This window comes from Grampus griseus (genome assembly GCF_964374135.1).
Source record: "Grampus griseus genome assembly, chromosome: 3".
In the NCBI taxonomy this organism is placed as follows: Eukaryota; Metazoa; Chordata; class Mammalia; order Artiodactyla; family Delphinidae; genus Grampus; species Grampus griseus.
Genome location: NC_139019.1, coordinates 83,396,039 through 83,468,127, shown reverse-complemented (window position 1 = coordinate 83,468,127; position 72,089 = coordinate 83,396,039). Strand labels below are relative to the sequence as shown.

At 37.1% G+C, this 72,089-nt stretch overlaps 2 protein-coding genes and 1 pseudogene across 5 annotated transcripts; 2 read left to right on the top strand and 1 right to left on the bottom strand.

The window, feature by feature from the left end:
* Window positions 1–26,330: 26,330 nt before the first annotated feature.
* PYGO2 (pygopus family PHD finger 2) lies at window positions 26,331–27,457 on the top strand (the record flags this gene model as incomplete). The annotated part of the gene is given in 7 exon segments (XM_082651828.1): window positions 26,331–26,634; window positions 26,637–26,750; window positions 26,753–26,839; window positions 26,842–26,882; window positions 26,886–26,945; window positions 26,947–27,009; window positions 27,011–27,457. Coding segments are annotated over 7 exon segments (1,116 nt in total).
* Window positions 27,458–48,589: 21,132 nt separating this feature from the next.
* On the top strand, window positions 48,590–62,332 carry NUDT12 (nudix hydrolase 12). 3 transcript variants are annotated; one of them, XM_082651768.1, is made up of 7 exons: window positions 48,590–48,674; window positions 51,115–51,326; window positions 51,876–52,474; window positions 55,913–56,080; window positions 57,107–57,220; window positions 59,659–59,858; window positions 60,829–62,332. In XM_082651768.1, the coding sequence occupies exons 2-7, from the start codon at window positions 51,121–51,123 to the stop codon at window positions 60,937–60,939; spliced, it is 1,398 nt and encodes a 465-aa protein (XP_082507894.1). In that variant the 5' UTR covers window positions 48,590–48,674; window positions 51,115–51,120; the 3' UTR covers window positions 60,940–62,332. The 3 variants fall into 3 exon arrangements, with proteins under 3 accessions (XP_082507894.1, XP_082507893.1, XP_082507892.1); XM_082651767.1 differs by having other exon boundaries at window positions 48,595–48,725; window positions 60,829–62,330; XM_082651766.1 differs by having other exon boundaries at window positions 48,608–48,868; window positions 60,829–62,331.
* Window positions 62,333–62,558: 226 nt separating this feature from the next.
* On the bottom strand, window positions 62,559–63,338 carry LOC309820782 (acyl-protein thioesterase 1-like; annotated as a pseudogene). Its single transcript has one exon. The product of its transcript is annotated as an acyl-protein thioesterase 1-like (transcript).
* Window positions 63,339–72,089: the final 8,751 nt, after the last annotated feature.

Sequence of the window (72,089 nt, the reverse complement as noted above, 5' to 3'; positions counted from 1 at the left end):
TGAGAGCAATTTTGGTGGGATGTAAAGTGTCAAAAGCCTGAGAGAAGTGAGTGTAAGAGAGATATGAAGAGAGGAATCAGGGACTGGAGGTGCAGGTAACTCTTAAGGACTTTTTCTGCAAAGAGAAAGAAACGAGTTTGGAGAGGAGTTTTGTTAAGAGATAGATTTCTCTTTCAAGATGAATACCACGTTGTTTCCAATACATATCAATGGTAAGATGCTTGAAATTCAAATATAATAACAGACATAGTCCAATTTTCACATTTCTTTAGATGCTAGTGAAAGTGTCGCAATTTTCAGGTCTATTTTTGGTCAAAAATATAATTATTTTGGGCTTCCCTGGTGGCGCAGCGGTTGAGAGTCTGCCTGCCGATGCAGGGGACACGGGTTCGTGCCCCGGTCCGGGAAGGATCCCACATGCCGCCGAGCGGCTGGGCCCGTGAGCCATGGCCGCTGAGCCTGCGCGTCCGGAGCCTGTGCTCCGCAACGGGAGAGGCCACAACAGTGAGAGGCCCACGTACCGGAAAAAAAAAAAAAAAAAAAATATATATATATATATACACACACACACACATATATAATTATTTTGGTTTCTCTTCAATGATTAACATAGAAATATGCTTATTTGGCCCTGCTAACAATTCATTAGTTTTTAAACATATTCTATCAACTAACACCTTCTCCCAATTCAACTTAAAGTTAGCATAATTACCATGTTGGGAAAAATGTGGATGTATGTACTTATTCTTCTTTCCCTTCCTGCCAAAATATGATACACACTAGTGCCTTTCTCTTTTTAATCTGAATCATCAAATTGTTTCTCTCCTCCAGTCTTTTTGCTTCAAAGCAAGAAAAGATGTAACTTCCAAAATCAGAAGAAATACACACAATGTATGTCTATAGGAGATGAATCTAAATCTAAAATCTCAGATCCCCCTTCACACATGATATCACTCTCACCATCAGCATCTCTACCTGCAGACTTAAGGCAACAGAGGACCAGTTGCTTTTTTAGAAGCAAGGTGCTCCTCAAAAAAGTCTGGCTGTTCCACAGTCTTCCACCCTTAACAAAAGTTCATGTGGCAATACTGCAGTGTACCACTGACAAGTTTCCACTGAATAGCATACGGCTGAAGCGTTTAAGAACTGATATTAGAAAGACCAGGGGAAAAGGCTAAAGTCCATTAATATTACCTGGTTCCCCACAGTAAGCAAAGTTTAACTTTCTGAGTCATCTTTCAGATCTAATTGAGCAAAAATATTTAGAGACTGGAAGTATACAAAGTAAATTTTTTAAAATCCCTTTAAATAAACATTAAACACATAAAATAACTGTTCTAGTAAGAAAAAGCAGTAAAGTGCTACTCAATACTATTTTTTATTATTTCAGTAAGTGGTTACAAGTAAAATCAATTGAAACAGAACAAGAGGTAATTCAGTGCTTTCAACTGATCAAACATTTAATTAGAGCCTATAATGTGCCAGGCTCTGTGCTAGGAATAGGAGGATGAAAAAAGACATTCTTCTTGCCTTTGAAGAGCTCACATTCTACAGGAAAGAGAAAAATTTAAACAATGAAAATATAATATGGAAAGTGCTCTAATAAAATATTAGAGATAGGTACAGAAAGAAACAGAAGCACAGAGTAATTAATTCCACTATTTTCAGTGGGAAAATTAGAGAGGAGTTAGTATTTGAAGGATGAAACTGTCATTCTAGAGTTTGGAAAGGGTTGGGGGAGGCCAGAAAGACAGGTCAAACAATTTAAAGCTGGGGTATCTTAGTCTACTCAAGACCTCTATAACAAAAATACCATAGACTGAGTGACTCAACAACAAAACACTTCTGGAGGCTAAGAAGTCCAAGATCAAGGTGCCAATAGATTTTGTGTCTGGTGAGAGCATGCTCCCTGGTTCATACACGACCATCTAAATTGCTGTGTTCTCAAATGGCAGGAGGGTCCAGGGAGCTCTCTGAGCTCTCTTTTATAAGGGCACCAATCCCATTCATGAGGGTGCAGCCTTCATGACCTAATCACATCTCAAAGGTCTCATCTCCAAATACTATCATATTGGGTGTTAGGATTTAACATACAAATTTGGGGTAGACACATTCAATCACACAGGGGTAACAACAAGAACAAAGGCAGGTAAATATAACATTGTTTCCAAAATGGAAACATAAAGTCATTAAAATTCTGGTAGGCCTGCTTCTCATAAACAAGGCAGTCAGAGAAAAAGATAGACTTTTCTTTCCAGAGAGTGTCTCTGAAGAAAGCACCTGAAGTGGGTTCCATTACTAAACATGACAGGAGGCAGACATGGAAGAAGCAAAGGAAAACTACCACCTTATAAGGAGACTGCTTAAAAAAGGAAATTTATCATCCTTGATTCCTCTCTTTTCGTCTCTACAACCTTCCCTAGCATTATTTCAATTATCAGCAAGTCCTACAGTTGCATTTTCAAAATATACCTTATTTATACTACTTCTCACCATCTCCAACAGCCCATTAATTCAAGCCACCATGATCTTTCTCCTGGATTACTGCAATAGTTAACCTGTCTCCCTGCCTCTTTTCTTGCTCCTTGAGTCTTATGTCCCAAAAATCCAGAGTGACTATTTTAAATCATGAATAAGATTATATTGTTCTCTTACTTAAAATTCTCCATCAGAATACTACTGCAATTGGAATAAAATTCAAAGTGTCAGATTATTATCTATAAGGCTATATATATGATTAAGCTCCTTACCTACCCTCCACCTTTATTTATTTATTTATTTAGCCTAAAATTCTCTTTCCCGTGACCTTTACATAGCCAACTCTCTCACCATTCAGTTTTTAGCTCGAATGCCACCCATGGAGGCCTTTTCTGATCACACTATCTGAAGTGGTTCCTTCTTTCCACTCTCTATTCATTACCCTATTATGTTTTCTGCATAGCACTTAGCACTATTTTCAATCATCTTATTTATCTTATTTACCTGTGTACTGTCTGTTCTCTCCCTCAATTCTAATAAACTCCAAATACTCAATAAATTTTTCTTTTTTGTTTAATACTGTTTCCTAGCACCTAGCATTGTGTCTGGAACTGAATGACTACTTAATAAATAATAGTTAAGTGTATGAGAAAGTTTAGGTGGAGAGATGTATTCAGAGAACTTTTGGAAATTTTCTCAGTGATACACTATGTAAAATTTCTCCGTATCTCCTTCAGAAACTTATTATAAAACCTATATTCTTCAATACTTGCAGAGATAAATGGAAGTCTTGATATCTAATACCATGCAGACTTGGGCTTCAAGGCAAGTGAAAACAGGTCCCACTTTATATGGGATAGAAGTACAAGCCTATCTGAAGACACATCATCCCCAAATAGTTAATTCCTGTGCAATGAAAACGTGTATATACTCATTTGTCTTTATGAGGTAATATATGTTTACATGTAATAGTCAAAAGCAGTAAGAGCTACATGGAAACTATAAATCAAGGAGAGTTCTGATGAGGACCTTCCAAGAAAAACTAGAAAATAGGAGAAATTAAATTTTATTTTGAAAAAGTTATGATAAGTAATAGAACTGGAAATGTGGAGGTTTCAGAGGTAAAACTGGCTCTATGATGTGTCCAGCACATTCCACGGGAAAGAGAACTACATTTAAGAGACATGAACAGTTACCAGAGAGATGTCCTCCACTGTACAAGATATTCCCATGGCTTTATCATGGGCTGAATACAGTCTTTCCTTCCCCATGTTCTCATTCCTTGTTTCCTACACAACCTTCTAAGTACAATACAGTTTCCTTGGTACCTTGATGCTAGGAAGACAGCTGAGCCAGAACAAGCATTCCAGTCACCAGAAAGGGTTGGATTGTCTGAAGTCCTTGTTGAGACTGAACCACAGCCCAGTTTCTCCCTCTGCCCAGTCAGCTTCCAACACCCCAGGTGTTGATCCCGATATACTTTACTTCTTATATGTTAATCTCTAGCTCACAGTTTGTATCCCTGGAAACCCAACCACCAACCTATCTTTAAGCACAGTAGAATCCAGGTGTTCGAATGATGCCAGCAATCTGTCTCTATCTCTCAGCTCTGCATTAAAATCCTTTTTAACAAGTTACTCCTCTGTGGTATAAAGAGAATTTTATGTCATTTCACCAAATTTTTTTCCCAAAATCAGTTCTATAAGGATAAACTTATCTAATGACAATTGTGTAAAAAAACTGTAAGAAGTAAAGTAAGCTATTTGTCATCTAAGGAGTTGGTACAAGAAAGCTGAAAATGCCTAAAATGTAGAGAGAATGTGACATAAAAAATCATCCAAAAGAAATGAAAAGTGACTCTGGTTTCTCACAATAAACTATTAGATATATGAACTTGGAAATAATTTGCTTAGAGATTTGACTTAGAAAAATAAAATTATTCAAAGCAATTATAGCAAAATTAGGATGAACAGAGGCAATTACTATTATTACTGTAATATACTATATGATTACTATGTCTTATTTGTCATAAATGAGACAAAAATAGAAAAATTTGAAGAATCAGCATAGAAATTGGATATCAAAAAAACCAAACAACTTAATCAAAAAATGGGCAGAAGGTCTGGACATTTCTCCAAAGAAGACATATACAGATGGCCAAAAGGCACATGAAAAGATGCTCAACATTGCTAATTATTAGAAAAATGCAAATCAAAACTACAGTGAGGTATCACCTCACACTGGTCAGTATGGCCATCATCAAACAGTCTACAAATAATAAATGCTGGAGAGGGTGTGGAGAAAAAAGAACCCTCCTACATTGTTTGTGGGAATGTAAATTGGTATAGCCGCTATGGAGAACAGTATGAAGGTTCCTTAAAAAACTAAAAATACAGCTACCCTGCAATCCCACTCCTTGGCATATATCTGGAGGAAACCATAATTTGAACCAATGTTCACAGCAACACCACTTACAATAGCCAAGACATGTAAGCAACCTAAATGTCCATTGACAGGTGAATGGATAAAGGAGATGTGATACACACACACACACACACACACACACACACACACACACTGAAATATTACTCAGCCATAAAAAAGAATGAAATAATGCCATTTACAGCAACATGGATGGACCTAGAGATTATCATACTAAGTGAAGTAAGCCAGACAAAGACAAATATATGATATCACTTACACAAAGAATCTAAAAAATATATATACGATACTAATGAACTTATTTACAAAACAGAAATGGACTCACAGACATAGAAAACAAACTTATGGTTACCAAAGGGGAAGGCGGGTAGGGATAAACTAGGAGTTTGTGATTGAAATATACACACTACTATATATAAAATGGATAACTGACAAGGACCTACTGTATAGCACAGGGAACTATGCTCAATATCTTGTAATAACCTATAATGGAAGAGAATGTAAAAAAAGAATATATATATGTATAACTGAATCACTGTGCTGTACAGCTGAAACTAACGCAACATTGTGAAATCAACTATATTTCAATAAAATTTTTTAAAAAATAGAAATTGGCTAAAAATCCTAAAAATGATACAATTAAAGTATAAAATTAACTAGAAAGCAAGACGAAAATCACACCAAATATTATTTTACTACGATTTTTTAGAAATAAGCTAAGGTTTAAATGCCACGTGGAAAATAGGCAGAAAAATCTTAACAGTGCTAAAATGTTGATACAAAACATAACATTAAAAGCATGTTAAGTAAACAGAAATTGAAAAAATTCACATGAAATGCTATTGGGTTTTGATGATAAAATATTGTTTTCTAAATATGAATATATATATTACAAAAAATGAATCACCCTATCTATGATCCTCAGAATTCACCAACTATAACATTTAAAATGTTCATATAAAGAAAAATAAAAACAAAGCATCTTCAAAAGCTTTTAAAAGCATTCCCAAGTATAAATCGTAGTAATCTTTGTAAGTAGTTAAAAGATATAAGATTTTGATAACCTCGTAGATTTGTCATACAGTGAATTTTCATTTGGGAAATTTAATTTCAAAAAATTAGTTTTTGTAGAATTTATTTTCATTGAGCTAACCTGCCTCTAGCAAGAAAGCCACTGGCAGCCACAGGTTTATATTCTACCAAGCCGATCAACCCCAGCTAAAATGCATACTTTGTTCCAAGAGTTCCAACTGAAGTCCTAGCATTAATATTGACCAAGACAGCTTGGGTTATGAGCTCATCCCTGAACCAGTGACTGTAGCCAGGGATATGGAATATACCAATCATTCAAGCTTGATGCTTGTGACACCCTCTGAAGCTAGAAGAGCAATCAGGCCCATCTGAATCACGTGGACTGCAAGTAGGAGAGGGAAAACTCTTGAAAGAAAAACCTGAGTCTATTATCAGGAAAGAGGGATAGAGATAATCTGTTACACAGCTTCAAATAAACTTTTTTTCTTATTTAGCAGCATTTCTCTAACCATTGCTCATGGAACCAAGTTTCATCCTGGCTTTCAAAAGAGGATATCTTATCATGCTTTAACTTTTTTGATCCACTTGAACTCAGAATGCAAATGGAAATTTTCTTCAAACAAAAATATGTTTGTTCATGGGCTTCCCTGGTGGCGCAGTGGTTGAGAGTCCGCCTGCCGATGCAGGGGACACGGGTTCGTGCCCCGGTCCAGGAACATCCCACATGCCGCTGAGCAGCTGGGCCCGTGAGCCATGGCCGCTGAGCCTGCGTGCCCGGAACCTGTGCTCCGCAACGGGAGAGGCCACAACAGTGAGAGGCCCGCGTACCGCAAAAAAAAAAAAAAAAAATTGTTTGCTCCCCAGTAACATGCTGTAAAGAAGAAATGTTACCCTTTTCTCTATTTTATGATTTCTTTAACCATTCTGCTTTTTTGCTTGGATTCCAAATTTCTGTTGTACACTTCTGATTGAAAAGAAGGAAAAATGTTCCCAAGTAGATACAATTTGATACTTGTTTGATGTATATGATCAATGTAAGTTATTACATGCTTCCATTGAAAACAGACTCTTTCTGATAAACAGAAGTTTTTTGCTATATGCCAGAATTTTTAATTATTTTAATTTTTTAACATATGAAGTATTATTACTTTTTACCATGTTTAATCTCCAAGTCAATTAACTCTACCCTGGATAACTGAGAGTTGGCATATTTGTAATAAAGCAAAATAAAATTACAAGTGTCTAAACTGAACTTCATATGATACTTAAAATGTTCTTACATCCTTTCCTTTAATAATCATTCAATAAAAATACATTGTGAGCCAAGCACTGCTGTTTCCAGCTCTGGGAACATAGCTTAAACAGATGGCTTACCCTCATTTAGAAGACGAAACAGAGAGCAAACAAATAAAGACATTATATCAGGTATTGGTAATGATTATGAAGAAAACAAAGCAGGGCAAAGAAACAGAGTGAAAGGGGGCTACTTTTGGTATGATGGTCAGAGTTTGGGGGCACTCAGTAAATAATACGCTCAAGTTCTATTTCACTTGAGAAAAAAGATAAGGAAAAGTCAAATAAGAGCCCAAATGTCACCCTTTTCTTATTGATAACACTGAATTTGGAAAATGTGTCTGATATCTGTGGGAAAGAGGACTACCTAATATTAAAATCTACAGTTAGGTAGACCTGCCAGCCCAGTAGCCCAGTTATAGTCAGTGTTGGGAAACTGCAGGATCCCCCACAGCGTCAGACCCCTCTCACGGCAGCATAGCACAGAGCAGAGGGAACTCATACTTCCTGCAGGCAGCCAGAGGACAAGGTATATGCTCCCAATTTTCCTTTTCAATCACCCAAGTAAATAAAGTCACATCTCCTTTAGCTCAGAGTGAATAATAGGATAGAGACAGGACAGCTGTGTTATTAAAGCCCTTCTACATGGAAGGAAACAGAAGGATAGGAATAAGAAAGATCTTCCTGAACATTTGTTTTTCTCCAGTCACATTCTGCTACTCAGGTGCAGGTGCAAAGTAGGTAGGCAGAGAGTTGGTTGGGTTTAACCAGGGACAGAGCCTGTTAAATACTACAGAGAGCAGGGGTGGGGAAGGAGGATGGGAGGAGAAGTCTTGAGAGTGTCTGGAAGGGATTAATTGTAAAAAAAAAAAAGGATCATAGAATATAAATTGGATAAGGAGAAAACTGAGTCCATTAAGACAGTTATAGGCAATGAATAAGTAGTACAGTAAATGGATTAGATCCAAATGTAATCAAATAATGTTTGAGACAGGGAATCAGTAAGTGACTTAGAAATATAAGACAGATGACTTAGTAGAGAACAATGGCCCATTAAAGATGTCCACATCCTAATCCCCTGAACCTGTGAATATGTTATCTCATATGGCAAAAGGGACTTTGTAGATGTGATTAAGTTAAAGATCTTAAAGTGGGGATCACAAGGGCCCTTATAAGGGGAAGGCAGAAGAATCAGAGACAGAGAAAGGAGATGTGATGATAGAAACAGACGGTCAAGGTCAGAAAGAGATATGAAGATGCTATGTTTCTGGCTCTGAAGAGGAAGGAAGGAAAGTAGGTGGTCTCTAGAAGCTGAAAGAGATGAGAAAACATATTCTCCCCTAGAGCCTCCATAAGGAATACTGTTCTGCTGATACCTTGGTTTTAGCCTGTAAAACCCACTTTAGACCTCTTATCTCCAGAACTATAAGATAAAACAAATGTATTGTTTAAACCACTAAGATCATTATGGCAGCAAAAGAAACCTGATACAGCTGTTCAAAGAGTGGAACGCATGAAGTCATTGGTAATGACAAAGACTAGAATAGGACATGGATTATAGTGTGGTCAGGGAAAGTGAGGTCAAGGAGCTCAGAGGTGTTGAGTGTGATCGCCCACATGGATGCTGAAGTCACCAAGAATGAAGAAAATGACCTGGATGCTCATATCTTCAATGAGTGAGGGGGAAGGTTTGTACATTACCAAGAAGGGATGTATTTCATAGGGTCTTGTATTTTGGAGGGAAGAAGGAGATAGAGTGGTCTAGAAGGGACAATGAAACAGAATGAGGACACCTATCTCATCCCCAAGCTCCATTACGTGTGGAATATGAGATATAAAAATAGCCACCAGTAGAGAGCACTAGAAGAGAATCAATATCCTCATAGATGACCAGGATTCAGTTAAAGAAAAAGAGTGAAGTGAAGGTAATGATGAGGAGAGAGTTGAAGATACCAAGGATTTTAGATTTTGATGATAAACGGTAAGGGCACAATGAAAGAGTGTAGAATATGGGGTGGAAGCAAATGATGTGGTCAAGTTAGGGGAATTTTCAGGCTATGGAGCACAAGCCCGATGATAACCTATGAACTGAGATTCTGAGGCTTCTGAAGGTGACTTTGATAAACAGGAGTGTAAAGCATAATGTAACTTGTCCTGATGCTTTTCTCCAGAAGGGTAAGCAGTTCTAAATACAGCACTTTGGGGAGATTACTGTCTTGGGTAGTTGAAGTGATGAGGTGCATAGAAGAGTAATTGTCTTACCAGCAAGGAACCTGAGCTCCCTGGGCTTCCTTCTCTTAAGCCTTTTTGGGGGGATTGACTCATCAGCAACACACAGAACTAGCAGGCTATGCCAAAATCCATAAGTCCATGGAGCCCTCATCCTCCTTTGCAAATTCCAGAAAGTGGACCATAGCTATTGGAGGGGCAGTGGAACTGTAGACCTCTCACCAATCTGCTGTGGAGCTAGTTGGGGTCATGGTGAGGAGAGAGGCAAGCAAGAGAAGAAATTAGCATTATCATAGAAGGGTTTTCTTAGGTCCACAGTCCTATTATTTCCATGAATTCAGGTATCTAAGTAGTAAATATTAGTCTTTTTAGAAACATAATCTCATACTCAGAGAAGAAATAATTTATAAGAAAAACTGAAAACGTTAAAGGAATTAGAACAGTGAGACTGAAAAAGATTAAAAAAAACTGTAAATGAGAAACAGCACAGATTGAAATGGCTTTCACAAACACAGAATGAGAACTACTTTTTACAACCTACGAGTGTTTGGGCAATCTTAAAATCTCAAACCTCTAGTAGAAAAATCCCAACACATTAGAGAAAAAACACATTCATCAAATTTGTCCTAAAAGTGAATTCTGTTTTTTGCAACCATTTTCCCCAGACAGGAGGATGGTGTAAATTTTTAGGTTTTGCACAAAATTTTAGTTAATATTGAAAGAAATGTAGTTAGTACTTATTTCCATGTGGTACAAACAAGTACACAAAAATTGTTCTCTCTTTAGGACAGCAGTCCTTAGCATAGCTTCAGAGTGCCCATAAACCAGTGAAATTTTATTTATGTGACAGGGTAGATGGCAGTGAATATAAGGAGAGGGTCCTTAGTTTTCTTCAAATCCTCAAAACGGTTTCATCTTTTAAAAAAAGAAAAAATCACCAACTCTCTAGGAGTTTATAATAAATACAAATTAATTCTGATATTAATAGTATAAATTATAAAACATTGTGTTAAAATATTAGACTTTCATTCTCAGATTAGTATAGGGAAGGATGTGAGATCAGTGGTTGCCAGAGGGTAAGGGAAGAGAGGGATAAATCAGCATAGTAGAGAGGATTTTTAGGGCAGTGAAACTATTCTGTATGATACACTAATGGTGGATACATGTCTTTGTACCTTGGTAACAACCAATGAAAGTACAAAACAAAGAGTGAACCCTAATATGAACTATGGATTTTAGTTAACAATATGTATCAATTATGGCTCATCAATTATAACAAGTATAGCACAAGAAAGCAGGATGTCAATAATAGGGGAAACTGTTGGGGCCAGCAAACTGTATGGGAACACTCTGTAATTTCCACTCAATTTTTTTATAAACCTAAAAGTGCTTTAAAAAATAAACCCATCAATTAAAAAAAAAAAAAAAAAGATGCTGCTGACCACTGTGAATAAAATGGAGTAGAGCTAGAGTGGAAGTAGGGATCCAGTTAGGAGAATTCTGTAATCATCAAGTCAAGAGACGGTGGCAGACTGGACTAGGGTAGATATGAATTAAAAGGTCAGAATCAATATATATTTAAAAATTGGTATGAGAATTGGTGGTGATTTGAATATGTGTAAAAAGGGAGGGGGATTTACCAATAAATGACTTATAAATTTTGGGCTGTGTAATGGAAAACAGGCAAAATTCCAAAGTACAGATTTTGAGGGATGGATACTTTTTGAAGCTAACAGGATGGGTCCAAAGCAGAAAGAGATTTATTAAACATAGCTAGAAGGTTCAACAGTACACTGCATAAAGAAGGTAATGGAGTAATATTTTACATCTTAGAATCATTTTGATATTCCCATCCTGTCTTAGTCAACTCAGGTTGCTATAACAAAATACCATAAATTGGGTGGCTTAAATAACAGACATTTATTTCTTAAAGTTCTGGAGGCTGAGAAGTCAAAAATCAAGTTGCTGACAAATTTGATTCCTGGTGAGAGCTCTCTTTCTGGCTTGTAGAAGTCTGGCTTCTCACTGAGTTCTCACATGGCAAAGACAGAGAAAGAGCTCTGGTCTCTCTTCCTCTTATAGGACACTAATGCCATCATGCGGACCCCACCCTCATGACCTCATCTAAACATAATTACTTCCCAAAGGGCCCACCTCCAAATACAATCATATTCAGAGCTAGGGCATCAACACATGAATTTTGAGGGGACACAAACATTTAATCTATAACACACCTCTAGCGCTAAGCCAGAATTGCATTATTTTATAACACGAAATTAACTTAAGTGTACATGTAAGATTTGTACATTTGTATGTTTATAAGATTATACACGCAAAACCATATTTGGGATTTAAAAGCAATCGATTATTTTAAATAATTTAAATATTTAAGATTTTGAAATAAAACTTCCTTTCTCAAGGGAAGTCCAGTATCAATAGATGTTGTTTACAGTATTTTTAAGTTCACTCTGTCCCTTCCTCCACCAAAAAAGATAATGTCCAAAGCAAGGATTCATGCATCTAAAACAAGTTTTATTCTCCAGTTCTCATCAATGTAGTCTGAAAACCTTTAGCAAGAATGCCCAGAAGTCTAAATTATTATGTATCACATTAGGGGAGAATAAAGTAACCAAGATCCAAGTAATTTTGGACTTTATAGTCTGTAGTCAACATCTTAAATTTCATCTGGAATTGGACCAGATCACAGAACACTGATGCAATATCCAATGGAAACATTATCACAGCTTGATTATGTAGTAATATGACACATTTCTCATGCTACTTTCATTAAAATAGCATCACATCCACAAAACTTTTGAATAGACCATCTCTGGAGAGAACAGTCCAAAATTATCATCTTATTAAAATATAACTTCTGCTTTGGTTACTTCTTCTTGTTTTCTTTAAAGTTCTAAACTATGGTGTGTGGCCAGGGAAACACAGACTATCCCTGAGATGAAACAGAACTGGCCCTTAATGTTACACACAGGGCCAGGAGTATATTTTCTATGCTGCTTCTTCAAAATAGAAACTCTTCACCCACTACCTGTCCATCCTGACACCAGGGCATCAGCTTCCAAGTTAGAGTTGAGATAAACACTTCAGATTTTAGGCCTACCCAGCCTCATTCACTTTGTCAGCTATTTTTCTTTTTTTTTAATCTTCTCCTTTCTGTCACAGAGTCTCAGAGACTTCTGCACCCGAATGTCATGACTTGTCATGACCTGAGCTTGTGTTCATTGACAGGAGCTTGTGAGAAAATGAGCTGGGAGAAACAGATGTAACTAGAGGAAAGTCAAAATGAAAGCTATGAATTTAAAATAAAAAAAAGTGGAAGAAGAAGAGAATATTCAGGAGTTTCCCTTAACCTCTCATTTTCCCAAAATTACACACACTGCCTGACAGCTATTCTTGATCTCTTTTCATTCAACATTCACAGGATCAAGATGATTTCAGAACACAGAGCAAAGTTAAAGCTGTGAGAGGTCACTCATCTTCTCCATAAGAAAAGAAACGTGCACTCCCCTCATTCTCAGAGTAACCCACTGTAAATGATGAATTTTATGTCAAAATGGAATTTTCTTCATTCTTTCTTGTACAAATGTATGAATGTTTCTACACACTAAGATGCATCATCAAGGTAGCATATAGATTTTCCTTCCCTTGAGACCTTTAAAGAAGATAAATATAAAACGTCTTTGAAGGATGGCATGGAGTCCTTACCTAACATTGAGGAATGAATTAAAAAACCTTTGCTGTCCCTAATGCATTATGAGTGAGGAATAAAAACAAAACAAAAAACATTAGCTATACCAATAATATATTGATAAAACAATTCCTTTTTTTAACATCTTTATTGGAGTATAATTGCTTTACAATGGTGTGTTAGTTTCTGCTTTATAACAAAGTGAATCAGTTATACATATACATATGTTCCCATATCTCTTCCCTCTTGCATCTCCCTCCCTCCCACCCTCCCTATCCCACCCCTCTAGGTGGTCACAAAGCACCGAGTTGACCTCCCTGTGCGGCTGCTTCCCACTAGCTATCTATTTTACATTTGGTAGTATATATATGTCCATGCCACTCTCTCACTTTGAACAATTCCTTTTAAACACTCTTTATTTCCAATGTGGTAATTTCTCTTTTTTAAACATAACTCTCTGCCACCCTGACATTAAATGTCAAAGTAGCACCAATTCTGTCCAGCTGAGCTACAAAATTAATTGACTACTATGAAGAATAGCAATTTAGCGTAATGAAGCACAGAAGACCCAATATCAACAATAAATTAGAAGACATAACTGCCTTTCATAACTGAGTTATACCCAAGCCTGTAGTGTCCAGAAATTACTGCAAGGTGATTAGAATGTTTATTAAAAGTACTAGGGGGGCTTCCCTGGTGGCGCAGTGGTTGAGAGTCCGCCTGCCGATGCAGGGGGCACAGGTTCGTGCCCCGGTCCGGGAGGATCCCACATGCCGCGGAGCGACTGGGCCCGTGAGCCATGGCCGCTGAGCCTGTGCGTCCGGAGCCTGTGCTCCGCAACGGGAGAGGCCACAGCAGTGAGAGGCCCACGAACCGCCAAAAAAAAAGAAAAAAAGTACTAGGATATCTGATGTCTTCTGAGTAAACAAAGAATCTAAGGGAAAAATACGTTCTCTTTAGAATTCCAAGTACTAAGAACCGATAGGTCTTAAAATAGCAACAAGATGCCCAACACCTGGTACATAGTAACTGGATGTTGAATAAATGCACTACAGCTAAAATCTTGTGTCCTCTATACTTTTGATCTTTTTGAAATGACTAGTTACTGCCCCTCACAGTATGCTCAGACCTCTCTCTCCTTCAGGTATGAAATCTGGATTAACATATCTTTGTTTTCTTTTTTATTCCAAGTATAATTGCCTGTGTCTATAATCCTACTGGCTTATTTTATTTATACAGTTGAGGTTTATTTATCTTTGTTAATTCTTGAGATTAGTATAAATCTTAATAGATCTTCCCAATCACTGTTGAAATGCAGTTTTTAGAGTTCAGCAACAGTGTTAATTTATTTCTTTTAAATTACCACCTTCCCCATCTCAACTAGAAACTAGAAGGTTGGAATATGAGCTGGATTATACCCAGAATCTCAATGATCATTTCTAGACATTCATACATAAATCTATGATATTCAGTGATTGTTACTTTATCACCTCAAGAATTCTTTATAACAATTTGTCTGTAATGAAAATTTTCAGAGGTATAAACAGAGATATTGCTGCTATTAGATATGTAGGGTTCTAATCTAGATTCCTACCTAGGTGAGCAAGTTCCAAGAACCTGATTCCTAACTACACAGCAATGTAAAGAACCATATCACTAGACTTTCCCTTAATTCAGCTCTTGTGGAAGATGGTCACTGAAAAGACAGGAAAAGGGCAAATTTTAGGGGCTTCCTGTGGCTCTAAGCTTCTGATGGTGAAAAAATGAGGAATTCTGTGAGCTTTGGGGCATCTGTTAGTAAATGACATCCTACAACAAAAAATATTTCCACTGACTCAACATCTCCTCTGAGATTTCATTTCAAAAGTTGATTTTGGGGAGAGGGGGAAGATGGCGGAGGGAGAGGGGGAAGATAGCGGAAGAGTTAAGACGCGGAGATCACCTTCCTCCCCACAGATACACCAGAAATACATCTACACATGGAACAACTCCTACAGAACACCCACTGAACGCTGGCAGAAGACCTCAGACCTCCCAAAAGGCAAGAAACCCCCCACGTACCTGGGTAGGGCAAAAGAAAAAAGAATAAACAGAGACAAAAGGATAGGGATGGGACCCACACCAGTGGGAAGGAGCTGTGAGGAGGAAAGGTTTCCATACACTAGGAAGCCCCTTCGCGGGCGGAGACTGAGGGTGGCGGAGGGGGGAAGCTTCGGAGCCACGATGGAGAGCGCAACAACAGGGGTGCGGAGGGCAAAATGGAGAGATTCCCACACAGAGGATCGGTGCCGACCAGCACTCATCAGCCCGAGAGGCTTGTCTGCTCTCCCGCCGGACGGGTGGGGGCTGGGAGCTGAGGCTGGGGCTTCGGTAGGATCGCAGGGAGAGGACTGGGGTTGGCGGCGTGAACACAGCCTGAAGGGGCTAGTGCACCACGGCTAGCCGGGAGGGAGTCCAGGAAAAAGTCTGGACCTGCGAAAGAGGCAAGACTCTTTTTCTTCCCTCTTTGTTTCCTGGTGCGCGAGGAGAGGGGATTAAGAGCGCTGCTTAAAGAAGCTGCAGAGACGGGCGTGAGCCGCAGCTAAAAGCACTGACCCCAGAGACCGGCATGAGACGCTAAGGCTGCTGCTGCCGCCACCAAGAAGCCTGTGTGCGAGCACAGGTCACTCTCCACACCTCCCCGCCCGGGAGCCTGCGCAGCCCGCCACTGCCAGGGTCCCGTGATCCAGGGACAACTTCCCCGGGAGAACACACGGCACACCTCAGGCTGGTGCAACGACACAGTGGCCTCTGCCGCCGCAGGCTCGCCCCGCATCCATACCCCTCCTTCCCCCGCCCCCGATGGCCTGAGTGAGCCAGAGCCCCCGAATCAGCAACCCTTTAACCCCGTCCTGTCTGAGCGAAGAACAGACGCCCTCCGGCGACCTACACACAGAGGCGGGGCCAAATCCAAAGCTGAACCCCGGGAGCTGTGCTAACAAAGAAGAGAAAGGGAAATTTCTCCCAGCAGCCTCAGGAGCAGCGGATTAAATCTCCACAATCAACTTAACGTACCCTGCATCAGTGGATTACCGAAATAAACAACGAATCATCTCAAATTGAGGAGGTGGACTTTGAGAGCAAGATATATTCTTTTTTTCCCCTTTTCCTCTTCTTGTGAGTGTGTATGTGTATGCTTCTGTGTGAGATTTTCTCTATATAGCTTTGCTTTCACCATTTGCCCTAAGGTCTGCCCTTCCGTTTTTTGTTTCTTTCTTTTTTTTTTTTACTTTAAAAAAATTTTTTTTCTTAATAATTATTTTTTATTTAACTAATTTTATTTTATCTTACTTTATTTTATCCTCTTGCTTTCTTTCTACTTTTTCTCCCTTTTATTCTGAGCCATGTGCATAAAAGGCTCTTGGTGCTGCAGCCAGGCATCAGGGCTGTGCCTCTGAGGTGGGAGAGCCAACTTCAGGACACTGGTCCACAAGAGCCCTCCCAGCTCCACGTAATATCAAACAGCGAAAATCTCCAAGAGATCTCCATCTCAACACATACACCCAGCTTCACTCAACGACCAGCAAGCTACAGTGCTGAACACCCTATGCCAAACAACTAGCAAGACAGGAACACAAACCCATGATTAGCAGAGAGGCTGCCTAACATCATAATAAGTCCACAGACACCCCAAAACACACCACCAGACGTGGACCTGCCCACCAGAAAGACAAGATCCAGCCTCATCCACCAGAACACGGGCACTAGTCCCCTCCACCAGGAATCCTACACAACCAACTGAACCAACCTTAGCCACTGGGGACAGACACCAAAAACAACGGGAACTACAAACCTGCAGCCTGCAAAAAGGAGACCCCAAACACAGTAAGAAAAGCAAAATGAGAAGACAGAAGAACACACAGCAGATGAAGGAGCAAGATAAAAACTCACCAGACCTAACAAATGAAGAGGAAATAGGCAGTCAACCTGAAAAAGAATTCAGAATAATGATAGTAAAGATGATCCAAAATCTTGGAAATAGAATAGAGAAAATGCAAGAAATATCTAACAAGGACCTAGAAGAACTAAAGAGGAAACAAGCAACGATGAACAACACAATAAATGAAATTAAAAATACTCTAGAAGGGATCAATAGCAGAATAACTGAGGCAGAAGAATGGATAAGTGACTTGGAAGATAAAATAGTGGAAATAACTACTGCAGAGCAGAATAAAGAAAAAAGAATGGAAAAGAACTTAGGACAGTCTCAGAGAACTCTGGGACAACATTAAACGCACCAGCATTTGAATAATAGGGGTCCCAGGAGAAGAAGAGAAAAAGAAAGGGACTAAGAAAATATTTGAAGAGATTATAGTTGAAAACTTCCCTAATACGGGAAAGGAAATAGTTAATCAAGTCCAGGAAGCACAGAGAGTCCAATACAGGATAAATCCAAGGAGAAACCCAAAACCTATGGGATGCAGCAAAAACAATTTAAGAGGGAAGTTTATAGCAATACAATCCTACCTTAAGAAACAGGAAACATCTCGAATCAGCAACCTAACCTCCTTGCACCTAAAGCAATTAGAGAAAGAAGAACAAAAAAAACCCAAGGGGAGAAGAAGGAAAGAAATCATAAAAATCAGATCAGAAAAAAATGAAAAAGAAATGAAGGAAACAATAGCAAAGATCAATAAAACTAAAAGCTGGTTCTTTGAGAAGATAAACAAAATTGATAAACCATTAGACAGACTCATCAAGAAAAAAAGGGAGAAGACTCAAATCAATAGAATTAGAAATGAAAAAGGAGAAGTAACAACTGACACTGCAGAAATACAAAAGATCATGAGAGATTACTACAAGCAACTCTATGCCAATAAAATGGACAACCTGGAAGAAATGGACACATTCTTAGATATGCACAACCTGCCAAGACTGAATCAGGAAGAAATAGAAAATATGAACAGACCAATCACAAGCACTGAAATTGAAACTGTGATTAAAAATCTTCCAACAAACAAAAGCCCAGGACCAGATGGCTTCACAGGCGAATTCTATCAAACATTTAGAGAAGAGCTAACACCTATCCTTCTCAAACTCTTCCAAAATATAGCAGAGGGAGGAACACTCCCAAACTCATTCTACGAGGCCACCATCACCCTGACACCAAAATCAGACAAAGATGTCATAAAAAGAAAACTACAGGCCAGTATCACCGATGAATATAGATGCAAAAATCCTAAACAAAATACTAGCAAACAGAATCCAACAGCACATTAAAAGGATCATACACCATGATCAAGTGGGGTTTATTCCAGGAATGCAAGAATTCTTCAATATATGCAAATCAATCAACGTGATACACCATATTAACAAATTAAAGGAGAAAAACCATATGACCAACTCAATAGATGAAGAGAAAGCTTTCAACACCCATTTATGATAAAAACCCTGCAGAAAGTAGGCATAGCGGGAACTTTCCTCAACATAATAAAGGCCATATATGACAAACCCACAGCCAACATCGTCCTTAATGGTGAAAACTGAAAGCATTTCCACTAAGATCAGGAACAAGACAAGGGTGCCCACTCTCACCACTCTTATTCAACATAGTTTTGGAAGTTTTAGCCATAGCAATCAGAGAAGAAAAGGAAATAAAAGGAATCCAAATCGGAAAAGAAGAAGTAAAACTGTCACTGTTTGCAGATAACATGATACTATACATAGAGTATCCTAAAGATGCTACCAGAAAACTACTAGAGCTAATCAATGAATGTGGTAAAGTAGCAGGATACAAAATTAATGCACAGAAATCTCTGGCATTCCTACACACTAATGATGAAAAATCTAAAAGTGAAATCAAGAAAACACTCCCATTTACCATTGCAACAAAAAGAATAAAATATCTAGGAATAAACTTACCTAAGAAGACAAAAGACCTGTAGCAGAAAATTATAAGCCACTGATGAAAGAAATTAAAGATGACACAAATAGATGGAGAGATATACCATGTTCTTAGATTGGAAGAATCAACATTATGAAAATGACTCTACTACCCAAAGCAATCTACAGATTCAATGCAATCCCTATCAAACTACCACTGACATTTTTCACAGAATTAGAACAAAAAATTTCACAATTTGTATGGAAACACAAAAGACCCCGAATAGCCAAAGCAATCTTGAGAACGAAAAACGGAGCTGGAGGAATCAGGCTCCCTGACTTCAGGCTATACTACAAAGCTACAGTAATCAAGACAGTATGGTGCTGGCACAAAAACAGAAATATAGATCAATGGAACAGGATAGAAAGCCCAGAGATAAACCCACGCACATATGGTCACCTTATCTTTGATAAAGGAGGCAGGAATGTACAGTGGAGAAAGGACAGCCTCTTCAATAAGTGGTGCTGGGAAAACTGGACAGCTACATGTAAAAGTATGAGATTAGAACACTCCCTAACACCATACACAAAAATAAGCTCAAAATGGATTAAAGACCTAAATGTAAGGCCAGAAACTATCAAACTCTTAGAGGAAAACATAGGCAAAACACTCTATGACATAAATCACATAAAACACTCTATGACATAAATTCTTTTTGACCCACCTCCTAGAGAAATGGAAATAAAAACAAAAATAAACAAATGGGACCTAATGAAACTTAAAAGGTTTTGCACAGCAAAGGAAACCATAAAGAAGACCAAAAGACAACCCTCAGAATGGGAGAAAATATTTGCAAATGAAGCAACTGACAAAGGATTAATCTCCAAAATATACAAGCAGCTCATGCAGCTCAATAACAAAAAAACAAACAACCCAATCCAAAAATGGGCAGAAGACCTAAATAGACATTTCTCCAAAGAAGATATACAGATTGCCAACAAACACATGAAAGAATGCTCAACATCATTAATCATTAGAGAAATGCAAATCAAAACTACAATGAGATATCATCTCACACTGGTCCGAACTGCCATCATCAGAAAATCTAGAAACAATAAATGCTGGAGAGGGTGTGGAGAAAAGGGAACACTCTTGCACTGCTGGTGGGAATGTGAATTGGTACAGCCACTATGGAGAACAGTATGGAGGTTCCTTAAAAAACTACAAATAGAACTACCATATGACCCAGCAATCCCACTACTGAGCATATACCCTGAGAAAACCATAATTCAAAAAGAGTCATGTACCAAAATGTTCATTGCAGCTCTATTTACAATAGCCAGGATATGGAAGCAACCTAAGTGTCTATCATCGGATGAATGGATAAAGAAGGTGTGGCACATATATACAATGGAATATTACTCAGCCATAAAAAGAAACGAAATTGAGTTTTTTGTAGTGAGGTGGATGGACTTAGAGTCTGTCATACAGAGTGAAGTAACTCAGAGAAAGACAAATACCGTATACTAACACATATATATAGAATCTAAGAAAAAAAATGTCATGAAGAACCTAGGGGTAAGATGGGAATAAAGACACAGACCTACTAGAGAATGAACTTGAGGATATCGGGAGGGGCAAGGGTAAGCTGTGACAAAATGAGAGAGTGGCATGGACATATATACACTACCAAACGTAAAATAGATAGCTCATGGGAAGTAGCCGCATAGCACAGGGAGATCAGCTCGGTGGTTTGTGACCACCTAGAGGGGTGGGATAGGGAGGGAGGGAGGGAGCGAGACGCAAGAGGGAGAGATATGGGAACATATGTATATGTATAACTGATTCACTTTGTTATAAAGCAGAAACTAACACACCATTGTAAAGCAATTATACTCCAATAAAGATGTTAAAAAAAGTTGATTTTATTTTGAAAAGCTAACATGAAATCACCAAAGAGATTACTTCTAAAGCAGTTCTTTCAGATAGAGCCTTAAAACTAAATGTCCAAATCATTTATTTTTATTTCCTCTCACTTACAACTAATAGGGAATACAGTTCTCAATTTCTTCTAAGGCTGTCACAAAATAAAAGATTATTTTGAAAAAATTTTGATCTCATCTAAATGTCCAACTAAGACCATGCAAGGAAACTTTATGAAAACAACTCTCTCTAAGAAGCACCCTCCTTGTTCCTGTCTCAATTAATCTATTAATATTTAAAGTTACTTTTAGGTAAGTTGTTTTGTTTCGTTGAGTTTATTTCTTAAAATGTGCAAAGGACCAGGGACTTCCCTGGTGGTCCAGTGGTAAAGAATCCACCTTTGAATGCAGGGGATGCAGGTTTGATCCCTGGTCGGGGAACTAAGATCCCACATGCTGCAGGGCAACTAAACCCAGGCGCCACAACTACTGAGCTCACGTGCCTCAACTAGAGGGCCCACATGCTCTGGGGCCTGCGTACCACAACCAGAGAAGAGAAAACTCACACACCACAACTAGAGAGAAGCCCCAATGCCACAACAAAAAGATCCCGCATGGCTAAACAAAGATCCCGCATGCCACAACTAAAACCCGACGCAAACATAAAAATAAATAAATAAGTAAATAAATAAATAAATACATAATATTAAAAGAAAAAAGTGTGCAAAAGACCAAATGATTCATTAGAGTCTGCCTACAGATGTTTCATGAAATTACATCATCTAAAACAAAATAATTCTAAGACCCAAATTAACAAACAGAAACTTTGTGTTTTGTATTTAGAAGACATTTAATGGCATTTTTGTCTTTCTTTCTCAAATTTTTCCAAAGCCTCTTATTCTACGAATTAATTTCCTCTCTCCAATCAGAAATCCATCTTTACAGATACCTCTCTCCAATCAGAAGTCCATCTTTACAGATAAGTATAAAACTTAGGATCTAGATTTGTCTAAAATGGTAATTTATGATTTAAAAAACCCTAGATTCAGTTTAAACAGCAGCAACTGTAATTACATCCCACTTTTAACACTGCTTTACTGATTTGATCCTATTTAAGCTTTTCAAGAACTAACATAGTGACAACTTGTTCATTCAGAGGAAATCAAGAAAAGATTATATTCAAATGAATATAAACTCATGTCATGTTCATTGAAATGCTCTCGAAGCTTTGGATGTCTTCTGAAACGTAACATATTTTGTGGTCACAAAGATACACTTCTCTCAGTGGCTTCTCATTTTAGGAACTGGGTTTGTTCATTTCTACAATACCTTTGCACCCTCTTATGGTCATTTTAGGATTTGCTTTATTGGGAGCAATTTATTCAAGGCTATTCAATGGTTTCTTTATCTTGTAAATTTGAATTTTTATTAGAATAATGACATTTACACACTTTCCACCTTTAAATCTGTAATTTCGTAATCCCAAATATTAATTGAAGCTCACACTTCCTCACACTGTTGAGAAAACAGAAGTATACAGAGTTGAGGTTACTAGGATAATAATTAGAAACACTCCATACTTTCCAATTATGTCTGACATATTAACAAGCTAATAAGAATTTAAGATTCTGCCTCCTAGGCACAAAGCAATTCAATAGTAATGCCATCATTAGGTATCACAGTTCTTATTTTCTGATACTGACATGATGAAATCAACTTAGAATCTGTTTGGGCCTGTTTATATAAAGCATGGATATGACTTCTAACTTAGTACAATGTCCTAAAAATAACAGCATAAATGTGGCTGTCCTTCATTAAGAAGTTGCAATAGCAAGATAAACACACATAACACACACATAAACACACACAACACACACACACACGCACGCATATACACTTTACACTTTATAACTCATTTGGCTCGTGTTGTCTTGGAAACATTAAATTCCTTTAACCTAGAGATCTTTAAAAAAAAAACCTAAGGATCAAATGTTACCATTCTATTTAATTTGATAACCATAATAAAAACAAAGACCGCTTGTCCCTTTCCTGACTTAAAATCTCCTTCTTTCTGTTATAGTTTCATGTGTAGAAAACATTTAGGAAAAATGTGTAAAGCTTTAATGGCAAGCTTTATTTCGGAATTCATGCTGCTGCCAATGATAAGGATACCTGCTTTGTGATAAAAAAAAAAAAAAAGAAACAACTGTTCAAACTGTACATATGGCAGAGGAACTACTCTTTAAAGTGTTTATGAGAAGAACTGTTGCATTACCATATTTTTTTTTCTTTCCAGGGCGACAGCTACACATTTTAAGATACTTTCAACTTGAAGTATAACTTGAGTACTATAGGCTTTAAATTCCTAACTTATAATACCTTCATATTTTTGTCAGAAAAATACATCAGAACCTATACATGTATCTATAAATCAATAATTTTGGTTTCAAAATACAACTACTGTTATTAAGGGCACAGACGAGTACTAACCCAAAGTGCAAGAAATCCCATAACTGAATAACAGTTGAGGGGACAGAAAATACAATTTCACCAAGCTAAAGTCAGATATCATATAGGATGATGCTCCAAATATTTAAAGCTTCTATCAATTCCCAAATTACAAATGAAGTTTAAAAATAAAATATTGGGTGGTCCATCTGAAAAATGCACTTATCTCTCACAGTAAATAATAGCACTTACAAAGATCACCAATGCCTGCAAGATATCAATCTGTAGGTTTCCTATGTAATTCAATCACTGTATCAGATGTGCTGACAGCAAATATATAGTTCAGAACATTAAAGTTATTGCCAGTTGTAAAAATATCCTTTATCTACAAATATACTTTCAAAGAATCTAAAAACCCACATCATCTCTCTGACAAAGAAACCATGTATGTTGTCTAAAATACACTATCCATATTTCATAAATACTACAAAATATGAAATCGCCAAGTGAACACTACCAATACCTCCTCTTGTATGCACTCTTTCACAATGACAGTCATTGACAACTGGAATCTACTTTACAGGTATGTCTATCTTTTTTAAAACACAATATGCTTTGTTGGACTTCCCTGGTGGTGCAGTGGTTAAGAATCCGCCTGCCAGTGCAGGGGACAGGGATTCGAGCCCTGCTCCGGGAAGATCCCACATGCCGCGGAGCAACTAAGCCCGTGTGCCACAACTACTGAGCCTGAGTGCCACAACTACTGAAGCCCGCACACCTAGAGCCCGTGCTCCGCAACAAGAAGCCACTGCAACGAGAAGCCCGCACACTGCAATGAAGAGTAGCCCCCGCTCGCCGCAACAAGAGAAAGCCCGTACACAGCAATGAAGACCTAACGCAGCCAAAAATAAATAAATGTATTTATTATTTAAAAATTTTTTTTAAATTAAAAATTAAAAAACAATATACTTTGTTAATGGGTATTGCAAATACTTGTGTTCAAATGTATCCTGTCCTACAAAAGTCTGATAATTTAATTGTATATTCAAAGATATAAAACAATTAAGTCCACTGGCATCAACAACCATTTAGGAAACCAATAATAAGTGTTGTTTGAAAGCAGAGTAACCCAGATGTCCTAAACTACTTAACATAAAATTTCAGGCCCTTCAAAATCAGCCACAGAACACTACTCTTCTTCAGCCTTATACCTTTTCACATTTCAGTGATTACACATTTAGCTCCCTTTATCAGAAATAATTCCCTCTCTTAAAATTCTAATTCGAAAAGATACACACACCCTAATGTTCATAGCAGCAATATTTACAACAGCCAAGACATGAAAGCAACCTAAATGTGCATCAACAGATGAATGAATAAAGAAGATGTGGTACATATATACAATGGAATATATCAGCCACAAAAAAAGAATGAAACAATGCCACTTACAGCAACATGGATGGACCTAGAGATTAGCACACCAAGTGAAGTTAAGTCAGAGAGAGAATGACAAATATCATACGGTATCGCTTATATGTGGAATCTAAAATATGATACTAATGAACTTATTTACAAAACAGAAATAGATGCACAGACATAGAAAACAAACTTATGGTTACCAAAGGGGAAAAGGAGGGGAGGGATAAATTAGGAGTTTGGAATTCACAGATAAAAACTATATACAAAATAGATAAACAACAAGGTCCTACTGTATAGCACAGGGAACTATATTCAATATCTTATAATAACCTATAATAGAAAAGAATATGAAAAAGAATATACATATGTAACTGAATCACTTTGCTGTACTATACTTCAATAAAATAAATAAATAAGAAATAATTCCCTCTCTTACTGTAGAACATCATTATACACTGGGATTTATCATATGGTAGTATAAAATATTTGTTTGAATGGCTCTCTCTCCCAACTGACCACCATATGAATTCCTTGAAGGCAGGAACTGACTTGATTCATTTTTTTTCTTTTTTTTTTGGCCACACCTTGCAGCCTGTGGGATCCTAGTTCCCCAACCAGGAACTGAACCCAGGCCCTCGGCAGGGAAAGCACGGAGTGCCAACCGCTGGACCACCAGGGAATTCCCTTGATTCATTTTTACATGCCCAGTACCTGAAAAATAGTAGGCGCTGAAGCAACATGATGCTTTTGGAGTCCAAAACATCATTATGGAAAACTGTGTTTTAATGCTAGGCTCAATCACTTAATTTTGCAGTTTCCTTATATGTAAATGAGGGATAAACACCTTGCAGGATTGTTGAGAAACTAAAAGATACCCATAAAGTGACTAACCCAGTGCCTGGCACATAGAAGGCATTGTAATATGTGTTCAGTAAATGTTAGCTGAATTGATCTTTCTCTACAGCTCTTTCCACTTACATATTTACTCAAAATATTTCCAGACTTCTCAAAATTTAAACCACTACCTTGTTCCTTTTTACTCTTTCCTATATACCAGAATTTAAATATAACCACAGCTATAAAAATAAAGGATTTTACAGTGTATTCAGGCAATTAATGCATTTGAGGGCAGTAAGTTCAATTTTTTTTCCAGAAATAAAATATCCTAAGGAATGGGAACTAAAGTACAGGGCATTCAGCTTTATTGCCTCTTCTATTTCTCACCAAAAGAGAAAAACAAAAAAGTTTCAATATTTATAAGTCTAAGAAGGGATGAGCATAATTCTGCCTTAACATACATTTCTGTGGGCCGCGAGGTTGGTCGGGCGGCGAGGCAGAGCGAGCGCGCAGTTGGCGCTGGGGCTCGCCGCCCCCGCCTCGCCACACCTCGGCTTGCTGCCGCGCAGGGGCCTGCGCCGCCCCTGTCTCCCCTTCCGGGCCAGGGTGCAACCCCAGGGCGCGTCCGTCCCCGCCGCCGCTGGCTCCGGTCCCCCACTCCATGGCCGCCTCGGCGCCGCCCCCACCGGACAAGCTGGAGGGAGGTGGCGGCCCCGCACCGGCCCCTGCACCACCCAGCATGACGGAGTTTGCGTCACCCCCGACTCCCATGGTGGATCACCTGGTTGCATCCGACCCTTCTGAGGATGACTTCGGAGCCCCTAAGGTGGGGGGCGCAGCCCCTCCATTCCTGGGCAGTCCTGTCCCCTTTGGGGGCTTCCGTGTACAGGGGTGCATGGCAGGCCAGGTACCCCCAGGCTGTGACACTGGGGGTAGAGGAGGCCCCCAGCTTCTTCCTCAACAGCGCTCCCTTTCCCTCCCAACCCCATGGGCCCTGCTTTCAACATGCCCCCCCAGGGCCCCGGCTACCCTCCCCCAGGCAACATGAACTCTCCCAGCCAGCCCTTCAACCAGCCTCTGGGTCAAACTTCAGCCCGCCTGGTGGGCAGATGATGCCAGGCCCCGTGGGGGGATGTGGTTGCACAATCTCACTCACCATGGGACAGCCTCCAGAGGGGAGCTGGGCCCCCCTTCTCCCCCCCAACGCTTTGCCTAGCTTGGGGCACCTTTTGGCCCTTCTCCTCTCCAGAGACCTGGTCAGGTACTTCCCAGCTTGCGCCCCCAACACAGGTCCCTTCCCTGGTCCTGGCCCTGGCTTTCCTGGCCCTGGTGGTGAGGATGGGGGGGAAGCCCTTAAATGCACCTGCTCCCACTGCTTTTCGCCAGGAGCCCCACTCAGGCTCCCCAGCTGCCGCCGTTAATGGAAATCAGCCCAGTTTTCCCCCAAACAGCAGTGGGCGGGGTTGGCGCACCCCGGATGCCAATAGCCTGCCACCCCCTGGCAAGACAAGTGCGAGCTCAGGGCCCCAGCCTCCCCCAGGCCTGGTGTATCCATGTGGTGCCTGTCGGAGTGAGGTGAACGACGACCAAGATGCCATTCTGTGTGAGGCTTCCTGCCAGAAGTGGTTCCACCGCGAGTGCACGGGCATGACTGAGAGCGCCTATGGGTTGCTGACCACTGAGGCCTCTGCTGTCTGGGCCTGCGATCTCTGCCTCAAGACCAAGGAGATCCAGTCTGTCTACATCCGCAAACGCATGGGGCAGCTGGTGGCTGCTAACGATGGGTGATGCTGCCGAGGTACCCAGGAAGTGCATACGTTCCTCCCTGCTCTTCCAGAGTGGTTGTTTTCTGTCTGGCTCTTGGTCCTTGTTTCCACTGGCTTCCCATCCCCATGGGGCAGAAACACAATGGCTCCTGGGGGCAGAAAAGGAACTGAGACGGGCAGGCAGAAGAGCCTGGATTGCTCACTTTTCTGGAAACTTCCGTGTTGAGATCTACAGAGGTCCAGGAAACCAAAGCCCTGCCAAGCAGAGCCATTTTTGGTGGCTGTCTCTGGAGGCCTAGGGGTATGGCTGCAACAGAAAAGAGGCTGGAGGAAGACCTGAAGGGCAGGGGTGCCCCTCTACAGATGATGGATGCCCCCAACACCTGTGCCTAACACTCCTATCTAGCCCCCCAGCCCCAGCCTTAGTTTTTGGAGTCCAGTATTAAAGGTTTCTGGCCAGAGGAGTTGGGGGTCTCTTCCCATCTCTGCAGTAGCCCTTTCATGGGTGCTGGGAAACAGCTTTAGGGAATAAATGGAGATTTTCCCCTTTTCTTACCTTCCCCTTGCCTCCTCCAAGACCTACCCAACTCCTCCCCCCTCAGAGAACCAAATAGCTTGAAGAAGCAGGAGAGTATGTGGCTATGGCCACGTGGCTTGGTGATTTGGGGCTTCAAGACAGTAGGTAAGAGATGCTGTCAGGACATATCTCTCTCATACCAAAGTCACTGGTCCTTTCTCAGACTCTCTTGTGCTTTTTCCCTAATGACAATATTTTTGCTAAAAATTGGGATATGTGGTCTGACAGAGCAGAATATTTGATGTCTGGACTGTCCTGGAAGCCTGGACTCTGGCTGTACACCCCCCCCCCATCTGTTGCACATTAGTCGCAGCGCTGGTCTTCAACTTTTGGCGCCCTTACTTCCCTGCTTCCCTGGCTTGATTGAAGGAAAGCTTGAAAAGGCGCAGAGCCTTTACACCTCATTTTTTCTCCTGATGAAAGGATCCCTGTCACAGCCTGTGGGTGGGGAGGCGGCAGGACCTTCATTGCCATGGTACTAAAATGCAATCCAGAACCTGGATGTTTTTTGTTTCTCTCTTTCCCTGCTATGCTTTGTATCTTCTCCGGCCTGGTGATCTAGCTGTTCTCATTCCTCTCAGCCAGGGTCCTGCACTGGGCTTTGTTTCTATTTTATTTTTTAAGCACTGCCTGCCAGAGATGGGCCAGGGGTCTGATCGGAGCCCCTCACAGCTGCTGTCTCTTCCTTACAGCTCGTGCACACATTCCTCAGTGGGGTGGGGAAGGCAGGCTTGGGGTGTGGCCCTGAGAGGAGCTGGTGGTCCCCTGCCCCCCGCTTCTCCCGGGACCCCAGCGTGTGAAGAGAAGACAAAGGTATACTGCAGAACTCTTTCGCCTGCCCAGGTGTAGCATGCAGCCTTTGAGGCTGTGAGAAAGAAGGGAGTGGCCTCTGGGCCTCTCTCCTCCAGTGTTGCCTGCTGCAGAACAGCAGAGATGGCAGCCCCCCCACTGCTGAGCTTTGTGTTGTCTTTGTGGTTCTGTGTGCCCCTCTCTTATCTGTTGCTATTTTTGTGGTCTCCCCCATCTCTGCATTTGGTAAGATGGCTCTTGCAGGGGGGCGTGTCTGTTCAGTCCCTCTCTCCCTCTCGCTCCACTGCTTTTTGGAAGGAAGTGGGGGTGGCAGAGATGTGGTGCGGAAATTTTTGTACGCTTGGATTAATAAAATGACTTGGAAAATCAAAAAAAAAACCATACATTTCTGCCTTTTAAGCCCAGTTTAAACTCGATGAAAGGCCTAGAACACAGACTATTCATTGAAAAAAAAAAAGATGCTTTAACTGCAGTGCAATTCAGTAGATAAAATCCAAAGAAAGCAGTCCTGCCTGAAACATTTACAAATCAATTCATTATACTGATTTGGAATGAGATGTGCTGTAATTTAAAACATAGATTACCACAGGCCAAACTTAAGTTCCATTTTTAAGGCACTTTCCCTTGGCTATGCACTTGACCGCAGAATTTACAAGAAACAACAATTTGCCTAACCTTAAAAAAAAGCCATTGCACTATTTACAATAGCCAGGACATGGAAGCAACCTACGTGTCCATCAAAAGATGAATGGATAAAGAAGATGTGGCACATATATACAATGGAATATTACTCAGCCATAAAAAGAAACAAAATCGAGTTATTTGTAGTGAGGTGGATGGACCTAGAGTCTGTCATACAGAGTGAAGTAAGTCAGAAAGAGAAAAACAAATACTGTATACTAACACATATATATGGAATCTAAAAAAAAAAAAGGGTTCTGATGAACCTAGGGGCAAGACAGGAATAAAACAGCACACATAGAGAATGGACTTGAGGACACGGGGAGGGAGAAACATAAGCTGGGACGAAGTGAGAGAGTAGCATTGACATACATACACTACCAAACGTAAAATAGATAGCAAGTGGGAAGCAGCCGCACAGCACAGGGAGATCAGCTCGGTGCTTTGTGACCACCTAGAGGGGTGGGATAGGGAGGGTGGGAGGGAGACGCAAGAGGGAAGGGGATATGGGGATATATGTATACATATAGATGATTCACTTTGTTATACAGCAGGAACTAACACAACATTGTAAAGCAATTATACTCCAATAAAGATGTTAAAAAAAAAAGCTACTGTATGTAAATACTAGTTTTTAAAGGGGTAATGCTTAAGAATTTAATCATAACGAAATTTCAAAAGTACAAAACATTATGTCTGAATTAACTAATAACTTCAATAAATCATTAATATTTTATTGAGAACAGGCAATGTGTTTCCATTTCAAAATGATTTATCCCACATATAATGTCTAGCATGTTTCCATCTCATCTCCTAGTTCTAATGTAATGCTGGAAGAAAAATTTTAAGTTTGGTTCTTTTTTTTTTTTCATAGAAAAAGCTGCTCCTTGGGAAACCAGTGATTATGCTTAAGAGTCTTTTTGTCCTACTCAAATCTCCTGAAGACTTACTCTTTATCTATGCAACTTAAATATTTTGGGTTTTTTTTCTCCTTATCTGTCTTAAAATGCAGTGATAATAATAGCTGTCACTATACAAGGTATAGCTCAAAAAGCACTGCAACTACGTTTCAGAAAGACTCATCCAATTACAGTCGTCTAATTACACATTACACTCATCTAATTACACATCAAGCAAATGGGGGCATGAAGTCGACTATTCAGTTAATTAAGTGGCTAAAATAAGTGCTTCTTGGAGGGGATAGAATATTTGTTAAAATCATTTTCTTCACAATATAGAACCTAGTAAATCTCTCTGTCATACACACACACACACACACACACACACACACACGCCCCTGCCAAAAAATAAAAAATAAAAACTACAGGAATCTGGAGGGCATAAGTAAATAAAATAATAAGATGCAACTGAATCATTCTGGAGTCTGCCTAAGGAGCAAGAATCAATGTAAAAAAGTCTTTGCATACCCTTAAGTCTCCTTCAATGAAATCTCTCTAGGGCCTCAGTTTCTTCATCTGAGCAATGATCCCATCAACTACATGATTTCTCAATTCTATTCTAATTTTAAGTGTTTTAAGTTCTTATTAAGTTAAATTAGATTAACAGAAATCAACGAAATTGCTGTTAGCTAATGTCTAGATGACACACGTACATATAAAGACATGAATGTTTAAATGAGCAATATGTAAGTTATTCAAACACATGTTACAGATCTTTTAAAATCCAAGAAACAGTAAACAGTTTTTGATATATCATCCTCAAAAGTCTTCTTTGTTTCTATTATAACACAAAAACTGTGAAAAACCAAACAGGTTTTTTTTGGTATTATAACCAAAACCTCAGGGAAAACAAATTATTTTCTTTTCCAGGTTCCTTTTCTTTAAAATGAAAGAGAAATGAAACAAAATTATGGTCTATGAAAAACACCACAACCAAAGAGGGTATTTTAAATTATTTCCACAGGACTTCCCTGGTGGTGCAGTGGTTAAGAATCCGCCTGCCAGGGCTTCCCTGGCGGCGCAGTGGTTGAGAGTCCACCTGCTGATTCAGGGGACACGGGTTCGTGCCCCGGTCCGGGAAGATCCCACATGCCACAGAGCAACTAAGCCTGTGAGCCATGGCCGCTGAGCCTGTGCGTCCGGAGCCTGTGCTCCACAACGGGACTGGGTTCGAGCCCTGATCCGGGAAGATCTCACATTCTGCGGAGCAACTAAGCCTGTGCACCACAACTACTGAGCCTGCGCTCTAGAACGTACAAGCCACAACTACTGAGCCCGCATGCCACAAATACTGAAGCCCAGGCGCCTAGAGCCCGTGCTCTGCACCAAGAGAAGCCACTGCAATGAGAAGCCCGCACACCACAATGAAGAGTAGCCCCTGCTCGCTGCAACCAGAGAAAGCCTGAGCACAGCAAAGAAGACCCAATGCAGCCAAAAATTAATTAATTAATTAATTAAAAATAAATAAATAATAAAAAATAAATTATTTCCACAAATGCCCAAAGCAAATTGGGCCTTCTTAAATTTGTTACCCTGTTGAAAAAGAGTACTTTAGCTTTATAAAAAGCTTTCTTGAAGTCTGCCACAAAATTTCAAAATAACTACCTTTTCTTCAACAGAAATAAGTGATGTTGCTGTGACATTTTTCCTGAAAACTTTAACAGGATTCAGACTACCTAATCTTTCTATTGTAAGTATTTTGGGTTTTTTTTGTTTGTTTCTATAAGCAAAAAATCAAGGAAAAATAAGCTGGATTTTCTGACTTATGTGGTCCCAAAATTAAAACAAAATTTAGTTTCTAAACAATTATTTTTAAACATATTCATCTTACAATTTTTAACCGATGCCTAAAATAATTCTTGAAATAAAATTAATTGGCAATAAATTTAAGTCTGTACTTAAAGTTTCCTTACTAATTGTATTACTCATGTAGATTTGAAAGATACATTCCTTTCCAAGCTGATCATATACCAAAAAGTCACAACCTTTGCTAGTACTGCCACCTGCTGTTGACTCTAAATCATTTTCCAACATATATAAATTGAAATAAAAATAAATGGAATAGCATGGACAAGTTGGTCTGGAAAACAAGCATCGAAACAGATTTTAAAGACAATTTGTGTACAATCCACCGATAAAGTTTTTTCTGACAATAAAGTTATATCTACACAGTAATAAGCCTCTTACTATGAAAGAGGAACATAGTATATGACTGAAAAGACCCTTGAGCCTTTTTAGTCACATTTGATTGAGATACATTTTTAATTCTTTTTATTGAAGTATACTTGTCATACAATATAATGTTAGCTTCAGGTGTACAACATAGTGATTCGACATTTATATACACTATATATACTATATATATATATACTATATACACTATATATACATTTATATACACTACAAACTGATCACCATGATAAGTCTAGTAATCATCTGTCAGACGAAGGATATTTTTTACAAGACCATTAATTATGTGACAAAAAAGAGGGGATGCAGTACCAAAAAAAGTGAAAGTATTAAAGTTTTTCCAGGAAGAATTAAGTGATTTTTTAATTGAGTAGATATGTCTAATAAATGAAGAAATAAGCATATATGTACAAAGATATAAGCAAAAATTGGTGAATCCAGTTGAAGGATATACAGGATATCATTTTTCTATCCTTTCTACCTTTCTTAGGTTTACAAACTTTCTAAATAAAAAGTTGGAGAAAAAAATATAATGCGTTGATATTCTTAATCTGCCTTACCAGTGCAGCTAAATTTCATGGAATTTAAGAGGACACTGAACTTATATTAGACAAATTTAATACATATTTTAAAGTCTGAGAAAGGCTGATACTTTTTGTTAAAGAATATTGAGGCTTTCTTTTTTTTTTCTCATTCTAGAGAAACATGATTTAGAGCAACCTTGGGCTTGTGGGAGGTGGCTAGTCATACAACTGGAGCAGTGACCTAACAGTGCCTCTTGGGTAAAATAGGAACAAAGTGTATAAAACATAAGTATACCCAATACTTTTTTCTTTTACAATTTAACAGCTTCAAAACTGTTACTTTAAAGCTTTATCAGTGTGCTTCCATTTTCCCTATCTATCAAACATTAAAAAAAACCAAAACTGAGAACTTCTTTAAAACATATGCATGAGGATTTTATTATTAAAACTAAAGAATATTCATTTTAAAGCTGCTTATTTTTTACCAAGAAATCTAACATTTGCATAATAGACAGCTTTTGGGTTGTCTTTTGAACTCTCTTTCTCTGAATTTCCCCACTCAATTCCCTCATCCAAAGATTTTTAAAATCCATGATCCTAGATGGTCATAGCTTATAGGAGAGTGCTTCTCTCTTCTTGAAGTTCAGAAGTGGGATTCAAAAAGGATAGTTCAGTCTCTGATGGGTTTTTTTTGGTTGTTTTTTTTTTTTTTTGATTTTTTTTTTTTATATACAGCGGGTTCTTATTAGTCATCAATTTTATACACATCAGTGTATACATGTCAATCCCAATCACCCAATTCATCACACCACAACCCCCAACCCCCCACGGCTTTCCCCCCTTGGTGTCCATACGTTTGTTCTCTACATCTGTGACTCAATTTCTGCCTTGCAAACCAGTTCATCTGCACCATTTTTCTAGGTTCCACATATATGCGTTAATATACGATATTTGTTTTTCTCTTTCTGACTTACTTCACTCTGTATGACAGTCTCTAGATCCATCCACGTCTCAACAAATGACCCCAATTTCATTCCTTTTTATGGCTGAGTAATATTCCATTGTGTATATGTACCACATCTTCTTTATCCATTCATCTGTTGATGGGCATTTAGGTTGCTTCCATGGCCTGGCTATTGTAAATAGTGCTGCAATGAATATTGGAATGCATGTGTCTTCTCTCTCTCTCTCTCTCTCTCTCCCTCCCTCTCTCTCTCCATACATCCATCTATCTATGTCTATCATTTCTGCTTATTTATTACCCCCACTGGAGTGTAAGCTCTGTGAGTCCATGGTTGTTGTCTGTCTTATTCACAGTGGTAGCTTCAGCATCTAGAACTGAACCCGGTGAGTGATAAGGCTTAGAAATATTTTTGATGAAATAAATGGATGAATTAATCTACGGCATTCATAAAAATACTAAATATATGATTTGAAGGGAAAAATTATTCATAATTTCTCTCCAATAATTGAATTTCTCCTTTGGAATGTTTTATAAAAGTAAATCTTTTAAGTGCCACTCACAATTATGAAATATATTCCCGGGACCTTATACTTTTATAAAACCGTAACTGAATGTGTAGTTTTGATGACATTTGACTGGGAAAGCACAATATTTTCATGTGAGTTGACATTATCACTTTCTTTTTTTTTTTATGTCTGTATTGGATAACTTTATTATCTTTTTTTTTAACATCTTTATTGGAATATAATTGCTTTACAATGGTGTGTTAGTTCCTGCTTCACAACAAAATGAATCCGTTATATATATACATATGTTCCCATATCTCTTCCCGCTTGCATCTCCCTCCCTCCCACCCTCCCTATTCCACCCCTCCAGGTGGTCGCAAAGCACCGAGCTGATCTCCCTGTGCTATGCGGCTGCTTCCCACTAGCTATCTACCTTACGTTTGGTAGTGTATATATGTCCATGCCTCTCTCTCGCTTTGCAGTCTCTGACGTTTTGTAACATGGCAACATGAAAATTTAACAGCTATGGGGTTGCCATTGAGTACAAATGCATGGAAAAGCAGAGAGAAATGCCCATGTGCAAAGAGAAGATAAGAAAAGGCAAGTACAGATTTTAAAAAGGGTGGTGGGGAGAAGAAAACACAGAAAGAGAGAAAGGGAGTAATGCCTGACAGCTTTCTAGTCCCACATAAGCCCAGGAGTACTTCCTACCTATAGGTTCCGTGACCTCTCCTGTACCCATATAACCCCCTTCCCCCACTGAACTCACACTAGTTTGCTATGGGATTCTGTTTCTTGAAGCCAAAAGCCTTGACTCCAACAAGTCGCTAATACAGAAGATTCTTGGATATTTTTGATACAACAACAAAAATTAGACCCCAGCCAAAAATTTTAAAAACTGAAAGATGTAGATGCTGCCCATGAAGTACAACTGTAGAGATAAGCACTCTCCATAGCAAACTGTAATATTGATATTTACCTTGAGCAGAGTCCACACATAGGAATTACAATGGTTCCTGTGGTCGACTGTATTATTTATTCAAAATATTCACTCCTCCTTATAAGTTCCCTCTCTTATGACTCTACTTATGTAAGAAATATAATTCGTGCCACCACAATCTCAGGCTTGGCCATGGAACTTGCTTTGGCCAATCCAAAGTAAGCCTAAGGAACTTGTGCCGTTGCCAAGCAGAAACCTGAATGCCATCTTGCAGTTTCAAGCTTTCCTTTCTCTCTGACCAAACAGGAAAAAACAACAATGTGAGGCTGTATTACAATAATGTGAGGATGTGCTACATGTCAACCTGCAATAGACATGTAACACAAACAAGAAATAAACCTATACTGTTGCTAGTCACTGAAATTTAGGAATTGATTGGTACCACAATATAACCTGGAAAAAGCTGCTGGTGCACGTCTCAAACAGATTCTCATTATAAATTAAGCCAATGGGTAAGAAGGTAAATATTTAATTCTGAAGTTTATTTAAATATTGCTAAAATCTCGTATTTAAAATAAGTCCTTTTAGTTTTCAAGCTACCAAAGTGTTGATGATTTTAAGGCTCTTTATACATAATACTTACCAAAGAATAGATTTATCACTTTATCCATGTTTCTAAGAATTGCCAACAGATTTATCAAAAAGATATATTTCTTATTAAAATATATTTCAGAGATATTTTAATTTTAGCATATATACTTTACTAAAAACTGTGAATATCCTAAGACTTTTCAAAACAATGTATCATTTGAGAAAAAGTTTTAACAAAATTTTATATTCTCCTTCTATAATTATGAAACCTTGATTCCAAGGATTCTGATTCTTCCAAATAGTACAGACCAAAAGCATTGTTAACACCACTCTTATTTTATTGGTAATTTTATAATACCTTAGGTCTTATATGATCCAGGAATTAATTCTGCTTTAAGTATCTTTTTCTGAAAAAAATATACCTTATTCAATATAGTTTTGATAACTGGAAATAGTTATCAAATAAATATAAAATTAAATATGAAGCTAATTCTATATATTCTGCCACTAAGATTAGCTGTGTGACCTTAAGGAAGTCATTCAACACCTCTAAGCCAGTAGAAAGGCTTAGAAAAACAAGGAGAATAATCTACACGAATTGCATAGAGTAGGAACCAAATGATGCTGTAACTCTTTGCTTAAACTAAAAGAAAGGCCACATGGTCACAATAAAAGAAGCAGAATAGTTACATATAGTTTTCATAAACCTTAATATGAAGATTAAATTGTTGAAGAATCAAGTAGTGTTGGAGACTCCTTCTACTTCTCCACTAACCCCACCATTTAACCACAATAAGCTGTATTAATGAGAGAGCTTTCTCATACAATTCACTTTTTTATTCTAGGTGATCATTTGATAAACACTCTCCATTCCAAGTACAAAAATACTGTAAAATCTTAACAAAAAAGAGATTAAGGAATAACCCCAATGTGTTTTAAGTTACACATGCCCATATTTCTTAAGCTTTTTCACATTTACTCATTTAATCCTTATAACAATTTTATGAGGAAGTTACTATTAATCAATCCATTATTCAGATAAGGTAACTGAGGCACAGATTAAGCAACTGGCCCAAAGTCACAGCTCAAAGTAACAGAGTCAGGTTTTGAACCTAGGCAGGTAGTATTAAATTAACCTCCACTTCAACCAAGTATTATCATACTTATACAAGTGAAGTAAAAAGTATTTGGGAAAGAAATGAAATGTAGTAGTGCCAAGAAAATAATAAACTATTATTTCATTAGTACACATTAGGAATGTCTTTTAAATAATCCCATTCACTTGAATTACTGAAGTTCATATTGGCAGAAATCATGTGATTCATCAACTAATATAAATGTGTTCATTTAAATCCATTACTTCCATTGCTACAATTTATTTCTTCCATCGTTACTGATGAATCAACTTGGAAAAATCCACTTTTGTTTCATTAATGGGGCTGAGAAATTTTAACCTGTGAATTAGATTGTGTCCTTGGTAATGGAAAGGTAAACTGGAAAAGTTAACATCATGAACAAATGTATAGTATCTGTAACTTTAAAAATAACAGCTATTGCATCTAAAACAGATCTTTGATACAGCACAGTAGTCCACAGGAAAACACCCCAGATTGTATATATAGCATACGTTTAATTTATCTTTTTGAGAATGAATCTGTAAAGATGACAATGTAAAAGAAAAAGTCCCATGGAATGACCTGTATAAATGTATAACAACTCTGCAAATACCAGTGAAAGAAACACATCTTAGACTGAGATTCGAATGCTAATGACAATTTCTTGCAAGCTATTACTTGTATAAAGGAGATATGCCATTTAAACAGAGAAATTTGAATTCATGATTTGAGAAATCATTCACTAGTTGCAAGAAACTGTTTTTCCAAATTTTAAATTATATTAGAAACCTTCAAGTAAGAATCATAAGATTCAGTTAAATTTAAATAACTCAGATTTGACATATTCAAATAACTCAGAGCCTTTAAATTTAAAGAATTTAAAAACATAACCCTGTCCCCAATATCAGAGAAAGGTGACAAAAATCCATTACTTTCAGGAGAAAAGAGTCAACCATTTCCAAGGAGACTATTTGACTCTTTAGAAGAACTAATTTGCCTAAAATGAGACAGAATTTTTATGATTGGTCCATTATGAAAAAGATCTTATGTATTTTATTCCAATTTTTCAAATGAGAAAATTCAGACAGATTAAATATAAAAGAAGAACCCCTATATTTTTACATCTAAATTTGCTCAAAGACAAGTTATCAACAGAACAGAAATTTGGTTTTATAAATGTGTCACAGAAAAATGATTACTCAAAACAACTTTCCTTGGTACTGTAAACTTCATAAAACATACACCAACTGGGAAATTACTACATTTTAGCTTTCAGGAAGGCTGCTCAGGATCATATACCTTCTTTTTCCAGAATATATCTGTGCTTTTCTAACAATATCAATAAGCCCAAGAGGGCATCTACACACATTTCCAAGTTTCAATAATAGTCAAAGTATTAAATAATCCACTATAATGCACTATCCCAAATAGTCTTTGGCCAATATACCTCTTCAAAGAGATACTGTAATTGCTTCACTCTGCTTTCAATGAACGATCAATAATGAAAGTTGCTTTTTAGGCTTAACCTAGAGCTGTGCCCTGTAGGAAATGATGGGTCTTTGTAAAATGTGTTACAGTTTACTAATAAGGATGCAGAAGAAGCACAACTGATGAACCAGCAAATCTGCTCTGACTTATTTGGTTTTTGCTGAATGAATTTGAATATCATCAAAATACATTATCCTTATCCATAACCTGTTTCCTATGATCTGCTCTATCCCCACACTCATTTCAAAAGGAACTTTAAGCACTTCAGTATTTTACATACCTGTGCTAGTCCTATAGCATTATATAAAACAGGACATTTTTCTAAAGGATAAAAACGAAGCTTTCAGTAGAAAAAAGTTACGTGACTATTTCGGACCTAGAGAAAAGCGAGAGCATTTACATAGCAATATTTAAATATAATAAACAGAATTTCTCACCTTAAATAATGCAAAATTACCTTCCCTAAATATTTACCAATGACCATCAGGAAACAATGAAGAAATCGGTTAAAATTCTCCTTTTACCAGTAACAGATTGCTTTATCTCGAACACACCTGTTAATTCTTCCTTCCCTCCCTCCTGCCCTCTCTGTCTGTCTCTTCGTTCCTTTCTTCTTTCCTTCCTTCCTGGTTCATTCATGAATTCATTTAACTTCGTGCCAGGCATTATGGGTATAACACGTGTCAGGCATTATGGTTGCCTCTAAGGATGAAAAGATGGACAAGACAGTTGTTCCCCAAAGGAGCCCCTAGTCTTTTGAACGTTAGAAAAAAAGAAATACCTATACTATAAAATATTATGAAAAAGGTTTATTCAGAGTGCTCTGGAACCAGACAAGGCGATATAATTTGGTTGCCATGAGATAGTGACACATGAACTTAGTTCTGAAAATCAAGTAGTAACTACTCAAGAACAGGCTGTATGAGGGAGGAGGTAGAGTGAGGCAGGTGTTTCTAACAGAAGAAATAGAAGGAGGTGACATGCCACAGCTCCTGTAATTATTTACTTATGGATCTAGGGTAGGTAGAAAGTAAGGGAGTAGTGGAGTTCTCCAAAGTTGGGTACACAAGACAAATACAAGAGTACAAGAAGAAAAAATGAGAACTTCTTTTACAATTATTCTTACCACTTCCTTTTTCCAAAATTCTGTTTTTCTACATATTATATACTGTATACAATATTTTAGAATGTTAAACCTTGTACATGTGTATAATTTATAAATAAACATATTCTAGATATGTCTCCCCAAAAATGTAATTGATGGTATTGCAATTAAATAAAAAGAAAGAACCTCATAATCTATATTGTCCTGAAGGTGATGCTTAGTAATAAAGTACTTTACGCAAATGAACAACTGCATTTAAAAGATCACTCTTTTCGTTGTATTCTAGGAGATAAATTAGAAGAGATATGAGACAAGAAAAGCAGTTGTGAAGCCTCTGCAGTAATCCCAGTGAGAAGATCTTAAACAATGATGGTGGCACAGTGGGAATGCCAAGGAGGCAGAGGCTGCTTATAAGAAAAAAGATTGTAAAGTATAAATCAGATTGACTTACATCATTCATTACATTTTGGTGCTACACAATTCCATAAAGACAATTTATACATTCTTCCAAAAGTAGGCTTACAAATCAAGGTATAATGTACTATTATCCTATTTGAGGTCATTAAAACTCAAAGATGAAATTATATTCTGATTTCAGGACTAGGACCAATATTTGAAAAGCAATATAATCACTGTCCTAGTTATTTCACTACAGTTTTTTCTCATGGATGCTAAATTAAAATCTTGATCACAGAAGATGCGAGAGAGGGGAGGAAGGAGGGGGTGGCAAAGGTGAGGGTGAAAGATACTGTCCGATATTAAACTAAGATGTTAAGATCAGTATCCGATTATCCCATGCCATCCCATAGTGATGGAACAAAGATAGTATTGTGTTTCTGTTTTCCCTTTCAGCTTTACCAGATTCCATAGGCCAGGGACTTTTAAATAAATCTGCATCCAAATATATCACAGATTTAGTTTGCTAAGAAAACCAGAAACCATGCAAAAGAGAATGAATGATGAGATATAACTTAAGTAAGTTAAGGTTTATCCATTGGGGGTTTAAAGTTGGATTTAACAAAATTAGCTACATTTTCCATAACTGATCTTCATTAAGTACTATTCTCCATCAACATTTTAAGAACTCCTTACTTTTGAACGAATGAATTAATGTTCAAATTTTATTTCAGATCAAAGTGCCTGGTCTTACCTAAGATGTATCACATTGATGGTCCTATCACCAGTCAAGTTCCCTGTGATTTAAACTGGAGATATTTTCACCCATAGCAGATAACTTTTTAACTAGGACAAAATGGGATATTATAAGAGCTATCCCTAGTGGCATTTTGTAATAGTTTCTTATCCTGCTTTCTAAGTATTTCACGTGGCCTTCAGTGGCATAGCTTCTCTCTTAAATTACTGTAGCTTTCCCACAATTCTGTTGGTCATATTTATATTGGAACTGGCTAGACTGTATAGTGGCAATAAGTGGGTCCTCAAGGATTTTTCACAAGAACTTAAAATACAGAATGTATTTTTAACATTAATGTGTTAAGCATTAATGTTAAAATTACCAATATTGAAAATCAGTTTTCTATCCTAAAAATGTATAAACTCTGGAAATTTACTGTATTAAGACTGACAATTCAGAGAATAAAAACAAAATGCCATCCCACAGATTCAAAAAGTATTTATTAATCATTTTAAATTTCATTCCTCTTTTTAACGTATTCTGAGAATATTGAAGCAATCAGCATTATATTATTGTTGTAATGACAGCTTAGGAGGCAACAGAAATCCTCTTTGAGAGATTGAAATCAGACATGTTGGAGACAGCAGACAGCACTGCTGGGGCACTTTGTTTAGAAATAACAGGATAGGTGCCCTCTAATCATAGTAAAATTATCCCAGTTTTTCATTCCAAAACTCCAGATTTACTTCTGAACTAACCCTATATGGGCTCAAAAAAAAGAATATATCCACCTTCAGCAATAAATTAACTGACATGTGAGCACATAACATGAGGCTTTAAATATAGCACTAAATTACCCATCTTCCATAAAGATAGAATGGACTCTGATTCATAGAGCAGGTAACAAGCCTAAAGCTCTCAATCATGGCTGAAGGAATTTACGTGCCCTGCAGACATTCACTCTTCCCCTAGAAGGTCATCGTTTCACAACCTGGGAAATAATCCCTGCCAGCCGATTTGCAAAGTGCCTGAGGCATCGCTCCTGAGAGGCATAACTCCTCTTCTTTGGAGGCTAGAGGTCAGAGCCATGATCACAGCTCAGTCAAATTTAAAGGAAAAAATATCTGGGGTCAAAAATATCCTAAGGAAAAATAGAAGACTAAAACGAAAAAAATACATTGTGCTCCTCTGGGTTTTAGTATGATGATGGAAAAAATCTGTTGCAGAATATTAAACTTAGATTTTTTTTTCATCTGATAGCTTCAAAATAGCTAAACTAAAACTGAATACAGAATCTGATGAATGTCATGTTGCAATCAGTTTTGAGGACATTTTTAAATGCTACAAATCCATTTAAATCCTCATCAGCCTAGACATTCTAAAAAAATAAAATAAAATCAAGTGTAAGTAACTTAAACATGAAATGTGAGCAGCGGCTCAATGATTAAATTACTGTATCAATTAACTTGAGTACACAGAAAGAAGGCTGCTCTTTCAAGTAATGTTAATTTTGCCTCTGATCAGACAAGACTCTTTCTCACATCATGGGTGTTGCTTCATAAAACACAACTCATACAGCAAAAAGGGAGAGACCATTTGTAAATAAGAACAAACTGCTGTTTGAGAATTCTTTATAAAATACATAAACTAAATTGATGTTTGTGTAAAAAATAGTCATTTCCATATACTTCTAACGGTGAAAAACTCTGAAAATTGTTTTTGAAAATCATAAGACATGAAATTACCATTAAACTCAACAAGAGTGACTTGGTACCCATAAAAATCATAAATGAGCACATTTAAAGATTAAAAGCATTTCTTTGCGATGTACACATTACAAAGGGTAAAGTGTTTTATTTTGGTCATCTCTGTCAACTGCTATTACATGCTGTCATTCTTAGTAAGAAGAAATGCACTTGCAAAAGCAGAGTGAACACAATAGGCCTTAAATCGGACAAGTTGGGGACTGCTGACAGGGCACTGTCCACAATCTCCCTACCAAGGCCCTAGAATATCAGGATTTTATGGTGTGTTTTTCTGACATATCTGACACTTAGTGGACTCTAATACCTCCTTAAAATCTGGACTACTAACCTACTTTTATCTCTAAGTTTGCTCCTACTCTTTTAAGAGTTCAGGTTCTACCCAGGCAAGGAGGAAAGGAAGAATCCCTGACAAACAGATTCTGTTCTTTCATTTCCTGGCCCTTCAAAGCTCAGTTCAGAGGTTACCTCCTCACTGTTTTCTGTATTACTCAGAATAGACTTGTTATGGCCAGGTAGCAACTTAACCCTGAAATTTCAGAGGCTCACACCACAAAAATTCATTTCTTACTTATGCAAAATCCACTGCAAGTCTGATAGCTCTCCAAAGTAGCTCCCTCCCTAGGGTAAATGCCAGTCCTATCTCCTTGTGACTTGGTCATCTTAACATGCCACATCCAGATTACCATAATAGGGTAAAAAAGATCTGGAGCACAATGTACCATTTCGTAACTACTTTGGCCCAGAAGAGCACCACTTCTATCCACTTTGCATTGGCTATAACTAATCACAAGGCCATGACTAGCTTTAAGGAACACGGGCCATATCCTCTTCCCAGATCTGGAAGAAGAGAAGAATAAGACATGGGTAAGAACTTTAGGTCTCCAGTGTACCTTTTCTAACCCTGCCATGTAAGTGTAGATTGGGTACCCATAATGTGCTCTCTACTTTGTCTTCACTCTATCATAGAACATGTAATAGTTTATCATCTGTTTTACTTCATTAGGCAATGAGCTCCCTGAAAGGAACAACCAGATATTATTTTCCTGACTAAATTCCGTAAACACACAAACATAACCACAGAAAGTCAGATGCATGCCATTTGAGAAGTTCTAATTTCCAAGGTATGGTAGCAACATCAAAAATACATTTGACTTAATAAGAGAGCAACCATTTACTTAACATCAACAAATATTAACTGAATGTTTCCTATATGCCAATCAAAATTACAGGTCCTGGGAAAACAGAAGTAAATGAGACAAATGAGGACCTTCTCATGTAGCAGTTTACATTCTAAGAGGGACAAACAATAAATAAAGAACAGAAACAAGAAATATCAAAAACAAGAATACCAGAAACAAGAAAATATCAGTGGGAGAGCTACTGTAAACTAGGTCATCAGGGAAGCCCTCTACAAAGGTGACATTTGAACAACCCATGAATAGCAAGAAGGAGCCTACAATTAGAAAATGTAAGAGAGGAGTATTTTTAAAAGAGGGACCAGCTATCCCAAAGTCCAGAGCAAACTTGGTGTATTCAAGAATGTAGAATATGTGTATGATGTATGTAAATTAGATCCCTATCTGTAATTACATGTGACATTATTTTATATCAAAGACCTTATGTAGAGTTCAAGGGACCTTCACTTTTTTTTTAATTCACCTCTAAATTGTTTAAAGCACAGTTCCCAGCATATCTCATTATCAACCACCAACTTTTATTAAGTGTCCTTACACGTGAAAGAAAAGCAGCTATCACTGTAGAAAATTTTTTTTAAATTAGACTCTTTTCACTTATAAAATAAAATCTATTAGAGAAAAAGGCAAAAATATATGAAGTATTAATAATTTAAAAGCAATATGTGGCAATAATGAGACATATCTCCAGGTAATATAAAATTAATCACCAAGTAAAATTACCTACATAAACATTTATTTATATGTTGTTCATAAAATAAAGTTTCTATCTAGTTGAAGGAAAATTGACTAGACAGATTTTCACTAAATTTGCAGGAAACGGCTGGCATATTTCTGTCTTAAGAAATAGTCTACGTATTACACACAACATTCACTAGCAGGGTGCCAAAACTAAAAGAAAAAGTTTAAGCATCTAAAAACAGCTAAAACTAAAAACTGCAACAAAGGGTCCATGAGGTCTTAGAGGTCTGGTAATAGGGAGGGATAAACCATTTTGGAAATTGATGCAATGGATGAGCAGAGAAAACAGTGATTTCAAATTTGAACTCCAAACTATTTGACTCAAAGGCAATCAATCCAAATTCCATGCATTGATTTGCAATAACACTGACTCTAATATACAAAACAAAAAGGAATGTGTTCCAGGATGAGTGGTAATAGTGATTTGTTTATTTAATGATTCTCTCAAGTTATGCAGAGGAAGCTAACTACTATATAATAGAGGTTATGAATTCAAAGAAGGAAAAATCCTTGTCTTAGTTTAGTTTTGCCCAGAATCAAATCCTGAGACAAGGATTCACATGCAATTGGTTAACTAGGAGGAAACAATAGTAAGGGAGGTTGGAAGTGAGACAGGGAAGGGAAAACCATCAATAAAGGGTTGGTTATTAATCAAGTATCCACTGTAGATAAAAAGAACCTAATCCCACTGGGGGAATCTGGTAGCCAGTCTAGAACAGTGTAGCCAGTGTAGTGAAAGACTGAGAAAGGCTGAGGAATTTATATACTCACTCATGTCAGTCATCAGCTTAGGGCTGCTCCCAGGCAGTATTACTTATCTAGCATTGCTGATCTACTGAGCAGGAAGACAAAGTGGGCTTTGGTGACAAGAAAAGGCCCTCAGGCCAAAAAAATAACAATAATAATACCGTTGCTGGCAGCTAGAAGAAAGGCTAGCCTACACTGAAGTGTCAAGAGAAAGGGAATGCTGGTGGTAAACTGATAATCATATGGTCAGGAATGATCTAGAAGAACAAAGAGGGACTTGAGATGGGCTTTGAGGAATGGGTTGGATTTAGTTAAGGGAAAACATTTAAGTTAGGAAAAGTGGCCTGAGCAAAAGTATTGAGGAAAGGAAGAATAAGACGTATCCTACCTAGGTCAGTTATAAGCCAGTTTGGCAGGATCAGAGAGACAATTTATACAGAATATTCTTGGGAAAATATAGCTAAAAATATACACTGGGTCCATATTAAGGAAGGTACCTAATGCTAATCTAAAGAACTTCAACTTTTTATCCTAGGTACTGAGGAACCTTTAAGTTTCTAAATGGGAAAGTAATAAAATGAAAACATTATGGCATTAATATCTATGTTGGCAGCATTACTGCCCCTGGAATATAGACTCCTATTGGATAGGATCTGTATCTATTCAACTTCCCTAAAAGAGGATTACATGCAGAGAAGTATTTAGTACCCCATTAGCAATGAGCACCCCAAGTACAAAGGCTGTGGTATCTAAATACCATTTCTTACTAAAAGGAACCAATGCTCCTTGGAGAAAGGGCTGAATCCAGGAATGTGCAGAATATTTACAAAATCAGTCTAAAAACATTTTGTTATGCCAGAAAGGAAGTAAACTATCAAACACTACAGTGGCCTGGTCACAAGAATTCAGGAGCCCACCTGAGGGAGTTCCCACTGGCCAAAGAAGAAACAATTTGAGCATTAAAGTAATAAATATTATAGATATATATTAAAATTTTTAACATCCATGAGTTCATAAATATACTTAAAAACCTGAAGGTGACAAAGGAACTAACTCATGCTGAAAACTAAGAAATAAAGGAGAAAAATCACACATTTATCTTACTCTTCCTATAAAAACTGTACAAATACTTAAAAATGTAAAGTTCTTTATTATAAAAGAATTTCTGTTAGTAAAGGTAGAATTAATGATCAAATAAGAATATTGCTATTTTGCACCTCCTAATGAAATCATGGACATAGCAGTCATCAATGGCTGCTAAAACTATTAGCTAAAAAGGCGAAAGAGAATTTATGCTGTTTATCATAAACTTTATCAGGTTGACAACATCTGAACCCAATAACCAACCATAACATGACAGAAAGATAACCAGATAGTGTATGTCTCTTAAAGTAATGCAGTAGAAAGTAAACAGTAACACCTATGAAGTCTTTTCAGGGGAAAAAACAAAAAACCCTCAATCTGAATAATCCTGTAGATTTAACTACCAGTTTAAAAAAAGACAGGAGAAAGGACATCATAGGTATCCATACAATTTGCAAAATTCAGAATGCACGAAATTCTACATGATCATAGATTGAAATACATCAAAAGTAGGCCTCCCTGGTGGCGCAGTGGTTGAGGGTCCGCCTGTCGATGCAGGGGACACGGGTTCGTGCCCCGGTCCGGGAGGATCCCACATGCCGCGGAGCGGCTGGGCCCGTGAGCCATGGCCGCTAAGCCTGCGCGTCCGGAGCCTGTGCTCCGCAACGGGAGAGGCCACAGCTGTGAGAGGCCAGCGTACCGCAAAAAATAAATAAATAAATACATCAAAAGTAATGTGGAAACTTTGTTTAGGTCTTGATTTCAGTAAATCAATTGTAAAATATGGAATAAAATTTAAGACAATTAAATTTGACATTGAATGTCTCTTTTATTATATTACAGTACTGTTAAAATTTTAAGTGTACTAATCATATTGCAGTTATGTTCTTTTTAAAAGCCCTTTTATATTTTAGATATATATTCATAATTCCAGAAAGCTTAATCTTATATACTTATCAATAAAATAATATGATGTCTGGAATTTACTTCAAAAGAATCCAAAGGGCTGGAAAGAGGGCTATATATTAATCATTGTTTAGCTGATTTATATAGGTGCGTTCGTTAACCAACTTATTTAAGATATGTTTGAATACAGAGTTTGGGTATTCCAAGTGAGTTAACTTAAAGTATTTCTGACCTCCTGCCTCATCACTGAAATCATTAAAGACTGAAGACAACTACTCACAGAAAGAAACATAGAACAAAGTTATAAAAAAGTAGTTAATGGAAGTACAATGTCGGCGCACACGTAAAAACTCCACTGAGAAAAGAACGAACTTCCAATGCCTAAAATCGGGGTAGGAGGCAATGGTCAACCCTGAGACTCCTTAACTGTTACTGAATGCCAAGGGGGCAATTTAGTAAAGAAAAAATACCTGATCTGGGAGTTAGACGACTAACAACGCCGAGCTTTGTAATTTCGAACTCACATAACTTGTGTAGGTTTTGGAGTACGAAAACACGGGAAATTAAATAAAAATAACAGTAACAATAATAATTGCGTTGTGTGTACATATGTTATTCTATTTAAACTTGGGCGACTGACATAAACTTTTTAGAGGACTACTTAATGAGGTAGGCATCAACAGATGGTCTCATTTCTCATACGAGGTGATTGAGGTTCGAGGCCAATAACCTGTTTAAAGTCATATACTGGAACGACTTGGTCCAACCAATATTCCAGGTTTATCTAACAAGAAAGAATGCTTTGAACACTCCAACGCACTGAACTATATCCGAGAGAAGCTTGTGGGGGCTAGATGTGAAATTCTGGAGAACTTAAAACCGTTTCCACAGACCTACAATTTTTCATCGCTCTACACATCTCGGTCTCACCGGGAAAAAAACAAAACCAAACCAAACAGCCCTTCACTCACCATTAGGAAGCCGGTGCTCTCAGCTGGGACCTCCTGCCCCAGCTCCCCAAAGCCTCTATCCGCCAAGCCCCGAGCCTTCTCGAATCTCTCAGTCCGTGACCTTCAAACTACACCTCCCATAAAGCCGTGCGAGGACACCGGCCCTTCGCCGGAAGTTTGAGAGGCTCCATCCGGCGCCGGGAAGAGCGAGCGTGGGGGTTTCCTGGTTCCTCGAGTACAACCTGCGTTCTTCTATTCTGGTCACCTGTGGGTTAGTAGCAGCAGCGGCGAGTTAGTCGGCCCAGTGCCGCTTCTGGAGCTGGTAACCAGTTCTCTGTGCTCTCGGGTCTCCGCGCTGTCGGGCCCTTCCCTGCTGGGTGGTGTGGCGCAGCCTCGCGCTTGGACTTGCAGCCCAGGCGCCGGGGACTGGGCTGGGGACTCAGCCGATCCAGCGCAGTCTTTGAGGTGGGGAAAAAGAAGTGCTGCTTCATGTGTGCTTTCACGTTTTTAAATAAAAGTAATCTCACAGTACTGCCAAGGGAATAAACTTTCAAGGTATTTGACTGTTTGGAGACATTGGAGAGACCGTGCAATGGGTGGCACTTGGTCGGTTAGATGGCCCTCTTGAACGCCCAAGAAATAATGGTCGGTGACTTAAGTGACAAAGCTGTATTTGAGGTCTGCCCTGTCTCTTGAGCCATGTGACCTTGGACCAGTCAGGGGCACCGGCGTACACATCCGTAAAAATGGATGTTCGTTTGGCTAAATCTAAGACTCTTTAAACTCAAGGTTCTTTAAAATGACTTCTCAGGATAGTCCGTGTTCTTGGACAGCAAGGGCAGCATTTAGCTAACTGAATCACCTCATCCTGCCTTCAAATCCTTACCTTCAGGAGAACCTGACAATGAGAAGTGAAAAAGTAAATCAAACAGTAGAGGTGGACTTTAGACTTTGTGTGCTCTTCTGGAATGAGTAATGGTTCTATTTCTAGATGGCTTTTCTGCTGAGAAAGCTAAGGGAGAAAGTGCATTTTCCACTTCTTTTCACCTGAGACTACTGTATGCATAAGCATTGCGCTGGGGGTAGCGAATGGAACTATATTTTTGGAGGCCAGTTTTGCAGTCAACCTGCACTGAGTGGGCTGTGGAGAAGGTAAGGAAGTGACCATGACTTAAATATTGCCTGAAGTAAACCTAACTGAAGAACCTGTATGATATGATTTTAAGGAAAAGGCAACTTTAAAGGGAGACCATACATGAGTCAGTGTACAGCAGTGCAAAATAAAGTCCTGAAAAGTTGTAGCTTTCGTTATTCATAATGTTTTTAAAGCATTTGGGAATCTTAATATGAAGAGAATGGTGAAGTAAATTCTAGAGTAAATCAAAAGAAATAAAAAATTGTTTTCTAATCTAGAAGTCACTCCCACTTCAAGTTGTATACAGAATTTCAATATTTTGTTTCTATTTCTGTGAGTAGTTTTGACCTATTTATATGTAGCAGAAAGATATAAACAGGTAAGGTAAACAGTCACAAAGCCCACTTTTTTCTTTTTATATTGTCATGCTATTCCTACTACACAACTGATCAACAAAATTGCAGTGTCAGAACCCTAGAGACAACTGCTGTCAAAAATTATGGATTATAACCTTTCTTTCTCTTTAGCCTCAATACCTTATGCTCAGAATGGTAGAAACCTAGTTAGAATCCCAAATCTTTTCTTAATAGAATTTCATAGAAAAAAAAAACATACCTTACAAAAAGTACTTTGAGAAGTTTATAGACAACTGAAATATGAACCATTTCCACCCACACACACAAAAAAGCTCAGTTTGTGCCCTACCACATTCAGTCCACAATTAGGCAACATTTATTAAAAGGTATGGAACAATTATTTTCTTTTTTACTGAAATAACAGTAACAAAGCAGACAAAGTTAATGGTTTTAAAAGCTTCTGTGATTCAAGTATAGACAAAGTGACCAATAGAACAGTGTCCAATAATAGGTCCAAAATATATGGTCATCTCATTTGTGAAAAGGATAATACTGCAATGTAATGGGACAAAGATAGTGAATTCAAGAAAGATGCTGAGGCAAATGGATTATCTATTGGGATAAAATGTATCGTGACCCCTACCTCACACCATGAGCAAAAATCATTCCCTGATGGATTAGCAGAATTAACTATGCAAGGTAAAGCAATAAATTTTTTTCATGTGAAACGTAGCTTTTTGAATAGGATCATAATTTCCCTGAGAGGACAGATCTGTTTCTAGTACCACAGATTCTAAGAATACTACTTGGCATCTGCTGAAAACATCTGTCTTTATTTCTGTCTGCTTGCTTTAACTCCCCTCATGCCCTGATCCATATTGAAGTCCCTCTGGTTTGCCTGAAATACACTTTCCTCTTTGTAATGTCTGTTACCTTATTCCCCCTCCCAATGATGTCACCCCCTTCAACTGTATTCCACCAAAGTTCTTTATACATTATTTTATACATCCCCCACGTTGAATTATATTTAAAATTCTCAACTGATAACAGTTTTGAAATTATGCTGTGATGACAGTTGACTACTAGTTACCTTTTTAAGAGTATATTGTTTTAGAAACCATGACTAATATTCTAATTATATCAGCACCCTGATAATGGTCAATCGTTGATACAAGAAAGCAATTGCAAATGAGTTTTTTTTCCTATTTTCCTATTTTAAGGAAGAAATGTCTTCTGTAAAAAGAAGTCCAAACCAAGAAATTACATCCCAATTTCACTGTTCAGCTGCAGAAGGAGATATTGCCAGGTTAACAGTAATGCTCAGTCATTCTCCATCTCTTCTCAATGAAACTTCTGAAAATGGCTGGACTGCTTTAATGTATGCTGCAAGGAATGGGCACCCAGATGTTGTCCAGTTTCTGCTTGAGAAAGGGTAAACATTTTAGGCTGTACCACCTGAAGGAGTGTCTGGTTTAATTTCTGGTTTACGTATTTTCTTTTAAATTTTTCTTATAGCCATATTTATAACATTGGGCTTGTAAATAACTCATTGAACAGTCTTGTTATATAATAGCATAATTTCTAATTAAAAATTTTTAACTTTTTTTAATTGGGAAATTAACTCTTCATACTTAACAGCAAAGAAATTGAGTTAAATTAATTTTTTTCTCCCAAATAGAATGTGTAAACCTACCCACTATGACTATAGAAAACTCCTTGTAAAAATTTAATATCTCATTATAGCACATAAAACGTATGCTTTTTTTATTTTATAAATAATCTTCCAGAAATTTTAAATATCTGCTGTCTCTAACTTTTAATCATTTATGATTGTCTCTTTTACCTTTCCATTAGTATATTATGTGCTAAAACAAAAAGAAATGTATGCAATTATTAAATAGAGGGGCTATCACGTACATCTGGAAATATTGTAATAAATACTGAAGAAAATGTTTCTTTACTTTTTTGCTTCCATCCATAGGTGCGACAGATCCATTATCAATAAATCAAGGCAGACTGCACTGGATATTGCTAAATTTTGGGGTTATAAGCATATAGCTAATTTACTAGCTAATGCTAAAGGTGGGAAGAAGCCTTGGTTCCTAACCAGTGAAATGGAAGAATGTGAAAATTATTTTAGCAAGACACTACTGGACCGGAAAAGTGAAAAAAGAAATAATTCTGACTGGCTGTTAGCAAAAGAAAGCCATCCAGCCACAGTTTATATCCTTTTCTCAGATTTAAATCCCTTGGTTACTCTAGGTGGCAATGAAGAAAGTTTCCAACAGCCGGAAGTCAGGCTTTGTCAGCTGAACTACACAGATATAAAGGATTATTTGGCTCAGCCTGAGAAGATCACCTTGATTTTCCTTGGAGTAGAACTTGAAATGAAAAGAGAGTTATTTAATTATGCTGGGGAAGTCTCACAAGAAAAAGATGCAGAAAAAGATGCGTTGGTTGCCTGGTTTGCTTTAGGTATAGATCCTGTTGCTGCTGAAGAATTTAAGCAAAGACATGAAAATTGCTATTTTCTTCATCCTCCAATGCCAGCTCTTCTGCAATTGAAAGAAAAAGAAGCTGGTAAGAAGTGAACACTGTTTACTTGTATTGGTAATAATCTGATTTTTGGTACTGGATTGAAATTGCATGTATCCACAATTTCTAGGAAGCACACTCTTTCCAGGAAGCAATGAAATTAGGCTGTCTTCATTAGAAACTTCCTAAAGTTCTCACCCTAGAGGACTACTCTCCCGAGTGGTTACAGCAGTTTTAATCAGCCAGGATTAGTTTCCCCAGAATTAACCCTAATGCATACTGGTTTCACTTGATTCTTTAGTGAATGATTATTGAGTGCCTGCTGTACACTGAGCATAATGGCAAAGACCTTGACTGTTTTGCTTTGCTGTCTGTTGCTTGCTATGCCAGTTCATGTGGGGTCATATATATCATGGTAAGAATGAGGGATTTTATTCTAAATTCCATTTAAATGTTATAACCTGGCCTAGGTTTTAAAAAAAAAAAAAAAAAACCTCACTCTGGCTGCTTTGTAGATCATGAACTGTAGATAATTAAGTGTGGAAGTCAGGAGTCCTATTAAGAGGGGACTGGAGATTACAGTAGCCCAGGTAAGAGATTGCAGTGGCTTGGATTAGTGGAGTAGAGAGAAAGGGAGAGTTTGCGATATTCAGGAGGTAGAACTGATAGGGCTTGAACAGTAGGTTGAGACTTATAAGTGAGAAAGAGATGCTGGTAACCTAGACTACGTCTGAGTTGTTAAGATGATAATAGGGGAGATGGAGGAAAAGTGGTACATTCAAGATATATTTTGGAGAGCAAATCAGCGGTACTTGCTAATGGAGTGGGTATGGGGTATATAATAATGAAAGAAAAGATCAAGAATGACTGCTAAGTTTGAGACTTTAGTAATTTGGTAGATAGTAGTACTCTTTCTTGATAAAATAATATAGAATGATGGGTAGAGTGAGGGAAGCAGGACAGACTTGAAGTAAATCAAGATTTTCACTTTGGGCATGTTAACTTTCAGAGAAGGGAAATAGAATCTGGAACTAAGGAGAGGAACTGGAATATACCTGTATGGCAGTCATCAACACAAAGGTGGTATTTAAATCCCAGGAAATTTCTGAGATTACTTAGAGAGTTGAGAGCAAGCAAAAAAAAGAACCTGAATTCCCCTAAATTTAGAGGTCAGATAGGAGAGGAGCCATCAAAGATGATGTTGACAGTGCGGCCGTAAGGTAAGAAGAAAACAGAATGTGCTCATGGAAACCAAGAGAGCAAAGTATTTCTTGGCGTTAGTAGTCAAATACATTGAATGCTGCTGAGAATTTGAGTAAGATGACAAAGATTTTTTTTTTTTTTAAGAATCTTTGGTTTGATAACGTGAAGCTGTTGATGAATTTGATGAGAGGAGTGTCAGTGGAATAGAAAGTATATTACAGTAGACTGATGAGTTAATGAGAGGTGAGGAAGGGGTCACTTCTCAATGTCCACATTCTCTTAGGCGATCTGGTAGGCTCTTCCAGAGACTTCTTAGCACTCATCCCAAAATCTGGGGTGGTATGTTTTATTCCCCACACCTGTGGAAAAAACACAACACTTTTAAAAAGAAAATATCCTTTCTTTGAAGCTGTATATATAATTTTAAGATCAAAAGGATCTTTAAAAAAAAGCTAGTAAGGAAACTGAGGCTGTTTTACTCAGCTGCTTTGTAACCTTACATAGATACTTAACCTCTGTCTGCCTCAGTTTCCTCCTCCCAAAAATGAGGATAATAATAGTACCTACATTATAGTGTTGCTCTAAACATTAAATAAGATAATGTATGTAAAGATCTTTGCCAGGTGCTTGACACATAGTAAGTACTCAATAAATGTTAGCTTCCCCCACCCCCCGCTATGTGGGCCTCTCACTGTTGTGGCCTCTCCCGTTGCGGAGCACAGGCTCCAGACGCGCAGGCTCAGCGGCCATGGCTCACGGGCCCAGCCACTCCACGGCATGTGGGATCTTCCCGGACCGGGGCACGAACCCGTGTCCCCTGCATCAGCAGGCGGACTCTCAACCACTGCACCACTAGGGAAGCCCAAGTGTTAGCTTTTTGTATTGTGATGATACTGAAATAATGCGATACCTTGAGGTAAATTACCTAATACACAGTAACAGAGCAGGCAGATATTTAATGTTGCCTATGGTTCACTGAATTTCAATGTTACATTTGTTTTTATTTATGGTTTATTAGTTGCATTTTTCCTAGTTTAAAATGTTGTTATTGCTGTTTCTGATTGTTTTGTTTATTCCAAAATCCTTAGACCGAATAATCTATTTTAGGAGAGAGGTTTTGTCAGGCATTTGAAATGTAGCATTTCTACGCTTATTGCCCCAATTCTAGTATTTTTGGTCAGGCCATATTAATTCTTTTTTGAAGTATCAGGGTAAAGGCTATAGACAAAGTGTACATATTCTAAGATTTATTCTATTAGGCATTTTTGTCATAAACAAAGTTAATCACAAAAGTTGTAAACACAATATTTTTAAAAAATTATTCTGTGTAGTTTCTAGTTGTAAACAGAGTATGTTCCATAGTGACACAGTCCAGTATTGTCTTAGTCCCAAGGAAAGTAGAGACGGGTTCCTACAGTTTCCTAGTAATATTGTCTTTATGGCCCAAATCTAAGTTAAGAACTTACACTACAGTGTAAGACACTACAAACTGTCTTTGTAGTGTATTTTTATAAAAGTCACTATTGTAAAGTCACTATTTGTAAAGTCACTATACCCTAGAGTCATGCATATCCAAAATTTACAAATCACCTATAGTAAATGCCGAAACTAATACAGTGTATACAGATGTTAGTACCTCTATCTTTTTTTTAATAAATTTATTTATTTTATTTACTTATTTTTGGCTGCATTGGGTCTTCGTTGCAGCGCGCGGACTTTCTCTAGTTGCGGCAAGCGGGGGCTACTCTTCATTGCGGTGCACGTGATTCTTATTGCAGTGGCTTTTCTTGTTGGAGAGCATGGGCTCTAGGTGCGCAAGTTGCAGTAGTTGTGGCATGCGGGCTCAGTAGTTGTGGCTTGCGGGCTCTAGAGCGCAGGCTCAGTAGTTGTAGTGCACAGGCTTAGTTGCTCTGCGGCATGTGGGATCTTCCTGGACCAGGGATCGAACCCATGTCCCCTGCATTAGCAGGCAGATTCTTAACAACTGAGCCACCAGGGAAGTCCCAGTATATCTATCTTATATGAGAGTTATATGAGAGACAATATTTTATTAGTCCAAATTAAAGGTAAATCTAATTTTCATTTGTCATCTGTAGAATTAAATCTTTTACTTTAAAAGAAAGATACAGATCATAAAAATAGGAATAATAAAACCCTTGAGCACACAGCTATTCAGAAAATACAGTGTACATCTTTATTATGACCTAAGAATATTTTACTTCTATATTAATTTGTTTACAATTTGTCACAGAAGTAAAGCTTCTCTTGCTTCTCTCGTAGGGGTTGTAGCTCAAGCAAGATCTGTCCTCGCCTGGCACAGTCGATATAAGTTCTGCCCAACCTGTGGAAGTGCAACTAAAATTGAAGAAGGTGGCTATAAAAGAGTATGCTTAAAAGAAGACTGTCCTAGCCTCCATGGTGTTCACAATACATCATATCCAAGAGTTGGTAAGCCTTTTCTTTTACAGTGAAACCTCAGCCATCTGGAAATCTTAGGGAATAAGGCATTCTGGAAAGACAAGATTTTGAGTTGCTGAGGGGCTTACCTTTTTATTGAAAGCATGTTTAATTTAACTATTAAGACTATAATTATTAAAGTATTGCATACTTTGATGACTTTTACTACCCTTCTTAACCCTGGGTTAATCAGCATGAATTTCATGCATTGAGATACATGATTTCAAAGTACCTGCTTGTGGCATCACCAAAGCAGTAGAGCCTGGAGCTAGCTTCTCATTACTGCTGGTGTCTGCCTGTACTTTCTCTCCTCCTAATTGGTGCTTTGAGTTGGCTGTGGAATTAGAAATCTGATAACCCAGCCCTTTAAAGTTGTGTGAAAAAAGGATAGACTCAGCAACACCTGAGGAGTTCTCCTGGGAGTAAAGTGCATGGCTTAGTGACATATATGTTTGCTGCTTAGGAGCCTTTTACATTTGATTACCGGTTCTCAGTTGTGATCTAGTGAGGCGAATTTACTGAATTAGTGACTTCTAGAGAGAGGAACTATTATTTAAAGTAATTTTTTTTTATGGATTAAACTCAATCATAGAGCCACATTATCTTTTAAAAACATTTTGTTAAGGACTGCGATGGAAGGAATAGGGAAATTCACTACATTTGCTATGGTAAAATTTGAATTTTCTCCACGCCATGTATTACCTACTCAAACTTCTTTCTAATTAAAAAATAAAAATAAGCCTAGCATACCATAAATACACAATGAATGTTGCTATTAAGATGAGAAAGAAGACAAAAATGATCTTTCTTTAGCTTACTTACAATATTCTGTGCAGTTTTCCTGAAATACTCTGTCTCCTGGCAGAAAGAAACAGTCTCTTGTAACTAGACAAAAGTCTTGTTCTTACAGGAGATGCATGTTTTTATTATCCTACTAGACAGTGACTTTACACAGTGAGTCTAAATTATTTTTTCCTGTCATTCATACATCTGATTTTTTTTTTTTTTTTTAAACAGATCCAGTAGTAATCATGCAAGTTATTCATCCAGATGGGACCAAATGTCTTTTAGGCAGGCAGAAAAGATTTCCTCCAGGCATGTTTACCTGCCTTGCTGGATTTATTGAACCTGGTAAGCCTTTTCTTAATAATTTTTATAGTAATTTTCATTAACTTATAATTTCTAAATAAAAAGTTTGGACAGCATTTGAGAAATAATCTCTGATAAATTATCATGTTATAAAACTGGGATTTTTTAAATATTTTCTGTGTACTTTAGATGATATAATTTTTATTTTTACCAGTGGAATAGTTTTGTGTTTTAAAAATTCATTATTTGCTCTTTCATATATCTTTCATATATTGCCCTTACCCAAGGTATCTGCATGATATACACCTCACTTCCTTCTGTACTAGGCTCAATTGTCACCGTTTCAGAGAGGCCTTCCCTGATAGCCCTAAATACATTAGTTAGCCCTATACCCTGCATTTACAATCCCTGTCATCCAGTCTGATTTTTCCCTACAGCACTCATCAGCACCTAACATGGTATATATGTATGTATTTATCTATTTATCTACCTATTTATTTGTTTATTATTTGCTAGTACCAGAATGTAAGTTCCATAAAGGCAAGGACTTTGTTTTATTTATTGCTCTATCCTAAACCTTTAGAGCATATGCCTGATATGTTATAGTAGTTCAGTAAATATTTGCGGAATAAATGAATTAATATATCTAATTAACACGTTTAATCTCAACTTCCAATATTAATCTACATTGATAGATAATAATAGTACTAAACATATGTAGTGCCACACTTTCCTGAAGGCTTTCTTTGTATTCAATCATGTGATCCTCATACAAGGTTATAAAGTAGGTGGTATTTCAGCAGTTTTACAGATGGGGCACTAAGGTACAGGGGCTGAATAACTTGCCCAGGATCAAACAGCTAGTAAGTGATAGGGCAGGGATTCAAACCTGGGCAGTTTGGCTCTGAGTCCATGCTGCTAATTTCTATGCTGCCTCTAAGTAGCTCTAGGTCATTTTTTTTAACTGCTGTATAGCCTTCCATTTATGAATATTCTGCAATTCATTTATCCAATTCTGCTGTTGGACATTTAGTTTATTTCAAAGCTTTTACTATTACAAACAACACTGCAGTGAATAATCTTGAACTACTCCTTGTACACATTTGCAAGGAGTGGTATAAGCCTCCATAGGGTGTATATCTGAGAGTAGAATTGCTAGCTCATAGAATATGAGCATCTTAATCTTTTCCACATATTGCCAAGTTGTTTTCTGAAGTGTTCCTACCAATTTACACTCCCTCTGGAAGTACATGAAATGTCTATTATTCCTCATCTTCACCAAGTTAGGAATATCAAGATTTTTATTTGCCATTCTGATGGTTATGAAATGGTTATGTCATTGTCGTTTTAATTTTTATTTCCCTGCTGATGGAGCATCTTTTTTCAAATATGTATTAGGCATCCAGTTTCTTTTTCCCTGAATTTTACATTTTTAGCTTCTTTGCCTATTTTTGTTTTGGTTGTTGATCTTTTCTTCTTATTGATTTTAGGGGTTTTTTAATATGTATTGTATGCTAATCTTTAGTTTGGTCTTACAAATATCTTATGCTAGTCTATGAGTTATCTTTTCACTAATTTTATGAATATAAATTAATTTTAATATAGGAAATTTACCAATCTATTTGAAATAGAAAGCTGTATTTAAATAGCAAACTATTTCTAAACTTTCAGATAAATTTAACTTAGAAACTATTCCCTTTATTCTAATTCTCAGTTTCAACAAATCAGAAATATAAATTACATTTATAGGCATTACTTTATTATAGCTGGGTCAACAGTTATATAGAGAAAAATAATCATTTGGTAAGAGAAAAATAATGAGTTTCATTGTATGCTGTTTTTAAAATTGTAGTTTTTAACTCTTTGGAAAAGAGTTATCTGCAATAATTGTTTGACAACATAAAAAAATGTTTCGAGATTTTAGTGAGGAAAAGGTTAGCTACATAAACAACATAATATATAAAGTGTTTGCATAGTGTTTAGCCAACAGTAAGTAGGTGCTGGATAGTCGTAGATGTTATAATTTTTAAAATATAACAAATTTAGACCCTTATGAAATGAAAAGTTTCTTGGCATTTTGATTCTGTAGGTAGTCATATAAGAAATAATGTTTCTTGGGCTTCCCTGGTGGCGCAGTGGTTGAGAGTCTGCCTGCCGATGCAGGGGACACGGGTTCGTGCCCCGGTCTGGGAAGATCCCACATGCCGCGGAGCGGCTGGGCCCGTGAGCCATGGCCGCTGAGCCTGCGCGTCTGGAGCCTGTGCTCCGCAACGGGAGAGGCCACAACAGTGAGAGGCCCGAGTACCACCAAAAAAAAGAAATAATGTTTCTTGAATTCCAGTCTCGTTTTAGGCTTCTGCTTTCTGATTCTTTGAATTGGGTTTCTGTCCAAAGTGTTTTCCAAATGTTTGAACCATTTGGAGCACAAAATGTCCAGGGTATGTTCATCAGCTACTTGTTCTTTTGCCCCATTTGGTTAGGGGAGACAATAGAAGATGCTGTTCGGAGAGAAGTAGAAGAAGAAAGTGGAGTCAAAGTTGGCCGTGTTCAGTATGTCTCTTGTCAACCATGGCCTATGCCCTCCTCCTTAATGATTGGTTGCTTAGCTGTGGCAGTGTCTACAGAAATTAAAGTTGACAAGAATGAAATAGAGGATGCCCGCTGGTTCACTAGAGAACAGGTGAAGTTCAATTTAATTTCCTTCTTCTATTGATTCTCTGACTCTGTTGGTTTGGGCATGTAGCAAGGATACATGTTTTCAACAAGTTGAATGAATGGCTATGGCCCCCTCATCATTCATGGATTACAATGTAATTGATGTGTCCACTGTTAACTCCTTCTGTGAGATTCTTCTAGTAATGATGACTGTGCCGTTTTCTCATTTCAAATGCCATTCCTTGAGATAATGATACGTTTCAGTGGCCTTAAAATGGGTGCACATTATTTCAGAGATGAGAAGCAGGAATATTATTATTAGACATATTTTAGTTTGTAGCATTAAAGCAAGTAACTCAAAAAATATCAGTAAAAATGCATATAAGTTTTGAAAAGTTCTTGTTCATTTTAAATGTACTTGACAAGACTGATGAAACTGTATAACAGATACACTCACAGAACTTTTTAAAACTCATCCTTAAGTAATACAATGAAAGATAAATTACTTGTCTGTGTTTTGTATAACCCAATGTCTTTGTATAGAAAACAGATGGATACTCTACAGTAGTGAAGACCTGAAATCCTTAGTGACTTCGCTTACACAAAATTAATTTTATTTTATGCTCAACCTAAAAAAAAGTAGAAATTAGATTTTTTTTCCAGAATTTTATAAAAGGATAAAAGGGAATTTTTTCCAAAAGTTGATTTCACTTTGAAAATAAATGTGTAGCATATACTTTGCTTTTTCATAACCTTATTTTCATCAGGAAAATGTCTTTCTGGAATATTTTAAAAATTGAATCACTGACTCAATGAAGCAACTAAAAATAGTGTACTAAATTTTGCATGTTGAATATAGATGTTATTACTTTCTCCTGTTGTTATTCACTGTAAAAGTCATTACATTTTAGTTGAATTGTATAAGCATAGAAATAGTATTTAAGTATGACAGACAGTTTTAAAATCCTAATACGTTTTATTGTGGTGTATTTTAGGTTGTGGATGTTCTGACCAAAGGGAAGCAGCAGGCATTCTTTGTGCCACCAAGCCGAGCTATTGCACATCAACTAATCAAACACTGGATTGGAATGAACCCCAATCTCTAAATCAAATAACTAAACTTTGACTATGTCTAATTGATTTCTTTTTTTTTAAGTCAAAATTAAATTTTATTTCACACTGATAGAAACCATGAAAAAGATTTACATTTTCCCACATTACAGCACAACATTTCAACAGATATTTCTTGCCATAAATTAGATCTTGCTGATATGTGTGAAACAATAGTTTATATTCTTAAAGATAAAAGCAAAATGACTTAGTAAATGATTGTTTAAAAACTGTAAATCCAGACATAAACATATGGCTTCATTATTAACATCCTATACTGTCCATACAAAATCGTTTCCATCATCAAGTAGCACCCATTTATAAAGCATTCCTAACAGTGTTCTGGTCAGTTGGGATACAGCAGAAAAATGAACAACAGTTCAGAAATATCAAGCGTACATTTTTGCTACATATTAACCTGGGTGGTAACTACACCATAAAAATCTATTTAAAATCAAATAATTGCTACTTTTATGTTTGCACAAAAACTAACTTAAAAAGATCCTCTCTGACTACAGTGAAAATTTCAAATAAGTCCATTGGCAGATAAAAGTAAAGCAGATTCTTTGAATGGGATTGTTCATTTCCTACAGCAGTCGGTTTCAAACCTATGTGCAAAATAAGTAAACTAAAACTCTGTGCTACGAGGAGAATCATCTTAGAGCAAATCATCTTAGAAATGACAGTTTGTAAGATCAGTCTTAAATATTTCAAAACATACTAGAACATGACCTAATTATTCTTCCAGATAATTACAGAAAAATACTACCACAGAATTATTCTCGTTACCTGGACTGAAGATTCTAGTAACTCTGCAGGCCTAAACTGCAGACAAAGGTCCAGTTTAAGAAGTAGTGCAGAAACTTTGAAGGGATGTCTGGTTTCTTTCTACAAGTATAAATACATTTTCAATGCCATCATGTCTGTGATTCAGAATGTCAAATTACAGCATGTATTGACAGCAGATGTTTATGGCAAGTAGGCAATATTTGGTCTGTTATGAAGGATTAAAAAGAAAGAACGTATTTCATTTCTAGAGAGGAAAAAGAATATTAAATAGAAATCATATTCAGGAAAGAAAAACCTGGTCCCCAAAATAAAAGGGCCATGACACTTAGAAGCATTATCCCTATAATTAGGAATAATGTAATAACACATTCTTACTATGTATTATAATCATTAAGCACATATGAACACATATATAAAAATGCAGATACTGCATGGTGACAAATTTGGGAATAAGTCCAGAGTCTAAGTCACAGCATGCATAACCTGTCTTAACTGCTCATTTATACCTGAACAAGTTTTCATTAAGCATACTAATAATTTTCAAGTGATGTAATAAAAAATCTGGTTGCAGTATTTTATTATTTTGCTGAATTACATTTGGGAGAAAGAAGCTAGCTGCTTCACCTATTTTAATACTAGTATATTCTGGATCATACTATAGATAGAAACTTAACAGATCATAAATTTCCCACGAGGAGATTCATTTAGTCTGTGTCATTGGTGTGTATTTGCGAAACATTTTAACACTGCGAACATCAGAGGTTTCAAGATCGGGCACAGGAAAAAGCTTATACTCTACGATGATGCTGGTGTGCACTTCTCCACAAGGTCTCTCAGTGACGTCAATCAATGGGAGGTAGGAGTTTATCAATGAACTGCTTGATATCCATCATTTCCTGTTGACATGAACCGTGCATCATGCCTCCAGAGGTTTTGAAGGTTACATTGGCTGGATTTACCAAGGTTTTCAGCCTTTCAGCAGTGGAGAACCAAACACTAGGGGAACTAAAGGATCCAAATCTCCATGGCACTGAAGAATAGAAATGTCTCTATTCACGCCACTGATAAGACCCTGTGGAAAGGAAGCTCGCAGCGGCAGCCAGCAGCTGAGAGCGGTGACGCCGGCCGGCTTCTGCTGTGTGGTCAGTGCCATGTACAGAGATAAAGCTCCTCCTTGAGAAAATCCTCCCAAAATAATTCTGTTAGAAGGAATGCCATTCTTCACCTCTTGCTCTATCAAAGATTTTACACTTTCTGCTGCTTAATTCCAGTTTCATCTTCCTGTGAATCGGGTGAAAGCCCAATAAATGTCAAACCAAGTAGGCATGGCCACGTTCATATTTAATGTTACAGACATAACCGGTCCCGTGTCTCCCAATCCTTGAAGGAAAATCACCGCAGCGGAGGCCTTCCGGACGGCGGGCACGATGGCGGGCAGCGGGGTCGACGTGTTATTGCCACACAGACACCGGCTCGACCCACCGCGCGGCCGAAGCGGAAAGCGGTGCGATCGCCGCATCCCGCCAGCGCACGGGCGCACGCTGAGGCGCGTGCGCGCCCACGCGGCGCCGCACCGCCCTCAGACCCCGCCCTAATTGATTTCTAATCCCATTTATTCCTCAAGTGAGATTAGAAATGTTTAATGCGTTTTAGAACGTCACAACACAAATATCATACTGGGTTTTCGAAATGTACCTTCCATCTTAACGATAAAATTCATATTTTAAAAAATTATAACATTTCCGCAGATTTTGTTAAATCTGAGTCAGCATTCTCTGAACTTTCTGGGGTGGGGGGAGTTGTGCTCCACAGTTTTATCTCCCAAAACCGTATTTCTAATAAGAGAAATCATGTAAAGAAGTATGTGCTGAAAATGTAAATAAACCTAAATTTCAGCACCTCCTGTAAGCATAAGACCATTCACTAAAGGTCTTTTTTGAGAAATGAGACAAAATATTTTTAATGAATTTTGAGCTTGATTTTTAATACTTTCGTTATCATGAAGGTCCTTTTGGTTGTCAGTAGCTGATTTTTGCTCATCTTCCCATTGTAGTCCACTTTTTCTCCTGGTTCCATTGTTCTAACAGTGGCACTGTTACAGTGTTACTACTAGTCTGTTTTGATCAGTGTTAAGAATTTTCTATTTCAACAACTCTATTAGTGAGCACTATACCACGCCCTCAGGGAAACAGAACTTCAGTGAGAGAATACCATTGTGTCTGGGACCCCCTTCTTAAACAGAAAATTAATTAACATATCTATTTGTTAGCTCTACTCAAAGTTGTTCTTAAGACAAATCAGGAGTCTCTGCTTTTTTCAGTGAAATTAAACATATCTACAAGGAATTCTTTTCAAGGTCAAATATTAAATAAAATCCCAGATAGATTTACATATTTAATAAAAACACTGGCTTATGTCATTTTGTGATAAGGGAATGTATCTTCATTAGGGGAAAATTATATAATCATTACTAATAACATTTATTAAACTCAAATACAACATCTTGGTTTTGGCCTTATTTCAACACATTCTAAGAAACGTTTATTTAATAAGCATATCTTAGAACTGAAACAGTAAGATTTTAGAGAAAGTAAACTGCAGCATTTCACAATTTTGCAACATAAAACTCATATTTTATAAGGATGTTTTGAAATTGTTTTAAAAGGTACTTTATAAATGTATAAATTTATATAATTCGGTTCTTTACTATTCTATGTTGGAACTGGAAAAGAAGTTAAAGACAATATTTGTAGTTCACTGCCTTTTTTTTATAGATAAGGAAAAGGAAATCCTGAAAGGTGAATTTAATTAATTTATCCGTTAAAGGTGAATCAATTAATTAATTGGTGAAAGTCACACAATTACAACCACTTACAATTGTTAATACAATTAATTATAATTAACTTAATTACAACAGTCTGTACTGTATAACCCAGTGCAGGATTCTCCCTCTAATAGGAAGTAAAAACTATTACTCAAAGTATATGTGGGGTGATAAGAATAAATTTAATTTACTAAATCCTGTTAATTAAAATTTAGGTACTAAAATTCATTTAAATAATACCTTTCTCAAACAAAACTTTATTTTACTAATGAACAATGATTTTCTTAGTAATTGATGAAAATATTGATATCAGGACTTTAGACAAAATTAAGACTTACATAAGACATTTAGATACATAATAAAATTTGACTGTGGAGTAACTAAGCCTGTGTGCCACAACTACTGAGCCTGCACTCTAGAGCCCGCGAGTCACAACTACTGAAGCCCACGTGCCTAGAGCCCGTGCTCTGCAACAAGAGAAGCCACCACAATGAGAAGCCTGTGCAGCGCAACAAAGAGTAGCCCCCGCTCGCCGCAACTAGAGAAAGCCCATGCACAATGAAGACCCAACGCAGCCAAAAATTTAAAAATAAAAATAAAAAAAAGATCTGAAGGGACAAAAGGCCTTAAGGAGGAAAACAGAAAGGCTTCTGGGAGAAACTGACTGAAGTTCAGATCGTTAGGTATGTAAACCAGAAAAACATACATATCAGACAGTAAATAGGATTGCTGCAAATAGAAGAATTTTGGGCATTCCAATTTAGATCTAGAATTTCGCCATATTCATCTTTTGGTTGTATTATTTAAATATCTTCTGAGTGCACTTTTGAGACTAAAGTATTGAAATGCCAGAAAATATTTAGTATGAAGAATATAAAGCCTTAGTTTTAATTCAGGAAGCATTATCCCAGATACAGGTAATCTGAAAGTTTCTTACATTGAAATTTTTGGGAAGAGTTAATACACATTTCTTGGATATATGGAACCATTAACAGAAAGGAAATAGTCTAATGCCCTTCAAAGGTTTCTGAACTACAACTGGTGGTTATACTGAATGGGGTCTGATCTTTTATAGCTCAAAGACAGCCTGTGATAGGAACAATCTTAGACATATGGTATATTAACATGTGATAGCTAAATTTCTTTCCACCTGAATTTTCTATGTAATTTGTACTATGACACAAGGACCTACTGCATAGCACAGGGAACTCTGCTCAATATCATGTAACAACCTAAATGGGAAAAGAATTTGAAAAATAGATACATGTATATGTATAAGTGAATCACTTTGCTGTACACCTGAAACTATACAACATTGTTAATCAACTATACTCCTATATAAAAATAGTTTAAAAAATAAAGTAACTATGCAACAGTTAAAAAAAAATTTGAACTACATAAGTATACAGAAAATGATGTGCCTTGACTATTACAAAGTATAATGACTCGAGGTTCAGTTTTACACCAAATGTACTTTTAATACTTACAGATTCTAAGATTACATCATAAAATTCCAGGTTTTCATAGTGTTAGGATAGCCAAGTAAAACATAAAATATCAACAGAATGTGATTATAAATTTAGTTTTGGATATTTAATCCTGTACTCAGGGAAAATCAGCATCTAAGTAAATTATTGTTTTAATAATTATTAAACTGCTAACCTCTGAGAGGTGGATAACCACTCGCAGATAGAAGGAATAGCCAAGAAATGTTAGAGGTTCAAGTGCAATGATTGTATTCTAGTGAAAATGAAGGTAACAATACACTAAAATATTTATTTGTTTATTTTCTACTTTGTGTGTTATGTGTGGTTTTTTAATATGTTTTGATAAATGTTTTCTGAAAAATGGAAAAAGCCAAATTTCAGTCATCCTCCTGTTTAGAATTAAAGATGTGTAAATAAAAAATACAAAAACCTATTTAAAAGTTGCCATATTTGGAAGCCTTAAATTTTTTATTTAAATATTTTAAATCTTTCTAATCTTATAGTTTGGGGTCACATATATTTGTGTACATACATACACACACATATATGTTTTATATATATACACACACACAGACTTAATATATACACAAAAATATATAATATAGTTCAATAATTTTTTATCTTCAGATTTAAAGTTATATATCTATCCTAACATCTATTTTTATTACTTGTCTAATATTACCAGTCTTTGCATTTTTAATTTTGTTGGAAAAATGATTAAGTAACTTTTTCAAAGATAAGGTTAGGGACATAGATGAAGACAGAAAAGAATGGAGCAACAGAGGGTGAGACCATGAGATAGAAGGAGAAAAGGTAAGTTTGTTAATAAGCCAAATAAATTTGATTAAATCTTGTAAACAACAGTAGACACCTAGTCCTAGAACTGTTACTAATGTGAATATAGCAAAATACTAGGTGAGACTGTTCTATAAAACAAATCTATTAATTATTTACAATAAACTGTCTACAATGCAAATTTTATTAGGGGTGAGAACCAGTTACTAGGTTCTGAGTGTGTGTGTGTGTACACGCACGTGCGAGCTCGTGAACTGGGAGTGATGGGTGATGAGTAAAATTTATGTGCTACACTTAAAAGGGCCAATTTTCTCTTAGCAGAAAAATGTCTAGGACAAAGTAATCCAAAGTGCAAAATTAGGAATGTCTGTCTACAAATGTAAAAGATCTGGGTCTTGAGGCAAACCAGAAGCACTTGCAAAGGGGTTAGAAAGGGAAGGCAGAAGATGTTGACTTCAGTGCAGATGAGAGGGGTGCTTGATAAGGGGGCCAAATGCTTGGGAGCTTCGACACCACAGGGATGGAGGAGAGGCACAGAGACATGGTGTATTTTGAGGAGACAGGAATAATACTGTTGCCAAGAGCCTGCATCTTCAAAAAGAATCTCATCGGTCAGGAGAGAACTGGAAAGGACTTGCTTGTGAAAATAAACTTAGTACTGAAAATGATTATTTTTCCTACCTTGTCCTTTTTCTTCCCAGGACACTTAGTTAGAATTCAAAACAGCTTCTGAAAGGGGGTGTGCAGTTTATTATTATATACAATAGATTTTTCAAATAATTCCATTTATTTGCCCAAAGTAGAAATGGTCAAAAGGAAAGTTATTTGAGTAATAAGATGGCATGAGAAAAATGGGTAGTCAGCAGCCTGAATTCTTTTATATGGGAAAATCTTTTCAACTGTAAAATAAACGCTTGGTAATGTTGATTGGGCTAACAGGTAAATACTATTTTCACTGAAGGATATCCACATATAATTGTACTAACTGGTGGAAGTAGCACTTCTAACTTACCTTTATTCCTTCAAGGATACATTTCTTTTATTGCTAAGCAGACAGCATCATACGCTGGACAACAGATATTTCTCCTTTTCACAATTCCCATTATAATGATGCTCTACAGAATAGTGGGGTGGCTTTGGAATTTTAAAACAGACCTTAAGTTTTTCCTAATGGATACATTTTACTTCCTAACTAGAAGTCTGATAAGAGACAAACTGCAGTATAAAGAATGAAAAAATATCCTGGCTTTCCATTCCTGGGCTCATGGGAACTATACCAGACCAACTCCTTGTCTCACCCCTGATGGATTAAGAACGTTCTTCTAACCACTTAACTTGTGAGGTAGTTTCATTTTTAGTAATGTGGAAGTTTCACCCAGCAGTAGAAATTGAAAATGGTACTCATATCTATCTTAGAACAGAGTAAATGGACAAGTGATCTAGTCTGAAGTTTATTTTTGTTTACTTTTTATCCTGCCCATTTTACTCTAGTCCAAAATTGTACTCTGTTTGGAGGAGTGTGATGTTTTGAACACCTCAGTACAAGTACCTTATAAGTATTTATTACTGCTTTCAGACAGCAGTGAGCTGAAGTCATCTCCATCAGTGGGGGTAAAAACGTTTTAAAATGCCGTTTATCCAACAGCTTTGCTGCTAAGAGTTACTTTGCTTTTTTGCTGGGTTTACTTGTGTTTATGAAACAAGTTTGAATACTCTAGTGCCAAATAGTTTGGAGGATTTGGAACTCCAAGGAAAAGATGCCCCAACAATGTGTGCAAATTCAAATCTCCGGGGCTGTGTTGGTTCTGACCATCATCTGCTCTGCATTGTCATAGTGAGGGCTTCAGTGGGAATCTAGCCATGAGTGGGAAGCCAGTAGGAACTCCGTGTGTTCTGGGATGACAGGAGAAAATACAGACGTATCTGTGTGAACCTCAAAATTTTCATGGCCGTAGAGCTATCTAATAATGATTATTTTTGGAAAATACTCATATTATACAAATTACTAGGTTTGTCATACTGACCTTTTTCTTTATTTCCCAGCCATTTTGCACATCTTCATGAGTAATAAGCATATTTTTTCATTCTATTATGATGATATATTTATCACATAAATGCTTTGTTCTGTTTTACACCATGAAAAGGGCACATAATTCTCCTTGTTCAGTATATCTAACATCAATACTAATAAATTAACTTTTCTGGACTTTGTAAAAGTTATTTTTTGCCTGTTCTTTCCAATGTATTTCTAATAACTATGGATCCCTATTTACAAGAAGTTCCTAAGAAAACAACTCTAGTTAGCTAATTCTCACAATACTAATAATGTTTACACAGGACTTTATATATAGAATATTAACAATTAGTATTTCATTTTATCCTTAACCCTATGAAATGCATATTAATATCATTAGCCTCATTTTACAGTTGGCTAAAAGGGATTAAATTTCTCAAAGTCACATTGTGAATAATTAGAGGAGCCCAAGTAGAAGAGCCCAAGTTTGAATCCAAGTATTTCACTCCAAACCTTTCATTTTTCCACTTACCAGAGCTATCTTACAGAATTTTCTTAATAATGCTGCATTAACAAAAGCACATCTAGTCTTAATTTCCTCCTTCAATCCTTTAAAATTTGGTCAAATTCAGGTTGGGTCTTCTACTCTTGTTACTCTGCTCATTTCTGCAGTCTCTTCACTGCTTACTTGGTTCCCAAATTGTATCTCCAACTGTCTATCAGACATGCCTAATTGGATATCTCAGAGCCTCCCAAATACTACATGTATAAAATTATCTTTTCTTCCAAGCATATCCCTGTTTCTGTATCCCTATTTTAATAGTCTTGCAATTACTCAGCATGGAACTTTGGGTATTGTTATCCTTAATTTGTCTAATTTATCTCTCACCCTACCCTACCCCACAGCCAAACAATCTCCAAACCCTATCCCTTTTTCTTCTCTTCCTACTTCAGATTTTATTCCCAATCTATTCTTCACACTACAGCCAAAGGAAATCTTAAGGGGCAATCTTTTCTAGGCTTTCCCTTACTTAAAATTCTTGAAAAAAGACTCCTCTTTGGACAAAGGATAAAGTCTTATTTTCTTAGCAGAGCAATTTACCTCTGCAGTTTCAACTCTAATCACTTCCCTTTCTTCCAGCCCCTTATGTACCATAATTGATGTTCTTGCAAAAAGGCGCAAGACAAACCTTCTAAATTTTTATTAGGCATTAATAACATTCATTAAGGATCACCTGAATAATTTTGATCAATATCATGTGCTACTAGTTTAAATAGAAATGTTTCATTTATTTAAAGATTCTAAACTATGTTTTCATTGATATATTCATAGGACTTCAAAAATTCTAAATCAGGGCCTGTATTATTTATCCCAGTTTTACAAATGAGTCTAGGAGAAGTCAGATGACTTCCCCAAGGTCAACATAGGATATGAAAATGGGACTCACATTTAAATCTTCTTAATCAAAGTCTACAACCTCTACCATACCGTACACCATACTGCTTCTGCCCCTGAATCTACCATACAAAGATAAATGAATGACTTTATAATTAACCCCATCCATGTAAAGAGCCCAACTAGAGCATTTACATTTTCATTTTTGTCTGGGTTTCTTCCACTTCATTTGCACCACGTGAACATCATAGCTGTGTTTCTTGTATGCCCCATCCAAGCACTTAAGACACAAGACACACAGTGCAGCACTGTTCACTAAAAGTGTATCTGAAAATAAGCAGACTGTTAGGAATGGTTAAGACAGATAATAATAGAATGATTAAAGGATGGTAGCTCATTCCTGACACTGCATAAGATTAAGTACGCTAATCAGATTTTGGATTTAGAAAACCCGATAAATCCCAAGTAGAACAGGACAAGGTACTCAAACCTTTACTTCATTTGCTTGCCTTTCAAAATACATATTTGCATTTTATCCATGTCTTCTTTAGAGCTGAGGAACTTATGAAGGCTTTAGCCAGGTGAGTCGATTATATATGTTCCTTGTACTTTTTACTTTTTTTTTTTTTTGCCATTTTGAACGAAGTATTCCCTATGTTAATTCTTGCTATCCTAAATTAGTTGCTTAGCAAAGGATAAAAGCAAAGGGATAATTATTTGAATGTTATATATGAAGATAATTTAACAACATATTTCTTTCCAGTCATAAAAAATCTAACAGCTGTTTGTAACTTGCTTTGTTATCAAACAGGATGGATACACCCGCTCCCCCCCAAAAAAATTCTAAATAGTCAGTATGCTTAGGCCTCTTTGATTTATGCTAAGAAAGACATCATATGCACATTTGAATAGCCACCATCCATATCCTAATTTGGTTATTTGAGATAAATTGTACATTTGGAAAGCAAGGAAAATGTTACTGTGAAGCTAGGCTGCTAAACATAATTGAAATTCATTCTGAATTCACTGAGGGTCAGTTTCACTTCAAAGTAGCAGTCCTTGTTTTGAATTCCTATATTCTGCTTTGTTTCATCTACAGCATTAAAGTTACTAATCACCAAAATGATTTTCTCCTCTGGTTTGGTTAGAAGAATTTTTCTTAATTTTATACTTAAATTTTCTATTGTATAAATGTTTATATTTAATTGTTTTAAAATATATTAATTACCCAAAACATTGTGATCTAATCTCAAGAAAGGAGACATTAAGGATTAAAATTTGTTTTGTAACAACAACTGCATCTACTCTTAGATTTTGACCAATTTCATAGGCAAAATATTCTGGCTGATATCTTTTGTGTAAATAATCCCAAATCAAACTTTGCAAAATAATGTATTTGCAACTTCACTGTCAGTTGATCTTTAAATAATATGTTCCAAGATTTTGATGGCAATGTATATTTACAATCAAAGATTCCTCTGTGGATCAAGAAGTTGGCCAGTCCTTCTCACCTTCCTTACTCTCACTCAGAATTTAAGTATTGGTTTTTCATCTCTTTTTCTTCTCCCAGAATTTAAACATTAGTTCTTTCATTCTAGTGTCAGATTACCATAATGTTGACTAAGTGTCCTAAAATTATTTATTTGGAAAGTAAATTAAAAAATAAATCTCTGTTGTCTACTTTTTTAAAAAAGATACTGGATTCCCTGAGTTGCTAGCAATTCATGTTTTTTCTTAAATGTTATGTGAAATCATTTAACTTTTCAAAGAAATCTGTAGTGACCATGTGATAAAATTACAGTCAGGATGTTCATAAAATAGTCTTGGTGTCTTCTCTTCAG

Coding starts and splice junctions, on each gene's coding strand:
- NUDT12 (XM_082651768.1), top strand. CDS start 51,121: ATGTCTTCTGTAAAAAGAAGTCCAAACCAAGAAATTACATCCCAATTT. Junction 51,327..51,875: donor CAGTTTCTGCTTGAGAAAGG/GTAAACATTTTA, acceptor TTCCATCCATAG/GTGCGACAGATCCATTATCA. Junction 52,475..55,912: donor ATTGAAAGAAAAAGAAGCTG/GTAAGAAGTGAA, acceptor CTTCTCTCGTAG/GGGTTGTAGCTCAAGCAAGA.